Source organism: Patella vulgata, chromosome 2 (genome assembly GCF_932274485.2).
Source record: "Patella vulgata chromosome 2, xgPatVulg1.2, whole genome shotgun sequence".
Taxonomy (NCBI): Eukaryota; Metazoa; Mollusca; class Gastropoda; family Patellidae; genus Patella; species Patella vulgata.
The window spans coordinates 18,598,929-18,671,017 of record NC_065880.2 but is presented as its reverse complement, the minus strand read 5'-3'; the positions used below and the strand labels follow the sequence as shown (position 1 = coordinate 18,671,017).

Here is a 72,089-nt window from a genome sequence, read left to right as displayed (position 1 = left end):
CCCCTCCTCCCCATCTGAAAATTCTGGACCCGCCCCTGAATATGGTTGAGATAGGTCAACTCTAGGTTGAGATAGGTTATTTAGTGTAGAAATTTACATTTTATTTTTTAACGATATAAATGCTCAGTTCTATCTTTTATAATAGATTTATTTTTCTTGTATAATGTGTAATGATCGATATTTTTTGTTTATGTTTATATTCTGTTTGTATTATTTATAGTGACTTTCTTAATGTTCATATTAGATCATATTTTACCTTGCCTTGGTGATTTATTAAAAATGAATTATTCCGTAGTTTTATTTTATTACGCAGTGAGATTAAAGGGGCATTATGAGAGATTAGATAAAGAGTTGGTTGTTCTCACTATAATAGTTAAAAAATAGATAACGTAAATAGAATATGTTGAAAATTCCAGGCAAATTGCTCCACTCTGAACCGAGATACTATAAAAAAACATAGTCTCGATTATCCATTTTTGGGTTTAATCATCAATGAGCTTTGAGCTGCAGATCGGATTCAAATCCAGTGAAAATCGTGTTAAAATGTCGTAATGTCGTGGTGTCTCCCCACCACGACATCACGACATAATACCAATCAGCCACCATAGAGTACACATCCGCGCTGGCTAGTTTGTGTAATGGAAATGCATATAGTTACAAAGAAATTCACACGCCTAATGAGCATTTAGTCGCTGTGACGTCACTGGCGTTTGGAAAATTCATTCTGTGAACAGAGAACAACTTATATATACTTTGAACTAATTGTATGTTCTCAGTTGGAGCTAATTGTTGACAGACAGCGTAAGTTTCGTATGGGGAAAATTCAGAATGTTTCATATAATTGGCAAAATCGGTTTTCGGGCATGTCTATTTTTGTGACATTGAGTGAACATGTCTGAATTAATTATCAACAGATTTGAATAAAATCAGTGTAAAGTATATAATCACACTGACTGTAAGTACATGCCACTCTATACGGTCATTCACATGCTCTTTAAATTAATTACTTATTCCACACGCGATCTACCCAGCTGAGTTTAGTCAATAGCCCTAAATAAAAAATGTGATCTTTAGGAGTACACATAGTAGGACCTTGGTTTTTAGTCCAGTTCGAACAACCAGACGCTTTTCCTCTTTAAGCCCCCCCCCCCATCTTGCATCACTGGCAGGATAGAACCATGTTGGAAAACCCCAAGGAATTTTCTCGACCAACCTCAGAATCCTAGGTAGTGAACCAACGCGTTATACTCACCGAGATGCACTCGTTCATCCAGAAGAAAGACAATCTCGTCTAGATTTAATTAAGTTTGATCAATGTGTTTAGTTTTTATTACAGGAAATCACAGTTGAATACCTAACTATCGAACGAGTCGGCATTAAAAAAAGCAGTAAATTATCGACTAATGGAATCATTCAGAAACTATTTTCTCTTCAAATATAAACTTTTTAAGCTTTTATTTTCATTACCACTATATAGATGTCTGCAACGGTTAGTAAAATAATAATTTCAATTTGACTAAATTTGATGTAAGTTATAATAGAGATATTCAAATCGGCCAAATAGTATGCAAAATTTGAGACAAATCGGCTAGAAATTAGTATAAATTTGTTTGTGTGTAAGGGGTCTGGGGTTGGCTGGCCGAATGGTCTAAGATCTGTCGTTTCGATTCCCATGGAGCTTGTGCGTGTACGTGACAAGGAGTAAGGTAACTTATCCAACCTGGTGGGTTTACTCCGGTTTTCTCCCACTGCGAAAGATCGCTATATATGCAGGCGAATTTGTGAAATAAAATTGAACCATATGTTAGCCGAAATGACCTAGGTTGTGTCGAGTGGGCGTTAAATCCCATTTCTCTCTATTTAAGGGGTGTAACGAATGTCATACCTTGAGTAGGCAATTTCTTGATATTTTGATAATTAGGTGAGTGTGGGATTATCTTGAATACACTATTATATAAAATTCTAGAGTGAATCATTTCCTCTATATCCTGGTACAACCCTAATACTATTTATAATTTTATTGTTTAAAATTTTAATATAATTTATCCTATCACACGCTTCATTTCATTTGCCAAAAAAATCGCACTCTATGTATGCTAGAGATAAATAAAGAAAAAGGCTTTAACACATTATGAGCCTAAGACGAGCAGAAGAGACCCTTTTGACGTCGTAACTGTCGCGGGGGGGGGGGGGATGGCCCAATGGTTAGCGCGTGCGAGCTGTATCATAAACTCTGTCATTGAGTCAACTGGCGTGGTTTCAATTCCCCTGTTGTACGTGACAAGGAGTAGGGTCGCCTGCCCAATCTCGTTTCCTCCCACTGCTAAAGACCCCTACGCACAAGCTAATTATTGAAATAAAATTGAACCATATGTTAGTCCCGAAATGACCTTGTTTGTGTCGAGTGGACATTAAACTCTCTCTCTCTCTCTTTCTCTCTCGGGGGGTGGGGGGTGGATGGCCGAATGGTTAGCACGTGACAAGGGGTAGGATCGCCTGTCCAACCTCGTGGGTTTTCTCCGCGTCCTCCGGTTTGATCCAACTGCTAAAGACGCCTACGCGCAAGCGAATTATTGAAATAAAATTGAACCATATGTTAGTCCCGATCTAGTTTTTGACGAGTGGACATTAAACCCCATCTCTCCCTCTCTCTCTCTCTCTCTCTCTCTAGTAACTGTCGCATAGACTCTCTCTCTCTCTCTAGTAAGTGTCGCAAAGACTCCCTCTCTATCTCTCCCCCTCTCTCTCTCTCTCTCACTCTAGTAACTGTCGCATAGACTTAATGACATCCTGTGTCACATCGTCCATTAAACAGATCTGTGATTTCAGTATAGTTAACCATGAGATATTTCCACGTGCTATTAAGATAACTTTATTAACATAGTACAATTTTTGACATTTTTAGCTAATTCGTCTGATCATAATTGTGAAAAACATTGTCCAAAGTAAGTTAAGCATAAATCTAATAAAGATATTCTAAACGATCGTTATTTGAATTTTTCAACTCATAGCACCGGTGTATCTGTATCTGTTTTTTGACCGAATGCCCCCACCGCCTTGTTGTCCTGATTGGTTACAATCGTAGACACGGAAAGGACATAGGGGGCTCAGAAATAACAAACCTAATAAATCAAAATTATGTTGCCTTAGTGTATTTAGCTCCAAAATCTATGAATTTAGTAAACCTTCAACCTTTAGGAAAGTGTGTGCATATACATTGCCTGAGAAAGAGTATATCTGATTAAAATCAAGGTACATTCTACAATGAGCAAACGAGCATGAAACCCCGAGGACACTCGTGATATTTTAAAGTAGCTAAACCTCTGTGATTTAGGTAAAAATAAAGAATTGAATTGGCTTGATTGCGTTGATTAAAGGGACTATCCCGAATTGAACAGAGTCTCAAAATTAAAAGTCCGAGTACGTATGAAAGTTAAGCGCCAAAATATAAAGAAATGGTGTATTTTCAGCTCAAAATATTGAGTCATTTGGACGTGAACGTCAAAACTGCTTATCGGGACACGTAACCCTTTTAAGATTTTGGGTCAATTCTTTCGTTGGGTGACCTGATAATCGATTCCCTTTTCTTTAGAGGTTTATAAAGTGGATGACCCATGTGCTGTACTTGATAACGAATGGTAAATTTCACCTACACATTATTTTTATAAAATAAAAGGCTGGTTTTATCCAGACATCGCATAATACAGCTTTGGGCTCCGGTCCCCACTTCCAGATTAAGACTGACGGGTTTAAGTTGTTTGAAAACGTATCAAATATATTGAGTTAGTTGCTCGGCCTTAAGGTAGAGGATTTTAAGTGATTTTAACACAAAATTAACCAGTTTTATTCTGCAAAATATTATCGGGATTGGCCCTTTAACCTTTATCCATTTTGTGTTTAACGATTACCCGGATGCCATCTTGTTTACTAATTTTAGTTTCATTTTTCGGTTACTGCGTTCACATTTGAACACAAAATCGATTATATACTAACAATAGCTTTATCTGTAGACGTAATATTTTCATTGAAGATAGACTTTTATCCCAAATACCAAACTATTAACATTAAATTGACAATTATATTTTTGACCCAAGTAAAAAAACATTATGTCATTGTTTGGTGATAGTTCTCATCAAAACACACAGAAGGGACGCACTAATATTTATATCTCATAAAAGAACAGAGCTCATGTTAAGTATAATTTGAGTTAAAGAACAACATCTTGTAATGTAGCTTTGTTGAATTTTTGACCAATATGATGCTGGCTCTGTGTTAATTTAGATTAAACATATTTTATCGAAAGTAATTTATAAATTCTACTATATAGAGAAAAGCTATTTAAAGGGTCAATCTAAATTATATTTTTGAGAATAAAACTGCTTAATTTTGTGTTAAAACCTCTTAAAATCCTCGACCTTAGGGCCAAACAACTAACTCAATATATGTGACACGTTTTTCAGACAGCTTCTGGAAATGGAGACCGATGTCCCAATATTATACGGCGTCTGTATATAACCAGGCATTTATTTTATAAAAATAACGTGTAGACGAAATTTACCTTTCAATATCAAGTACAACACGTGGGTCATGCAGAGTGTAGACCTCTAAAGGAACGGGTATCAATTATTAGGTCACCCAACAAAAAATTTACCCGAAATCTTAAAAAGGGTTACGTGTCGGGCGGGATAAGCGGTTTTGACGTTCACGTCCAAACGACTCAATGTTTTTAGCTGAAATTTTAAGACAAGGTAAATGCACCATTCCTCTATTTTTTGGCGCTTAAATTTCATACTTACAATGACTTTTATTTCTGAGACTCGCGATGGTCCCTTTAAGTATTATATCCAGAAGCTACAATACACATTGATATACGCCAGAATAATTAGCCCGTATTACAAGCAACCAACTATCTCGATTAATAATATCGTTGCTTAGATTATTGTAAATGAAGAACATTTGCTTGCCAAATTAAGAAACAGTGTATGATATAGGAATTTTAGGAAACAGAAAGTAGTAGAAGGTTGTATTGGCTATATAATACTACTAGCAGGATACCCGGTTTCGCTCGGGGTTCATAACTCCAAAACCGGAAGTGGTAGACTAACGTCACCTGGCCTATGTTACTCCCCGGTCCGAGCTACCCCTATACCCCAAATTTCATAGTCGGGGCAGACCTAGTGTAGCTGCCAACCCCGAACAGACAGACAGACAGACAGAAAGACAGACAGACAGACAAACGACAGTCACAAATATATATATAGAAGATAATACACACAGATTAAATGTAAGTTAATAACAATTATTTAAAATGTTAATGACATTATATAAACATTTGCAATTTCATCCTCAATCTTAGGACCGCAATTAATATTGCGCTTGCTAATACTTTTTTTTCACATTATAATTTAAATAATTAATACTTACATGCAGTAGTTATAGATGTAAGCAGTATCACTAATAACAATTTCATTGTGTCTTTAAATGAACTCTATGTAACCCTTCTGCTTGGAAAACGGTTGTTTGTTGTTTTTTTTTTAAATTCACTTATTGTAGATATTCTCAACAGCTTGAGGAGCAAGGGGATCGCTCAGTTCTCCTAACATGTGTCGCAAGAAAGCTGAAAATAATAAAATGTGTTCTATAAAGTCTGATATACAAACATATCGACAAGTTCTAGTATGACTTATCATCTGTTATGCCCCTCTTTGATGACGTCAACAAATAAAGCTTTATTCGATGTATAGGATGTTTATAATAGGTCTATATCTATTATCATTTAATCATATATTTTATAATAATTCTTATCGATGATAAGTTGACCATACGTAAATTATTAATGTGTGGGATTTTAAAAGTGACGTTGAACCAATAAAAATTTATAAAATAAATTTCCCATTATGAATATATTGATTTTTTCTTACTTTCAATCACCTGTTTTTTATGAATAGTGTATGTATATATATATATATATATATATAGACCATTCAATTATTGAATTTTGAATGGCGCACAGGTAGATAATGTCACAACAAGGGAGTTCATATAAAAACACAATTCCATTATTCTATAGCATTGTAGTAAAACCGGATTCGTATCTTGTAATAACCCCCATGCCAGCCTGTCTTCCTATTATAAGTCACGATACATGTATAAAGAGCAATCGTTTAATAGCAACTATTGTCCTGTATGATTAGAATATTCGTGTACATTCATATAGAATTAGCTTGTTATTAATAAATCATAGCCTAGATTACCCTTCCGTCTATCGATGATTTTAGTTTCTCTGCGGGTGTTGTCTTTCGTAGTTTTGTCTGTTTCAGCATGACAAAATTAATATTGTATGAGTAGTTAGAATGAAACATTAAACCGGAACGATGCATTAATACGTATATATGATTAATATAGTCAAATCATCGCCTACTTATTTAGATCTACTAACAATAATATATTATATAACATTATCGATAGCAATCATTATATTGAACAAGTCAAAGTCATGATAAATGAAATCGAGAGGGCGGGATTTTCAAGTATAAAGTTGACAAATGACAAGTGTTAAAAAATGGAGAAACGTTAAATAGTCGGGAAACCTTTCACTCACTATATATTTATCCGCATTAGAAGCTCAAAATAACCATCATACTATCATTTCATTTTCATTTTACAAGTTCCAGAAGTGACACTAGTTGATAATAATGGAGATAAAATGTCTTACAATTTAATAATGGCAGTCAAGACAATATAATATTATTCTACTTGATAGACTGAAATTTGATTTTCCTGTCGATGTTTCCCTGTTAATTGTTGTCAAAACTTTATCGTTTCTCTTTATACATTTATTGATAAGAAAAAATCCTTTCTATATTCTAAACAATATCATCATGTTGCAATTTAGTATCTATTATCGTTTATATGGGATACAAGTTTTAATAGCCCTGTTATATGGATTTATCAGATAACAAGGTCATCTTATTCCAATTAGATCTGTATTGCCATGCTGTTGTTACTGATACTCCCACACTGAGACGATATATACAAATATATCAAGATTGTATTTCACCATGAAACGAAAAGATGAATTAGGTATATGTATTAAGATGTCTGTACTGATACGAAATTCATATAATTTTAATTTCCTACACACACACACACGCATTACCACACACAAAGGCCCTCAGTAGGGTATCTGCGTTTTAACGTTACTCACGGAACGCCCACAAGTTGTTGCTCTATATATAAGGCCACAGAAATGGTTAGTGCAGATAGACGTTAGACCTAAACATACATTATGATATGAAAGAACTACATTTGTCTATAGCAAGTCTTTCTTTAGGCATTTAATGCTATATAAGTTATTAATTAGATATTTATTAACATGACAAGACCATAATCAACTTTCTAGGCCATGGGATGGCTCCGAATTTAAGTAAATTAGACCGGGTCAGCCATTCTATGATTTAATTTTAAAAAAGTGGAAAAGGGAGGCTAAATCTCGGATATACCAGTACCGTGGGTACGATAATAAACAATCAATGCACACATCTTGTCAAAACTACAAGCAGTAGTAACTGGGCTCAGAATAAAGTAATTTCCAATGTACATGTATTCGTTGTGTATTATCTGTTATGTAATTAAGCACATAGTAAGAGAGAGAGAGAGACGGAGAGTGAGAGAGAAGGAGGGAGGGAGGGGGAGAGGAAATGGGGTTAAACGTGCAATCGACGCAAACTAGGTAATTTCGGGACTAACATATGGTCCAATTTTATTTCAATAATTCGCTTGCGCGCGGGTTTTTTTATAGTTGGAGGTAACCTGAGGACACGGAGAAAACCCACTAGATTGGACAAGGAGCCCTACTCCTTGTCACGTACAACCGGGGTATCGAAACCACGCCAGTTGACTCAATGGCAGAACTTATGATGCAGTGCGCACACGCTAACCATTCGGCCATCCCCCACCCCTGCACATAATAAAGGAAAGATTGCCAGGTAACGATACACCAGCACACCAGCGAATTCAAATGAATCAGACGTAAACCACTTTCTTAACGCACACCGACAGCAGTATAAAGGTATACACATGTATGTCATCAAATTTGACAGAATAAATTCAAAACATGAGGGTCACAATAAAGATAAAGCGTGAATAATAGGTTTTCGAAACGAATTTTAACGTCCAACTGTATTTAACCAACCGGGCTAATGAAGACGTGACAGGATTCGGATACAATGCAGGTGACTAGTAAAACAATACCAGCAAGTATGAAATGAAAATCTCAAAATCTCTTACCTGTAGAGCGATTAGAAAATTGAGAACACATGTGTCTTGATACCGTTCTAGAACATATGTGTCTTGATACCTTTCTAGTACACATTTGTCTTGATACCTTTCTAGAACACACGTGTCTTGATACCTATCTAGAATACCTGTTTCTTGATGCCGTGTATGTATCCATGCAACTACATGACTGTCTACTCTCCATTACCCAATTATAATAACGAGATATCAATATGCCAATTAAATATTGATATCCAAAATTAATCAAAGGTTGTTGGCACATCAATATGTATTAATTTTCGCCATTTAATATTCTCAATTAAATATTTAACGATCGATCGCATTAAAACAAAAATACATTACATGTAATGTGGTTCTTATTTTAGCCAGAAACAATAGAACTGATTACAATGGTATTAAACTCCTGTTCAAATGACGTTATCTGGCCTTTGTATAATCGTTCATAATTTCGATTTCACGATTGTTCAAAATGGCGATTCCCCGATTATCCAGGAAACATCAAAGATATTGTGACAGTTGTCTGTTTACTAATAATATTGTTAGAGTTACAGAGTTGTGTAGAATTGGACAGTTTATCAGAACTAAGGACAGTTAATTAGTTTGGGATTATCAGCAGTCATAAGTTCTTTGATTCAAATTTGTGAATCAGTATAAGCATTCCATGATACAACCCTTATACAAATACAAGATACGGCCTTTACATCAGGAAAGAAAGGCCTCTTTCGAGGAGAATATCGTCAAAAATCTTTTTGATAATGAAGGAATGCCAGCGAGTAACTAGTTGTCCGTCCTGGGGTTGACAGACGACTCTATAGGTCTAGAGCGCGATAGCGAGTGCCTTCTACCCCAGGTTCGTGAAGCATGCCACCACAAATAATTAACCCAATTAACTCCTAAAAGGTTGTCAAATCTTTGTTTGGGGGGAGATTGTTTGCTTGGACCGTAGGCAGCTACCTACACTGTCTTCACGGTAATCGACCCCTGGTTCATTCATTCGGGAGTTTTGGTTACGTGCGGCATTCCCCAAAAGGTGTTATTGTACAAGATTCTAGTTTGTTTCGAGGAGCAATCCATATCATTGGTGCAGGTTGTGATAGAATCTCGTAATCAGTGATTGTATAGACCAGTCATGGTCAGATTTTCTTGTGGATGGAGGCTAATTTTACAATAAGCTTACTGCGATATACATCTTCGTCCAAAATGACGGATTCTTTGAGTATAAGAGATTTTGCAGTCCAAGAATCAATTGGTTGATACAATCCTGGATGCAAAACTCGTATGTTGGTGCGTCATACTGCTGAGCAAAACCTTACTTAGATTTTCCAGCATAAATATAATAGGATTTTCAGATATTGGGATTTGTTTTCTTAATTATTTCATATCATATTGTATCTTAGAGCTTAGACCCTAAGCTTTATAGTGTGAACTGATTTTGTTGAATACTTTTTAGAGGTATTTTGGGTTATAGAAAAATCTTTTTTTATTTTATGAATAGACTGGCTTCATTAGCCCAGTCGGATGTTAAACCCCATCCGGGCCTAAAATAAGGTTAAATTCTCAGAGCACGGATTTAGAGTCCACGAAGCCGCGTTGGGCGAAGCCAACCGCCTGCGAGCGCCGCAGTCACGAAGCGCGCCGGCGGGGGGTCTGTGGGGCCTCCCCAATAAAATTTTGAAAATTGAGAGCTTGAAACCGGCATAGAAACACCCAATTAGGGGTCAGGAGGCATCACTGACTACATTTTTTTAGAGCACTACACCATTTTTCAGAGCACGGTTTTCTTATTTTCGAAGCACGGATTTTTCATTTCGAGGCACGTTCGTGCTCCAAGGCACGTTATTTTAGGCCCTGAACCCCATTTCATTTTTAATTATGATTAGAACTCTTTCATAACTGATAACTGAAAATGGCGTCTAGGTCGTACACGTGTCTGAACAGTGCTCATCGGGTAACACCGGTTACAATGCTACTGATCAACAACATAAAATGTGTATGTAATCTGTGTAAACTCTAGAATCGATATTAGAAATAATAATCACACACAGAAACAAAAGCTGTATTAAATTGGTGTATTTTCAACACCAAAATATCCCTTTTAATTAGTTTACCATATGCTTGTTTAGGACTTACGTTTGTTTAAACACATGCTAATTTGTCTACCAGCTTAGTTTAGCCAAGGCAAAGCATGTTACTGTCTATTAGTGTCCATTCCCCCACCCCCACCCGTCAAACTTTTGTTACATCATTGAATAGATATAACTATAGACAAAAAATAATTAAATGCTGATCTAATAACATATTGTAGCACCTCTATGGATACCTGTCGCCAGATATTTGTATTACTCGTAGTCTAAATTTTAAACACGACTTTTGTGACTTGACAAAGCCTCAAAGAACGAATATCTGCTTAATTGCCCTTGATATATATACAAGCAGGGGTGTTTTTTTGCAGCCCAATAATTTTTCTTCAAAATTTATTTCAGGTTACGTCGAATTCCTGATGCGATATCAGCCGATATGAGTTAAAATGTTATTAAACTAGTGTTGAAATCACTTGTGTCGGCAGAGCTTTTATCTGATCGTCGTTTACCGTGAAACAAAGTAGTGCAGCTTTACGGTTGTGCTAATATTTTCAGATACATATATTTACGATTTTGTCCAGACGGTTATTTGTCGGTTAAGCCCAGCTTAATTTTTCGTCATAGGTCACGAGATGTAAACAGGACTAGTGCTTATCCCGATACTAACCCTAGCCCTAATGCTTACCCTAACCCTAACCTAAGATCTCGCCAACAATCACGTGCCCTAACCTTATTTACATCTCAGCGACCTTGACAAAAATTTAGTTGACCGTAACAAATTTATTTAGCCGTTATTTGTCCTAGTCGTAGCGGCTATAACTAGCGGCGATAATCTGGAGTGGAGTACTAATCGAAACTACTGCGTTAGTATAAGCTACCATAAAAGTACTATAAATTCTTTTATTATACGTCATCAAATATTGTACAATAAACCTTTGGTACAACAACACACACAATTACCAATCAGAAACCAGAAGACAGGCTCGCAAACAAGACACATCATACACTCAACACACAGACATAATAATAAAATAACTATCAATTCATTTATTACGTCATCAGTTATTGTATAATAAATCTTTATTAGACGTGAACTAACCAGCTGTTTCTCATTTTATGTACATTATAACCAATATATTGGAAATTATATGGGTGACATGTATGACAAAGTATCCAGCAGTAATAACTAAATTCATAATATATTTACAGCAATGACGATCACGCTACAAGACGATATCAATACCACCCCCCGCATTCGCCTTCATTTTTTTTTTTTTTAAAGAATTACAATTATTCTTGTTTTAATCAAAAGAATCTGTTGAAGAGTCATCATCTTTTTGATAAAAAAAAATGTAACAGCCTAAGTAATATTACATCGTCTTGTTATTACTGATTTTCTACACTACATAAGATATACTCTTCAAAAAAAGTAGGGTATATTGAAATGCAAATACCTATGCAGGTTGTGATATGATAAATAGTCATGGACACTTGACATGCTTTGAGAGTATGTTCACAGATGAAGAACTTATCGCACCAACAGAACCACTGAGCTGCATATGCGACACGCAATAGCGCCATACGCATGGGGGGGGGGGGCATTGTCAAATTTGACACTTCAAGGAAGGGTTGATGAAAACTGCCGCGTGCTGGTTTATCTATCCATGTTTGCTTTCCTATCGGTTCTTGCATAAGATTTACTGTTTAGCGTATCTTTGCTTTAGTGTCAGATTGCCCCAATTCGTGATTGGACGGGTGATTAGGAGCATGCCACGACGAATTGCTGAATGTTTGAGGATTGGTGGAGCAATTACTCATTATTAATACAAAAATCATAAACGTCCATTTTCACTTTTGACAGTGTATCTCTTTGCGAGTGAAATGAGGCCGTCAGATAAGTCGCCCATATAATATGTTTTTGTGTAGGCAATTGGCCTGTTATTAACATACACTGGTTACCTCTAATAAAAACAGCAGTGCATTTCCGCAGTTTTGTATTGTTTCTGAATATCCCCTACTTTTTTTTTGAAAAGTATATATTTAAAACGGCTGCAGTTCAGACAGTAATATATTCAGAACGACTGCAGTTTAGCTTGTTATTTATGATTTTCTACACTACATAAGATATAACATATCTAGAACGGCTGCAGTTCAGACAGTAATATATTCAGCACGACTGCAGTTCAGCTCGCTGCCATTGGCTTTATTATGTACGAGATGTCAAAAAGGTTATAAATATATAGATCATTTGTGAATGTCATTGACTGTTTACAGTACACAAGTAACAGAGGGAGAGAGAGAAATGGAGTTTAACGTCCACTCGACAAGAACTAGGTCATTTCGAGACCAACATATGGTTCAATTTCATTTCAATAATTCGCTTGTGCGTAGGGTCTTTAGCAGTGGGAGGAAACTGGAGAACCCTGGGAATCGAAACCATGCAAGTTGACTCAATGATAGACCTAATGAACAGCGCGCACGTGCTAACCATTCGGCCATCCAACCCCCCAAACATGTAAAAAAAACCCCATAATAATAAAATGTCAGATGGCATGTCCATGTAAAATTTGAAATATAAAAGGAGAATTTTTTTTTCTTTTTTTAAAAAGAAAGGAATAGAAATCTTCTGATTTTAATCAAAATGGATAGAATTTGTCAGATGTAAAATTGAGTCTGGTAAAGTGTAACATACGGAATATAATAAAAAGAAAATTAGATTTAGCAGGGTTTTTTTTATTATTTTTTAAAATCAAATCCCACGTGGACCACTGTGGTTCAGTGAATAAAGCAGTGGCTCTCTAACAAGGCCCTGGTTTCACAAAGCATTCTCAGACTTAAAACATACACTATGCAAGAGCTAAATCTGTCTATTGCAGGTCTTTCTTTAGGTCTGAAATGTTATCTAAATTATTAATAAGACATTAATTAACTTATCCAGGCCATAATCAACTCTAGATGGCATCGCTAGCCTGCGATCTTAAGTGGATTGTGAGCCGATTTACTGCATACCTTTCCTTTTCGATTAAACGATTAAATAGATAATCGAGACTATGCTGTTTATCGTACTGACTTTAGTAATGATGACCGAGGCTTGGCAGAAATTTCATTCGCCTAGTTTTCGGATCATAGTGGATTAATTTTAATGAAATTTTCAGCAAATTGCCTTTACGGTATCTAGTTTTTAACTATTATAGTGAGAACTGCCAACTCGTTATCGAATCTCCCATAATGTATATTTAAGTTAAGAATTTACACAACTTTCAATCACTGTTTATAAGAAATATTTTTGATCCAGAAACACAAAACTTTGCACATAGTTTCTCATTGATGTATTTCATACATTAAAACAACAAAGGTTTTATAAACAGCTAAATTTTAATTACATAAAGGGAACAATTTGGAGTAAATTCTTAAGTCTGAGAATATTTTGAGAAACTGGGGCCAGGAGATTTAGGTTTTGGTTTCCCTATTATTAGTGGACGGACACCAAATAAACTCTTTACAGTTTTTGATATTTCACAGCAACATCGTGGTCTACCATATAGAGATCTCAACCATTTGAGCACATCTGGAATTATCGGGGACATGTGAAGGGCCCATTTGCATTGAATCATCATCAAGTGACTGATGTTTTGCATCGTAAATAACAAAAGATGATTAAGGAACGCAGTAGATCTGTGATTTGGGGGATGAGGGTACTTTGGCATTTGCTGTGTTGGTGGGGAGCGGGGGGATTTCTTGTGAATGTCTTTCAATGCCATGGCCTTCTTAGATCTGATTATTGACGTGTCTGGTCCCGCTTGTGATTCAGGGTAGTCAGCACTGGTTTTCATACCTTCGACTTGTATATCTTATGTTTTTAATTACTTCCATTCTCATTTAAAGATGCGTTCCAGCGTACAAACTGTGTGATTTGATCATATTTACGCTGTCTGTCTACAATTACCTCCGCTTAAAAACAGACTATAGGCTAAATCGACGACTTTAGTCGAAAATTTTAAGAAGTATTTTATTCTACTTCTGTTTAATGTTTATTTAGACTTTGTGTGTATGGACACAGCTCACCAAATATTCCTACGAAACAAGGGCCAAGGCTATTTTTAGTCTTTTTCTCCTTTTGGATGGCGATTTTTGTTGACTTTTTGGTGTAGAATCGAAGAAAAGGGTTTGAAAATACATTTTCTACCAGGTTTTGGTGAATATTCATGATTTTGAGACGGAAGGATACAAGAGTTGAGAGGTTGGTTAGGTTTAAATGTAAGGCCGAAAACTGCATGTTTTTTGTCTCTACTTCCAGCTTGTGTGTCTCAAGTTTTTCATGAAGAACCGCTTATCTAATAACATTCAATTACTTTTTTGAATTGTCAGATATACTCTTACAGTCTCATATAACAACTTTTGGTCTTCGAAGGAATTATTAGTGAGCAGAAATTCGCCCATGTATCTGTTATCACTCGTCATTTCAGTCAGTTATATAGAGGGATAACTCGTGTTCTCCTTTTGCGCTCGTCACTTCCGATTGTTGAAACGTTGATTCCACATCTATCGTTGCAATGATCTCTGTGATAAATTAATATATGGAACGTGTTTAACCAGTTCTATCACATATATGATAATGACTGGCACCAATATTTACAAATATAAGATATATAATATTTTTAGATCTTTTCTAAAAAAAAATATAAAAATAGTAAAAAACAAGAAAATACAGAGTTTTTTTTTTTTAACACTATTTTATTGAAATGTTGGTTTTTATATTAATAAAGAGTGGGAATAACATGATTTATGTTCAGTGAAATATTTATGACATATTACATTTTTGGATACAGAATATTGCTCAATAGATTAAGGTTTAGATAAATCTTAGTATATATTTGCCTTGATAATTCAAAAAGGTCGAGATAACATCAGACAGTGCACCTGGTCGTCTAAAAACTCTTGACATAATTTTCTCAACTAAATTACCCGGGTATCATGTTTTGAACTTATAGACAATACTTCATAAGGGATTTTATGATTCTCGTCAAGAGAATTTATGTCATTAATTACATAGATATCATTTGACTCTTCTAATGACAGAACAGAAAATTCAAGCATTGACCTACTTGGTGTAAGGTATTTGATGCCAACGTTCGTTAAGCTCTCTGAAAATCAATATAAAATAACATGTATTGGAGAATTCTGTCTCGACAGCGGCGCTTTATTCTATTCTTCAAATAGTATCTGGGAATAATTCGTGTAGGTAAACACATAGGTGTACACAACTAATTCTCGATTTGCGTAACACCCGAACAACCACGAAAATCCGAGAAGGCACCGCACTTTTAAAGTATGAATTAGGTTTGAAACGCCCCGACCGGTCTTCTTATGAATCTGGTATCTAGTGCATGCTCCACACGGATTCCAAAACTTTATATTCAGACTAAATCCAAAATCCTGAGCCCCTGAAAGTGTTACTATTTAATTTAGTATTGGAAAACTATTATTCTGGTGCGAAAGTGCGTTTGGTCTTTTAACCTGTATCAGGGTTTTCAGATTCTAATGTTTTCGATGGATTCAACCAATTGACTGGTTCAAAATCCGTCAGAGTGATGAGTTTAAATAAATAAACAAATGGTCAATATGCTCCCCACCCCACCCCACCCACCCCGTTTTGTTCATAGATATTAGCCCCTTTTTCACCCAGAAGTCAGAAATCTCAGTCCAGCACAACATCATTTGAAATTCTTTGATACAACCCGTACTGTGTTAACACTGTTATAGAGAGAGAGAGAGAGAAATGGGGTTTAACGTCCACTCGACACAAACCAGGTCATTTCGGGACTAACACATGGTTTAATTTTATTTCAATAAATCGCTTGCGCGTAGGGGTCTTTAGCAGTGGGAGGAAACCGGAGGACCTGGAGAAAACCCACGAGGTTGGACAGGCGACCCTACTCCTTGTCACGTACAACCGGGGATTCGAAACCACACCAGTCGACTCAATGACAGACTTTATGATACAGCGCACGCACGCTAACCATTCAGCCATCCAACCCCCCAACACTGTTATAGCGACGGACCTACAGTTTGTAGTCAAATATATATATGGTACACAATATAAAAGGTGAATAGTATAGGTATAGTACTTTTTGAATTATTCCACTTTAAATCGTGTGCTCGTTTCTTCTGGGCCACCCGATAGAGTCATAAAACATAAAGCAGTGAATATTAAAGATAACCACATAATTAGAAGCAGAAATATCAAATCGTTGTTGGAATCAGCCCTCAAGCTATATTGTGGCTTAGATTCTAGACATTATGAGAACTTTATGACTTTATTACATAGGAGTAATTTTTTTTTCTTTTGTGAATTGATATAATATATAATTACAAACTGTTTTTTTTTATATTCAATATAGATCAATTACGTTCTATGTTGTACGCCACTGACAAGATAATATAAAAAGCAGTAACTTGGAAAACAAAACGAAACAGAAATCTAATTATAATCAAATAATTACATATCACAATTGCAATTTGTTTTGACTTTGTTTTTTTTTCAGGTTTCTAATCTTTATCGTATGTTATAAATCAAAGAAAGATAAAATCTATAATTTAATTCTAGATTAAAAATAAAAAAAATTATATAATAATGTTACACTAATGTGTGTAAAACGCCTTCTATTTGGTTTTTACTGAATTCAACCTTTACTTGTTTTCAAATCAAGATAATTGTATTCCCATGTGGCATTCTTTCGTTGTAAGAAAATATACTAACCTAAGCTTATAAGAAAATAATGGAACCATTCCAATATATAATCTGGAATCTACTTTATCGAATGTAATGTCGGTCGTAATCACGACTATAGCCGAGATTTAACTTCCACTTCCACTGACGGTGATATCGCAGACAAATACAGTAAACTAAAGATTCTATGTCTTTATTTTTATACTAAAACAACATTCCCATTTTCTCGAGTCTAAACTATCACTTACATTAGCTGCTAGTAGGTGTCGTATAGGGAACAGTATATTTACCGTTTCCACAACACGCAGGCCAGAACTTACTTTAGGCTAAAAGTTAATGTACCCATATTGATATTAAATGGGCGATATTGAAAAGGAGGCCCATAAAAAGATTTTAGCTAAGACTTTTGAGTAGCGTTGGTTTATCTATTTGGGTTAAACCAAAACGGCTTAAAAATTTGGTTAAAATGGCATTCGATAAAATAATCAAAACGACCAATTAAATATTTGGTATTTGACCAGTTTGGTTTACGTCTGTTTGGAACATATCCTGTTTATATCGTCTGTAGAGGATGCCGAGTTTTGCGAAATTTTCAATTCGTCATATCTTTGTAAATATCTACCTATTTTATTGACTGATATTTTTACAGGGAATCAACTTAATCTTCATATTATTTTAGTTTGCAAAGGACAAATAACGACCAGGGGCCTGTTTCACCAAGTTTTAACCAAGATAAAATCAAAATTTTAGTAGTTTGATTGGATAATATTAGATTGATTTTAGTGCTTAGCCAATCAAAATTGAAGTATCTACTAAAATTTGGATTTTTATCTTTGGTTAACATTTCGTGAAACAGGCCCCAGAGACTTTAATTGGTCCATTGGGAGTTTTCCTTATAACTGATTAACCAATCCTTGTAAATTCCATCAAAAACTGTGTGTGTGGAGATCAGTTGACATACTGAATGTTGAGATTGCATGTTGAATTAAAAAAAAGAAAATCAGTATACCAACTCCCACTCAATTTTTCTAAACAAGAATTTAACCTATAAAGTTCCCTCCACCATTATAATAAACACAGGACAGCTGATCATCTCAATTCAATACTTCTTTTTAGTTTGATGTAAATCGAAGCGGTTTAGCTCCATTAAGTGATACTTAACACATAATTACTCGACGGACAAACAATCAACACTGTGTCCACTTTTTTTTTGTTCGCCATTCCTAACAATCTGGGTATAGTCGGAGAGATAATTCGCGGCCATTTTTATCTGTATGCATGTAAAGTTAATTGTTTCGTTATAGTTATGTATAAAAAATATACATACTATAGTTATAATCAATTTCAGTTTTCATATCGGGTTTTTAAAAGATTCTCAAATAGAGTTACAATATAAAATGCATGACGCGTTCAAGGACGTGGGAATGGAATATAAAGCGATAGTTGCATTTTTTTTAATTTTTTTTTTTAAAGTCATATACATAAAATATGTTAAAATAAAGCCTTAAAACATAATATTGAGTCAATGCCCAATAAAGAATTATTCTATTAATCCGACAACTCACTACTGTTAGTTGAAGAATTGGCAAATATATCATATTCAAAGTGAAACATGAACGTTGAGGTTTGTCAGTTCCGTGGAGCGTATAACTTATTATTAGAACAATATGACGTGCGCAGATTGTCTCGGTCAACAGGTATCAGTATCCTTAGCTGTTTGACCACAGCTCCCACCCCCACCATTATATAGACTTACTTTTCCAGTGAAAAGAAATGATACAATTTCCAAGTGGGCGAGTAGAAAATATTTCAATGCTAGAATGATTGCTATGTTTGTATAACAATGATTTGCCAACCTATTTTAAACATACATTATGCAAGAGCTAAATATGTCTATTAAGGTCTTTCTTTAGGCCTGAAATGTTATCTAAATTATTAATTAGACATTAATTAACCTATCCAGACCATAATCAACTCTAGATGGCAACGCTAGCCTGCGATCTTTAGTGGATTGTGAGCCGATTTACTGCATAACTTTCCTTCACGATTTAACGATTAAGTGAATAATCGAGACTATGCTGTTTATCGTACTGACTTTAGTAATGATGATCAAGGCTAGGCTGAAATTCAATCGCTTTGTTCTCGGTTCACAATGGGTCAATTTGAATGAAATTTTCAGCAAATTGCCTTTACATTATCTAGTTTTTAACTATTATAGTGAGAACTGCCAACTCGTTATCGAATCACTCATAATGTATCTTTAAGAAATAAATATAGAAATAAGCAGGTTTTTATTTTCTTCGAAAATATGTAACTTTCGCTTTAAATGAATTGTAAAGGGTGTGTATATTGGTGACTAGTGTTGATAGTAAAAGAAGATCAGGTTTAATTGTTTAAGTAATAATCTCCTTTTTATTTCGAAGCAACACTGCCCTTTTATACCCAAATCTTGCTTTTGTTTCGAATGCAGTTAAATCTGAAAATCTATTTAGGCTCTAATACAGATTCCAATGAGCTTACGAAGAACATCGAGTACTAATCAATGGAATTCTCTTGAAAAACACAATAAATACCGATTGTTTTTAAAAGATACTCTATCGACTTGCCTCGCAAAACACACGGTTATATTATTCTTTACTGGGAGTTCTTGTTTTAGGTAATTTGACGATATATTAAATCATGAATTTCAAGAACATTAGCTGAGTCTTTTGTTCATGACCAAATTTAACTGCGGATAAATGGATTATCTGTATATGTCAGTTTAAATAAACTCTTATATCTATTATCTACATATTTTTACTATATGAATGAAACTGCTCGGGGTAAAGGCTATAGTAGTCTATCTTAAATATATTTAAACAAATTGTAAAGGAGGCTCAGATGGAAATACTTATTTTGAAGAGACCTATCTTAGCTTCAAATGGGTTGAAAGTTATTATTACGTAAATAAAATCGACTTTTTGTGAAAATATGACACGTCTGGCCCAGTGCTATGTCATACCAGTAGGTATAGTGCTTGTAAAACTTTAGGAATACTGTCTTTCTAAAAAAATCCTACATGGGAAAAACGTCAATTCTAATTTGGCTTAACTGTTTTCCGTGAAATAGTTGAGCTTTTCTAAAGAGTGGATTTAAAAGAAATCTTAACACTTAAAAGGCTAATGTTTGATTTATACTATAAAAAAATCGTATTGTTTTTAGATGCATTATGGAGATTTTAAAAAGTCCCGCTGAGCAAATCTTTAAAGTTTTTTTCAGAATTCCATTATGAACACTGTCCCTTTAACCTTCGCGTGTTTTAAGGGTCAACACGTATTTAACCACAGAGATTAAAGATACATTATGGGAGATAAAATAAAGATCTGGCAATTCTCACTATAACAGTTAAAAAATGTACAATAACACCTACTGGATCTATAGATTGGTTTCAGGCCCCTAGTATAGCTTCTTTGGGGTAATCAAAACTTCTGTCTGAATGAACCAGGTCGAATATCCTACAGACAGTGTAGGTAGCTGCCTACGGTCCGAGCAAACAATCTCCCCAAAAAGGATTTGACGACCTTTTAAAAGTTAAAGATACATTATGGGAGATTAGATAAAGAGCCGGCAGTTATCACTATAATAGTTAAAGGAGCTAAATCGCTAATATTTTGGACCTAGAAATTGGCACAAATGGATCGCAACACATATAATAATGTAATATGAATTTATATAAACTGTTTTACATTCAATCGTGTCCGTTTTACTGTGAATTGTCATCCGTTATGTACGGCGAAATACGCCAGAAGTCTCAACCGCAAGTCAGTTTCTAGCGTCTGGTTATTTCAGTCAACACCGATATTATTTATTGCGCATGCTCTCCAAATAAGAACATGATATCACCGTTTGACATGACTTGTGGAATATGTCTAGCCTCATTCTTTGAGCACCTTGTTACAAATGGCGCTGAAACGCATTATGGTACACGATTCGTGTACCAATGGTAAAATGTTTATTTTGTCTTAAATATTGAATATCAGAAGCCCATCTTTTCCAGGTAAGATCACAACACCAATGCTGATTTAAATTGAAAAAAAAATCGTGTTTTCAATGTTGAAGATTTTGGATGATATTGAGTTACGGACTTAGCTACTTTAAAAACTAAATAATGTAAAGGCAATTTGCTGAAAATTTCAGTCAAATTGATCCACTATGAACCGAGAATTAAGCGATTGAAATTTCGGCCTAGCCTCGATCATCATTACTAAAGTCTGTACGATAAAAAACATAGTCTTGATCATCCATTTCATGATTAAATTATGAATGGAAGTCGAGCAGCAAATGGGATCATAATCTAGTAAATATCGCAGGTTAGCGATGCCATCGAGAGTTGATTATGGTCTGGATAAGTTAATTAATGTCTAAGTAATAATTTAGATAACATTTCAGGCCTAAAGAAAGGCCTGCAATTGGCAGATTTAGCTCTTGCATAATGTATGTTTAATTGATCTCTTTACAATAGAAACATTCGGAATATCGACACCGTTCTTTAAAGTCCTACGAAATATTCAAATTTGGTCTATATATATATATATTCCTAAACCGGGAGTTTGATTTAAATGTAGTTGACTATCCTGTATCTTTGGCCAAGTCAAGAGATCCGCCTTCTCCCGCAATAAATATCATAATTCTTGCATTAATATAAACAAACATGAATCATTCGTAACGACGAATTAGGATTAATTAAAAAAGCCCCATAGATATGGCCCATGAAGAGAGAAATATTACAATAAAAAAAAAACAATTTAAAATTTTGGATATTGAACCGGCAATGCAATGAAATGGATTTTCTGAAATGGCATTCTTACATTAATTTCATGGGTGTCAAGATCGTGTTTTAGGACTAATTACCCCCCCCCCCCCCTTAGACTTTGTTTATGATAATGTAAAAGACTGGATATTCTAGCCAATGACCCATTATTCTCAAATGTTGACAACGCATCCAGACTAATATTCGTAGAATATTTTTCTGGATGATAGAGACTAATTATTTTCTATAATCTTATACGATAGACAATCCATCATAAGACGCATAATTAGATTAAGTCACTGAAATGATATTCAGAATAGAAATAGAATATATTAAGTATCCCCCGAAGAAAGATTTTTCTCACTAACTTTTTGACAAGTATGAAAGTATGATGAGCGATGAAAAATCTTTATTCTGTTTATCTGATTTTTTTTAGGATGTCTGTTTTTTGTCTGACCCTATCACACTTGTAATTATAGAAATGCTTCCATTACACTGATAACCCCGCCTATGACTCCAGCCACAATAGTGGATGGTTGTCAGGACTTTCTTTGATCACGTTTTCCAATAACTCTGGCCCCAACAGGTATAACACATAGCTTAACATAGAATTAACGAATCCCCATTGAAACAGAACTGAAACCTTACAGCATAATTCTAGGATTTTGAAAAATCCAACGGTTGCTCGAGACTTTACGTAGGTAACGTCTTGGCCACTTCGAAGACACTAAGAGAACTGTTCGGTGACTATTTTAAAAGCGAAAACTTCTTTATTTGTGATTATAGCATTTATTTCAATACAAATTATGACGTTATGTGCTGGGGTTATTTTTACTTATGCAATGTATCAATGAATCTACAGCGGTAGCGGCGACTACGCCCACTGTACAATATTGCGGCTATTGTGACATTCAGTTCACAACTATAATGGCTGATTTTGATCCCCGTAATACTTTAGGCCACGAAAGATATGTTTTGGTGCCTAGTAAAACTGGTTTATTCTCTGTGAAAGATTCTTTAAGAAGTTAATTTTACCTATATATTTGAGTTTTAGTCATCTATTCTTTAAACCTCTACAATCGATGTATTATTACATGCATTGCTAATGCACTGTATAGTGGTGGCATACTAATAAATCAGGAACGATCTAAGATGCCCTGGAATCCAGCTCCTATACCTAGGCGATAGGTAATCCTAGTACCAGTCATATCGGCTTACGAATAGACAAGAAGGTAATTGACCGACATGTTTATTCCTACTTGGCGATTTTAATCGAAAACACTATGTATACTTTAAGAATCGGGAGAAGTTTAATATTCTGCTTACGTTTATTTACAAGAGCCTAAAATCACAATCAAGCAAAGACCGTGTCTGCGATATCACACAGGTGAAAGCGGGCGAAAATTCCGCTATTTACAACTACAGCATAACCTTAAATTTCAAAAGCTGCAGAATGTTTCTCATAAGAACCTACAACAGAGACACTTCTGTGCACATTCCCAGTGATACAACCATTAAATACGTATTTATCTGTCCAGAAAGTAGGTAAATAGTCATTGATATATACACTGTCCCATGGTCAGCTTCTGTACTATAACAACTAACCATAAACATGGTGTCGTTAAAGATACATTATGTAAGATTTAGATAAAGAACTAGTCATTCTTGCTATAATAGTTCGAAAGTACATGATGCAAAATGAATAATTTGAAAATTTCATTCAAATTAGTCTATTGCAAGCGAAGATATTAGCCTTTGAAGGTTTGACAGACATGTGCAATAATTTCAACCACCGTACTAGTTGATCGAAGCTAAGTCTCGGTCCTCCATATTTGATTAAATCAAAGTATCGCTAAACCATTCAAATCTATTTAATATCGGAGAAATCTGATGCCATCGAGAGTTGATTAAGGCATGGATCAGTTAATTAATGTCTAATTAATACTTTAGAAAACATTTCAGGCAGATTTAGTTCTTGCATAATGCATGTTTAATAAAACAAATACGAAAAACAATTCAATGATCAAATCCAAAAAAAAATAGAGAAAGAGAAGTTAACCCACTAAGAACAACAACGAGCGTATTAATTTTCAAGCCTTGTACCATTTAGAACTGCATGCTTCCAGTAATTTATTCGATAAAAGGGTTTATTGAAATACAGAACTGAAAAATGCTCTTTTGCGGCATTTACTGAGAATAGTACGCGCTGGTACATTGCTTTCAATTGAAAACTTTGATGTTTTAGTTTTTAAAAAATCACCAATTATATCAAATAGATCAGTGCCCCATCTTCTGTCCTTTGACAAGAGATTCTTTTGATTACTGGTCAATTAGAACTACACATGTATTATTGTTTATGGGTACGAAACACGGCACCTTATCTAAAATAATATCAAATACTTTATAATTAGTCAGTAAAGGTTTAATACCGTACATATCTGTAAATAAACTTATTTACTTACGTTTTAGCCGGTAGTCCGTTAAAACACATTCATGTGTGTACCTGGTTTTATTGTAAATGTGAATAAATAATACAACGGAATCCTGCTAGAGAAATAAGTATTTAAATAGTTCAAATTCAACCTACGCTTAGATTGTGTTCAATACAAAGTCACGGTGTAGTATTATGTCCATTGAGACCGCGTCGACAATACGAGTATAATGCATTGTATGTGTTTTATGATTCTCAGATAAATACAGCCAATAGAAAGGCGACCCTCCTGCCAATCATATAATTATTTCTTATTTTAAATAAACCAACTATTGTAGTCTAATACAGAATTCTATGTAATATATTTACGTTTCGACTTGATAATGACTAGATAATACTAGCCGAAACGTCGCTTAGTAATTAATAGTATTTATATTACATAGAATAATTGTGACCTGTGTAGTATGGCATTATATTAGACTCAAAATTCTAACATGCTATCGTCTAATTTCTAACTTCTATTCATGTAATTTCTAAATTAAGACAATGTATAATCCAACTTTTTTTTTGTTCAGTGTAAATTTTAATTCTGTTTCATCTTATTTCTATTATTAAGAAGAAAAATGTCTACTTTGTTGTCGCTTTACATGTTAAGCATGAAAGTCAAACAAATTTAGAATTTTGATACTTCTACTTAGCAACCATCATTATGGCGTCGTTTGGGGTTGCCACCGTGTGATCGGGACCATTATGTTGATACCTACAACTCGCTCTTCGTCTGGTTGAATGGTTTGCAAATTGAAATACTATTTAAAATATAAGCTAAACCGCAAATGTTGTTTAGCTTGTATTTGAAATAGTATTTGCCAACCATATCACGTTCGATGTTGTTTTCAATTTCAGTTTCGATTCCCCGGTTCGGCGGATGTACGTGACAAGGAGTAGTGTGGCCTGTCAAAACTCGTTGGTTTTCTCCGGGTCCTCATGTTTCCTCCCACTGCTAAACCTCTCCTTGCAAGCGAATTATTGAAATAAAATTGAAACATATGTTAGTAACGAAATGGCCTAGTTTGTGTCGAGTGGTCGTTAAACCCCATCTCTCTCTCTGTCTCCCTCTCTTCGTCCTGGTGTTCGGTTCCGAACTGGATTAATGAAGACGGGCATATGCCATACCCACACAATCACCCCCCCCCCCCCCCACACACACACACACGCCGTGGCTCCCAAACATCATGGAAAATAAACATCTGCCAAAGGGATTTATACAGATTCAGTCAGTTTTACAGAATAAAAAGCGTTCCACTCGTTTGATTCACTAAAATACCCCCATGACAGTTCCTTTAAACACACGCTAATCAAACAATATGAGATGATTATCTTAAAATTATGTCATATTAAAAGATACACATCAAAGTTATCAATTACAAATTGGACAATTTTTGTCGTAAAGATGTTCAAAACAGGAAATATTCAAATTATCGTCATTAAACCAGAATTTGGAAGCCACGAAAGGGAGATACGTAATCATTTCAAGATTAGCATTCTTTGTAAGTGCGTGAACAATAGCCGAAGGATTTCGGAATTAGTCCTTTGTTTGCGATATCATCATTGCTGGAAACCGACGTTAAACACTAATAGAAAAAGAAGGGATCGGTCCAACAATACCCAACAATCACCCCTGTTATCTACAAGTGAAATTCAATTACAGGTAATGTCAGTGGCGGAGATCGTCAGATAATAACTATCTGGTTATTAAAATATTTGCAGTGAGAAATTTAACAGAAACGAAGTGAGAATTTAAAGCGAAATGAAGTATTATTTTTAAAAAAACCCGAAAGATGATGGTGTTTTGAGTATATCTTATAGGGATTGGCGTCATGTTTTACTGATTATTTCGTTCACCGGCTGCTCTACGTTACTGATGATGTTACTACTTCTCTTATCCAAAATTCCCAGGGAACCTAATTATACGGTACTAAATGTTGAGCATCCACGTATGGGATTTGAGGATTAGTGACTATTTTGTTCGCACAGTCCATACTATGTTAACGTATGTGATGAAATGGTGACCTGGTCTGTACAACAATGAAACAAGCAATAAATATTTATTAAAGTAGAAGTTGATAAAGAATCAAGGTTTGGACTTTAAAGCATGAGATACTATTGATTGGGATTTGGCCATTAGATGAATGCTAAAAGGTTCGTCTTTCATTTGATCCGAGATTTTTTTTTTATTTAGAGTAATGGAAAAATCCCGATGAATTATGGTCTATTGTATCAGTAAAAATGACTGTTGATCAGTAAACTGAAAAAGACAATACATATCAATAGCAGAATAAATCAAGCCAGAAAGATAGAAAATGTCTTAATACATTAAGTGGAATGTCACCACTGTAGAGTTTTCATAGAGAAATTGATAAAATAGCACCAAACTCAATTTATTCTGCATAAATTCAACAGCTGTATGTAAACTGTTCATTGCGTGATGACTTGAAAACCTTAAGTCAGCGTGTGTTTGCTTGATTATTTGCATTAGTCTACCCACAGTTTAAATTCTAGATGAATAATTGAAAGCGTCAAGCCACCCTAACTATTGTCTAAGAGTATATGCATATAAGTAAAGACAATCAGGCGACTTATCAAGTGCCCATCAATAAAAATATTTGAAAAAATAACCTACTAAAACAAACGACTTTTGAAAATAAATATACACTGTAAATATATATAGTTGCCAAATAGCGTGGTTTGGGGACAAGGAGTAAGGTCAGCTGTCAACCCCATAGGTTTTCTCTGGTTACCTTCCATTTCTAAAGACCTCGCGTGGATGTTACTCTCTCTCTCTCTCTCTCTCTCTCTCTCAGACAGATAGTGAGATTGGTTGTTTTTAGTTTTTATTACGAAACAAGTATACTTGATCAATCACAAAACAATATTTACAAGAACATTACATTAAAATCACTTTAATCACTTCCCTCAGATACATATCTTATCTTTAAAGATATTTATACTACTATATCCGTGAAAAACATTAATCTCTGTTTCTCACTAGTCATCAATTAAAAGGAAGAAATCAAATAATGGAGGAAATTCGTTACGTTTTTTTAAATGACCCAATCCGTGTACGATTTATTCAAAGTATATCCCATATACAGTAGCCACAACAAAAAGGGATTTGTTTTTATAAGTAACGCATGCATAATTGTCAACTTTTTGATCCCAAACACATCGACTAGCTGATTCCAGCCCTTGCTCTAAACATTGACCCAATATAACATTACAAACAATCTTATAGCGATCGAGTTTTAACAGTTTAATACGGCTTTTTATCATTTCCGTGAGGTTTTCTGTCAATATTCCGGCATGTTTGACGTTGTACGTCACTTCATCTAAGTTGGTTTCTAATACTTCAGTAATGACTCTACGCATCTGGTCAGGATAAAACCCTTTACCTTCGTCCGGATTCATTTTGTACGTATTCTCCAATTTTTGTTTAGGTTTCTGTGGTAAATCTACGGAAGTTTTCGTTAATCTCCGCATTGCGATTGCGTTAGAGATGCTTTGTGCAAGACCTTTGAATGTCGATCGTCGTTTCATCAAAGCGCTTAGATCTGGTTTCGAAGATGAAGCTCCTCCCCCATCTTCTGGTGGCTGATTAGATATTCTCCTGGCAAATACAGTAGATGCGATAGAAACTTTTCTCGGTGATTTTGGAGGAACTACTGATTCCGTTGGGGTTGGAAGACTGGCCACTGTGTCCTCTTCATTGCCATTCGTCATCTTTGACTGAAAAAAATAAAAATAAGTTAAATAGAATAGAATAAAATATAATTAGTAATTATTTAATATAAATTATTAATTAATTAAGTGGCGTGGTTTCGATCGCACATTGTCCATGCGTAGGGTCGTCGCCTGACTAACCTAGTGGGTTTTCTAATCTCTCTCTCTCTCTCTCTCTGTCTCTCTCTCTCTGTCTCTCTCATAATTTATATAACATTTGAAGCCAAAATAAGGACCTGCTATAGGAAGATTTAGCTCTTGTATAATGTATCTTTAAGCTATTGGTGCAGATAGGTGGGACGTTAAATCCCATTCCATTAATTTGTAACGTTTCAAAATAGAGTATTGAATAAGACTAATAAGCTCTATATAAATTTTGGTATCAAAATATTAAAGATAGATTATGGAAGATTAGATAAAGAGCTGGTAGTTCTCACTACAATAGTTAAAAATTAGATAATGTAAAAGGAATTTGCTGAAAATTTCAGTCAAATTGACCCACCCTGAGCCGAGTGTTTAGAGATTGAATTTTGGGCCTAGCCTCGATCATTATTACAAGAGTCGGTACGATAAAAGCATAGTCTCGATTATCCATTTTTTTGATTTAATCAGAAGCAGCGCCAGATTCTAATCCAGTAAATATCGCAGGCTAGCGATGCCATCGGGGGTTAATTATGGTCTGGATAAGTTAATTAATGTATAATTAATTATTTAGATAGCATTTCATGCGTAACGAAAGGCCTGCCATTGACAGATTTACCTCTTGCATAATGCATGTTTAAGTGAAACTCAAACCTACTAATTTTAGTTCACGTTTGGCTTAAAGTGTCGACGATTGAACAGTTAGATCTTAACCTTGGCTATATCTGTGGATTTAAAATTTTAAATGTAGACCGATAGTTACTTGAAGAAACACGCCAATAAATCAAATTTACTACAAGGACTTTAGTTCTTTTAGATTATGAAAATGAATTCTCGGGTGGACATACTTTTTAAGTGTAATCGCGGGGAGACTGACACAATTTGTCCTATTTGTCGAAATCAATTGTGACGTTTAAAGATAAATCAGAGTATAGCGTCTGCCTTTAACGGTTATCCGCAATAGTCTTATTGTTACCACACTGAAATAGATGCTGCTCAGACACATAAATCTTATTTACATTTACACAAACAAAACGGACCGGTTTTGAAAAAAGACATCTTAAGACAAAATCTTAACCATTCTCTTCAAAAATAATCTGTAGCCTATAGATATTAATTTTAAACAATGTTCTTATGTGTTTTATTGCGTAAGAATACAGGATATATGTCAATTTTGGCCTTGGTCTGTAATAAATAATCGTCTACATAAAATTTTACGGAAGTGTAATACAACTGAAGTGGTAAGTGCCATACACAGCATTCGCCACTACATAAAGCTAAATGAGGTGACAGTTTGGGATGAGATCTCAGAATTTGAAGATATCCCCTTGACCAACACATCCCAAAAATTATATATATCAATAAATAAAAATAAACAATCACCGAATGTTAATATATAAGCAAGCCAGTATAAGTAATTACTTACCGTTTAATTGATATATAAGTTCAAGGTTTGATAGATCGCCGATCGTATATGGATATGTTCCACTTATTAAATGACTTGAAGGTTAAACACCTTTCGAATCTAATCTTGTTCCATAGCAACCCGTAATAAACAACTGGGATTATTTCAGCAACATTAACATCTTAGACAGTCAGTTAATCCCCTTTAATCCAGTAATGAATGGTAATCCACAAGGGAGAGTGGAATTTAGTAGCCATTAAAAGTCAGATTTAACAACTAATCTGGGTGTTGAATAAAACACGTGAGTATATAATAATATATAATAATAACTAATGGTTGTAAATATTTTATCTCGTCGTGATTTCCACTTAATTACTAATAGATAATTATATATTTAAAATATTACATACCTGATTATCAGCCATTGTGTACAACAAGATCATTGTATTATTAATTAAAGCGTGAAATTGTGACTTCTTGAACTATACCCAGAAACAAGCAATTTAAATGATTTTAAAAAATCATTATCACGACCTTAGTAACGATTGGATTTGATAACTGGAAATCTCCCATAGAACAAATGGTACGGTCCGTCCCGCCCCATCCCCGCGCCATCCCGCGCGAATATCAAATTGCTACATAGCACGGAATTAATGATCATCTTCCGAGGAGTGGAACTTTCGATTAAAACTATCAAGAGCAGACAGACTTCCAAGTATACTATTTTAACGAAATACATAGGTCACTTATAGTTTATAATGAGCACAAATTGTAAAAAATATATCCGTATATAAATGGTTTCTACATTTACAGAAATCCTGTGATAAAACGTAAAAAGTTCCAGCAAAAGATTCCCGTAAACCAAGATCTGATTTTTCATGGGACGTTTTTCAGAGTAAATCTTCACGTAAACTAAGATCTGATTTTTCACGGAAAGTTTTTCAGTGTAAATCTTCTGCCGGAACTTTTTACGTTTTATCACAGGATTTCTGTAAATAAAGAAACCGTTTATATATTTACTGAAAACTGTCCGAGTAAATCTGCTGCCGAAACCTTTTAGCTTTATTACAGGCTTTTCCGTATTATATAAAATACTGATATTAGTCTGTGTAAATCTCCTGTAAGGAAGTTTTTCCTATTCTCACAGCATTTCCTGTTATTTTAGTACATACAAATCTGTAAATTACTAACAGTAAATCAAAAACACTCAATAAAATACTATTTTAACTGGTAATATTTATTTCGAACAATACAACCATGTTATATATGCTTAATGTTTCGATCGAAATCCTTCTAGGGAAAAGTCACATTCAGTACCTAGTATTTAAAATGGGAAGATTATTAAAACAATCCCCTCCCCGTTCACTTGACAGCTTAAATACAACTCGAAAAGTGTTCGAATAAATGTCCAAATACAACCTACACAAAATCAGTATAGCTTAGAAATATATAAAATGGTCAATCTAGGGTTAAATTAGGAGAAAAGAAATAGTATATTTGTTTAGGGCGAACACATTAACCCAATAAATATTAATCATTAATTAGCCTGTAATTGTTAAGGTGAGTAACAGATACATTAACGTGTTTCATCTGTTAATTAACTAATACACTAATATAATCAAGTACATTACTAATGTCAATACATGGTTCTATATTGAAGACAATGGTAGTAATATTACTTTCAGCATTCCTATTGTTGTAACTCTGCATGTTGATGGACAAATAATCCGTGTTTAACGAGATATAGACAAGGCTTTACTTAAAGCTCAAAATTCCCCATTTTACATTATACCATATATCTACTATAAATAGGTAAAATGGTATATGTTTGGCGGTTTATTTACTTGGTCGCAATGACCTCTGTGTTTAGTTTGAAAAATTGTATGCTTGGGTTCGCATCCAAAATGTCAAAGGTTCGAAAGTGGATTGAGAAGAACCTTCAGAAGTTTTCCAGGCTTGTTCTTACTTGTCATGGGCGGGGTTAACAAATGACGGACGAAAAACAAAGGTACACGTGCATGTAAATGGTCTCTGCTTGTTGGATAGTCTCGGTCACCCAGAACCTCCTGTCTTCAATGTACGGAGGGTTTGGGACCGTTGTCAATATTTGACGAAAAGTTTCATTGCCCATGCGTAACCGGGAGGTTTTTTTTTTTTTATGTGGTTCATTATTCAGTATTTTTGGCAAAGTCAAGTAAGAGTTGCGCCCCTTCCCGCAATAAATCCGATAATGCTTGCATTAATATAAACAAACATTAAAAAAACCCCATAGATATGGCCCATGAAGAGAGAAATTTTACAATAAAAATATTAAGAGTGTTGGATATTGAACCGGCAATGCAATCAAATGGATTTTCTTAAATGACATTCTTAAGTTAATTTCATGGGCGTTAACATCTTGTTTTAGGCCTAGTTACCTCCCTTAGACTTTGTTTATGATAATGTTAAAGACTGGAATCTAGAAAATGACCTATTATTCTCACATGTTGACAACACATCCAGGCCCTGAGTTCACAAAGCATTCTCAGGCTTAAGTGGCGAATTTACTCAACTTTTAATCACTGTTTATGAGAAATATCTTTGATCCAGAAACACAAAACTTATTGATGTATTTGATACATTAAAACAACAAAAGCTTTGTAAAGGGTTATATTTTAGTTAAAATAAGGCGTACATTTTTTAGTAAATTCTTAACTTAAGTCTGAGAATGCTTTGTGAACTCGGGGCCTGACTAATATTCGTAGAATATTTTTCTGGATGATAGAGACTAGTGGTTGGAATTCTCAAACTTCATATTGCACACACGTCGTCATATATATATATATATATATATATATATATATATATATATATATATATATATATATATATATATATAACCGTATGGTATTGTGTAGATATGAAACTTCATTCCGTTATTTATCAAATGTAAACTATCGCTCCACATAGGATACGCTCTCTATATTTATGGTAACCTTTGTCCAGAAGTTATTCCATCCAACCTTTCACAATTCTTGTAAAAAGAAAAACCGAAAAAAAAACGAAAGCATTCGACAAGCCAGGAGGAAGAACCATGTCGAAATGTGGTATAGTCCAACTGGCCAACATATAAACTACGGACTTCCTGGGATTTTTCAGCTAGTCAAAAGCTCAAACCCTGTCAATAAATTCAATCCAGTAATAGTGAGTGACTAAGTGCAGGAGAACGGCACCACACATAAACAATGAACTATATCAAAATTTAGATTCGCGAGTGACTTGCCTTGTTTGAAAAACAACAGGTTGTGAGAATCATGGATCTTATAATTGGGAATCGACATGTGTAATTTCTAGAAATGGTTCCACTACTGATGTCTTCCGCCTTACTCCAGCCACAGTAGTGGCTCGCCCTACGGAGTTCCTTAGCGCATGTGTTTTTAGTCAAATGACTACAAAAAGGTTACTGGCCTATAGCCATGGGCGCAGATCCCGGTGGGTACACCGGGACGCGTCCCCATCAATATTTTTAGTGTTTGGGACGTGATATACTGTGTCCCCACCACTTATTTCCGATGTTTTGCTTACTGTTTATTTTTTGAAATTGAAATCATTCCAGAGTTTTTATTGACATTTCAGAAAGTGTAGAGTTGGTCCCAGGCACTTGAGGCCAGGGTCCTTGAAGTTGTACAGCTGCACCCGATGACCGATTCACTTGATTTGATATTTGTTTATTTGGTGCAATGTATATTTTCTGTCTTGTCCGCAGGGTTATCTTGTAGATTTTTGTTTTGCGTGTAGTGCGGTCCTCCTGCACGTACTATTAAAATATTCCATAGGGATTATAATAATATGTATATCATGTAGGTGTGCATATCTGATACGCTGGGTATTAAAGGGTTAAGGAATAACTGAGATTTTGTTTTTATCGGGTATACTGGATGATAAATCACCTAACTAAAGGATTTAGTTTGTATATCATGGGGAACCCTTCATTGCTAGATTTGCTGCCATACTAAATAAACGTATTTTTAAAGACTGGTTTCTATCTCTCTCTGTGAAATATAGGCAATTAAATCTAAAATTAAGACTCGAACGCTCTATTCTTTGGAGTACAGTAAGCTGAGCCAAGAATCGTGTACTTATTATTACAAGTTAATAAAACATTTTTGAAGATGGTTTAGAAATTTAGGAAATTTATCGGAAAAGACATTTTTTTAAAACCTGTCCTGGGCCGTCCAGAAAGAAGGGAAAAGAAACGGGTAGAGTGGATATAAATGTACTTTTCTTTAGTTTTGAATATATTAAACACTTTATTGAATGTCTTTTTCGATTAAAAAATTGCTCTCTGAACTATTTTATTATTGGTAAAAACTCCTCAGAATCGCTGAGAATGCATATTTAGACACCATTTTGTAACAAAAATTCAAAAAATTCTTACCCCCCCCCCCCCCTTAGCACCTCACGCCAGCGGCGTTCGGTTATATAGTCGGTCCTTTTCTTTCACAAACGAACCCGCCCACCTTGCTTCTAGCCTACGGACCCGACTCTGTATGAACAATTATAAATTTCTAAAGAAAAATGATGCTGAAAATACCTATAGAGTCCGTTTTAGAGCGTCTAGTTTTCAAAAAATTTCGGGGGAAGACCCCCCACCCCCTCTTTACCAATAGTCGCCCGCGCATGGACTGTCCCCACCACTGCGCCCCTGCCTATAGCTCCCTTAATTTACACATAAACTAACCCGAAACTGTACTGCACATAGCTTAACATATAATAAACCAATTCCTATTGAAATAAAGGTAATGCCTTACCGCATAATATGATATGAAACCCACTTGCTACGTGAAATTTCTTGACTACCGAACTTATTTCAACTGGCCGGTGTCATGGCGGCTTTCACATTATAAGAAACATAGCTTTGAAAATGTAGAACGCATTACCACAAAGAAAAACTGTTCGGTAACTATTTTAGTGGTCCAGTCTTCACTATTTGGGATAGAATTACTTATTTCAATACAAACTGTAATGATATGTGTTGACAATTGTGCGTTTGAACCTATTTAAACTTGCCTTAGACTGTATCAATTGTAGCGTTAAACACGGTTGTACGTGACAAGGAGTATCGTCACCTTTCCAACCTCGTGGCCTTTCTCCGGGTCCTCCGTCTTCCCCCCACTGGTAAAGACCCCTAAGCACAAGCGAATTATTGAAATAAAATTGAACATGTCTCAGTCCTATGTGTTAGTTTTTGTCAAGTGGACTTTAAACCCCATTTCTCTCCCTGTCTCGCTAATAATTATGACCGCTCTCTTTGAACGGAGAAGCGATGACTAAGTCAGTAAGACAATGCGGTGAAAGTTCTTTTGGATGTATTTTGGCGTGGTTTTCCTTTGTCGATGGTGCAGGACCGAGAACCTTGCAAGGAACAGGCAGGGTCAATTTAATCAATAGACATTGTAGGCAGCTGTCTACAACCCAAACATAAAACCCCCGAATAATATGCATATAGAAATGGACCTATTGGAACAACAAAATGATAAACATTTGTATTTTTGTGAAATATATCAATACATCTTGATGACACTAATTCGGCTCAACATATCCCATACGGTGGAACAACTTAACCCACTCTCGGTGTAAATTGTGCCATTTGACCAAAAGTTTTTGAGGCCCCACCAATTTATTCCGGCATAGTAATTTGTTTGGAAAAAGCTTGTTAATGATGGACAACTCCTTAAACTATGGCAGCAAATTATGGATAGTTTAGACTTCAGGGTATTTTTTTGTGGCAATTGGCACTTACCTTACCCCCCTCTCCCCAATCTAATTAAAATACAGATATATATTTCGTTTCGTTTTTTATGCTTTCGGTAGTAAAGACAAGTAAAACGAAATTTTGAACTATAAAAACGAAACGAAATAGGACTTGTGTTTTAATCAGATTGCCCTCTCCCCATTCACTTAAATCAGATGATTGTATTCCAAGTGGTTGTAAGTCTTAAACTATTCCCACATACGTCGTACGTAGTCCTGTATACGATTATAGACAAGCGTGGTTAAAATGGCGAACAAGTTATGTCAGAAGTGGATTTAGTGCAACATAAAATGGAATAAACATCTGACTTTAATCAGATTACTATTCGCTCACTGTCGTTACAATCTTGTTACTCGGTCCTTCGTCCATTTAGAGTTAATGTCCTTTTTATGCCGGTATTCATCACTTTTCGGGGGAGCCACGGTTGCTCAGTGGGTAAGGGGGCTCGCTCACTGCAATAGGTCCCTTGGTATCCCATAATTTTTCGACGGCAAGTAACTGAATAACTGGTAATGCTCATAATGTCTCTATAGGTCAGAGTTTTCACTGCCGTTTGTTCATTAGACGATTTCGATATCTTTTGACCGAAATGCTTTTCTTGTTGCATGAGCTTCTATTGGTTGAGCAATGAACGTATCTATATACTTACAGAAATAGGTGAACGTTTCAGACAAAATTGACATAAATTCTACACACTGGGCAGTAAACAACAGCTTAACGTTATAAATTTCTTTAAATAAACTTTAAACACGATACTGTGGTAGACTGAAACGTCAATCCAACAAAACAGCTTTACAACAAATCTGTACTTCTCTTGAAATGTCATGGTTAACGTACATCGTGACATTATATAAGCTATTGTCATTGTTTAAGTAGCACGATACCCGGCTTCGCCTTGGGTCCCAAATTCGCCCGTGGTCAAATTCGTTAGGGGCCCAGAGAGAGTATGAGCTGTAACCAGATGAAAAGGTGTGTAAATATGAGATCGGACTTCCGATGCTTAGATAAGTAACATGCACGCATTAGAACACCCGATAAGAAAACATTTATATTTATTGCGCTGATACGGATGGTACCTTTAGATTTTGAAAGGGAAACATTATTAAAATCATTTGGCTTGTCATTACACTTAATCAAAATCTAGCTCCAAACAAGTTGCCCAGATGTTGTAATTCTTCCAAATATTCCAACCTCGTGGGTTTTCTTCGGGTCCTCCAGTTACCTCCCACTCCTAAAGACCCCTACGCGCAAGCGGATTATTGAAATAAAATTAAACCATATGTTAGTCCCCGAAATGACCTAGTTTGTGTCGACTGGACGTTAAACTCTCTCTCTCTCTCTCTCTCTCTCTCTGCTAAAGACCCCTACGCACAAGCGAATTATTGAAATAAAATTAAACCATATGTTAATCCCGAAATGACCTAGTTTGTGACGAGTGGACGTTAAACTCTCTCTCTCTCTCTCTCTCTCTCTCTGCTAAAGACCCCTACGCACAAGCGAATTATTGAAATAAAATTAAACCATATGTTAATCCCGAAATGACCTAGTTTGTGACGAGTGGACGTTAAACCCCATCTCTCTCTCTCTCTTTCTCTCTCTCTCTCTCTCTCTCTCTCTCTCTCTCCCAATTATTGATAAGGCATATATACTGTAATTTATTAAAGTAGAAGAGATACAATAATGAAGTATGCTTATAGAAGTCTATAAATAAAATAAAATAATGAAGTATGCTTATAGAAGTCTATAAATAAAATTTATTTTATAAGAGATGATGCAAAGGGCGACGGTGTGTTAAGGAAAAGCGACCTTCTATTTAGATCGATGCCAATCCACGAAATGGCTGTAATAGAAAACCATGGGTAGGCAGACCACCATTAAATGCCACCATGTTGGTACCCCAATGAACTTCCATTGGAAAGAAAAGGTTTGGTAAATATTGAGATGTTTATTATTGTGATATGTACGGTGGATAATTACATGTTTATAGTGTGCTACTTCATGTTTGTCTATCTCAAAACTTCCGAGCTTAACCTATAACAACTTGGAGCAAAGACATTACCAGTTGTTGCTCTGTCTGCAGCGAAAATCGTTCAGACCAACGAAAATTTTTGGAAAAGCTGGAACCGTAAAAAGAGACCTGCAGAATTAACATCTAAGTCCTTCTGCCCCTCACACACCCCCTTTATAGTGTAGAATTAAAGAAAGGGCTTGAATTTACATTTTGAGTCAGATTTTAGTGAATATTTTCGGTTGGAAGGACAACAGAGTAAGAGTTACGGGGAAGGTTGGTAAAGATCAAAATGAACAGTGGATAAGTTACATATTTAAAAGGATGCTACTTCCAGTTTGTGTATCTCAAGATTTCCAATATCAACATAATAAATACTTTTGAGCAAGGTATTACCACACATTGCTCTATCTGCGATAGAAACTGATTACCCATATGAACATTTGCGAAAATGTACAAGACGGGCAATGAGACGAGAATTGAATTAATAATAAAGTCAATGAGAAAATTTGCTATATCTGTCTGTGGCCACATGAAACAAGGAAGTAGTTATGACGCAGAGGATTTCCTGTAACTACTTTCATTTTCAGATACGTGCGTTACAATGCGCACATAGGGGATAATACTGTTAGATTATTTAGTGTTGTAATGTAAACACCCTTAGACCTACTTGTAATCGTGTCATAAAGCGTGAGTGTAATGTACTACATATATGTATATAGATATATAGACTTCATACAAAGGAAGGTAAGTTTGTATCAGATGTAGCCAACAACTGTCATCTATATTAATTAATTATTATCCCGATCGTACAGAAACGATTGCATTTAGATACATTTAAAACACTTGTTCTTTTTGTTGTGCACTCCTCGGCTATTGTTAGGGTGACCCACCATAAATAAATATCTCCATATATCTCGACAATTACGCCACAATATTTATATATATGCCAAGCCTCAAATCAGTTTCACACAATTATAGTCACTAAAAAAACGATCATGTTGTACTTAACAAGCTATGACCATTAATCATGTTTAAAATACAGATGTGACGTCACCCTTTGATGTTGGCGTACCATTATTTCAAATAATCGTACGGGCAACTTGCCAATAGTACTTTATTCATACCAGTGAGATATTGGACTAGTGTGACGTAAAAGCTCGTGCGGAGTGTCAGTATTTTAAGATGTTTAATGGTCTCGAGCTTACGACATTGCGTAATATATTGTAAAAACATTCGGGCCTACGGCCCTCATGTTGTTACAATATATTACTTAATGTCTCGCTCTCGACCATTAAACAATACATAAATAATAGACTGAAAACTGGTTCCAAGAGTCGTCCATAACATCCAGACACTTTTGAGTAAAAGATAGGTTACGTGCCCTTGTTTTGAAATTAGTCTCGCTTAACCAGCCTATCGACCATTCTACGTCTGATTGACAGGTCGGGATAATCAAGACTACTTTTTTACGAAACATAACAGAAAGCTACAACAAGAAATTGAATTTAGAAATAAGCATGTTAGGTAGCTCAACAATCGTTTTAAGAAGCTGATTCAGAGATATTATTTGTACTAAACCAAATGATGCCGCTCTTAACGGTACAGTTAATGATAAAGCGATTTAAAAATGAAACGAACGTAATTTCTAAATCTGCTGTAATAACCAAGAAGCTTAATTTTACTGCTATTCAAAATCGTCAACAATAAATTTTTTACGGCTGTAATAGTTTATAGATTTGTAGAGAATTGCACGTGCCGTGGCTATTTATAGTATCATACTGTCAGAAAGTTGGTCTCGGCACGGCGAATGTGCACGCTTCAGTGGTAGTCTCGAACTATCAGCGGTGGACTGTATTTCAGTGAGTACATGGGTCACCCTACTATTGTCTGCTCGGTTTGGTCTTAAGAAGTTTCTTATTGTTAACCTTAGTTAAAGTTCTAGACTATGTTTCATGTGGACGTATGTAGTCATCGCCCGTGTTCGTCATTCCGTCTGGACGTCCGTTCGTCCACAATTTGTCTGGACAGGTCGCAATTTTTATCCGATTTTGACGAAACTTAAAATATAGGTTTATCTCCACAAGATCTCGGTTTATTTCGATATAGGCATGTGTCGGACCGTAACTTCATGGATTATGACCTCTGATTGTAAGAAGAATCGCGTTTATAGCTTGTGGACACTCTAGACGTCACAATTTTTATCCGATATTGATGAAACTTGAAATGTATGGTTATGAATATCTCGGACCGTAACTTTCTGGATTATGGTCCCTGATTGTACGAAAAATAGCGTTTTTAGCTTGTGATCCCTCTAGAGTTCACAATTTTTATCCGATTTAAAAAAAAACGTTCGAATATTTCACCGTTACGCCATAATGATGGTTGAGTTCGAATTTCGTGAAAATCGGACAGAAACGACCGGACAAAATGGCCGCTCCCAGTGCGCAAATAGTATTAATGTATGTAATATCAATGCTGTGGACCCTCTAGAGGTCACAATTTTTTATCAGATTTTGATGAAACTTAAAACATGTGTTTATATCACATAAATCGTTCAAATATATCATTGTTAAACTCTGGCGATGTCTGAGTTCGAATTTCGGGAAAATCGGAACGAAGCTGCCCGACAAAATGGAAGCTCCTTGTACGCAAATAGTGTAAAAGTATGCAATACGAAGGTTGTAGACCCTCTATAGGTCACAAGTTTTGTCCGATTTTGATGAAACTTAAAATATATGTTTATACCCCAAAGATTTTAGTTCCTGTCAATATTGGCGCATTTCAGACCATAAATTACTGGATTATGGCCCCTGACGTATCTTGCTTGCATGACAACCGCTGATTGTTTACGATGACAATTTGTCGCAGTGTTTAAGTGTAAAATACACACTGCTCCCGAGCACGCCTTTGACCAAAATAGACATGATTATAATGATTCAAATGCTATAGAGCTACGACATTCCCAGATTAGGGTTGTGATTATCAAGTCTCTTCTGACAGTAGATGAGTTGGAAGACGCAGTTTCATAACTGTTTACAATAACCATAATGGAAACCCTGAAGTCCAAAAATCACAGTGCACAGTAAAGGTATAGCGGGAAATCAGAAGAGAACCCACGAGGTTAAGCAGGTGATCATACACCTTTTCACATACTGCTCTGGGGTCGAAACCACAACACTTGGCACTGGACACCACCCAACTACCGGACTTAGATAGCACTAATAATATGGTTTTGTAATTGTAATTTTCAGAGAAAGATGGAAACTGAAGAAAAATAAAGAACAAATGCTGTTCTTACACATCTGAGTAACAAGTGACATGCAGCAAACCAATGTAGATTATAGTAAGGAATTATATCGATTTGGTTCTTTTGAGAATTACCCTACGGGTGGAAGATCACCCTTTCAACTAGCAAGAACAGGTTTTTACTCGCTAGGTAGAAATTATTCTGTAAAATGTTATTTTTGTGGGCTAGTGTTGGACGAAATAAAAGAAAGCCCTGATATTTTACACCGAAATTTGTCCCCCGGTTGTCCTTTGTTGAATCGCCACGACTGTGGGAACATCCCAATAACTGTTACTTCGAATGGTCTGGAAGGTCTTCAAAGGGCGAGAGAGTCAACATTTGCAGCTACCGGTACATCTAACAGTAATGGGAATCAGGCGAAAGCTTTAGTGGAGACACCCGTTCGTTTGGATCTGGATAGTCTTCAAAAAGCAAAAGGATCAACTTTCTCAACTACCAGCGATGACCATCAGATTAAAGATTATGAAGAAAAGCCAGTTCGTCCAGATTTAAAATCTGCTGAAGCTAGAAGAAATCTCTTTGTGAGATTAAAGTGGAATGGTAGTGGGATACAATCTGTTAATGCTATGGTAGACGCTGGGCTGTACTATACAGGTATACGTTTATATACTCTTAAAAAAAGTAGGGGATATTCAGAAACAATACAAAACTGCGGAAATGCACTGCTGTTTTTATTAGAGGCTACCACTGGATGTTAATAACAGGCCAATTGCCTACACATGAACATAAACAGTTCATATGAGCGGCTTATCTGACGACCCCATTTCACTGTCAAAAGTGAAACTGGACGTTTATGATTTTTGTCTTAATAATGAGTAATTGCTCCACCAATCCTCAGACATTCAGCAATTCGTCGTGACATGCTCCTAATCAACCGTTCAATCACGATTTGGGGCAATCTGACCTACTCCTCTAGCATTGCCACAGCCAATCTTGTAGTGTTGTCGGTTGACGTTGACGTCGACGAACACGTCTCCCGATCAAATTAAACGTAACACATTAAAGCAAAGATACACTAAACAGTAAATCTTATGCAAGAACCGGTAGGATAGCAAACATGGATAGGATAAACCAGCAAGCGGTAGTTTTCATCAACCCTTCCTTGAAGTGTCAAATTTGACAATGAACCCCTCCCACGTGTATGGCGCTATTGCGTGTCGCACATGCAGCTCAGTGGTTCTGTTGGGGCGATAAGTTCTTCATCTGTGAACATACTCTCAAAGCATGTCAAGTGTCATATCACAAGTATTTGCATTTCAATATCCCCTACTTTTTTGAAGAGTATATTTGGCTTTCACATGGCCACGGTAGTTCATCTGTGGTTGGTGTACACTATTGGATCTGGGGCTAAAGCTGCCGTTTTGACCTGTCAATACCATATAATAATAAACTATCATTGATTTTCTTTTTTCATAATAAATAGTTTTAGCGATAACTGTTGAATTATTCAAAAATATGAATTGAAGGGAAGTGCTGGTTTTGTCCCCAGTGAATACAGACTATTTCACTCTTATTTCAGTTCAATATGGCATATCATATGTTTTGTCCACAGATGTATAATGCATCTCCTCATATACATATATTGTATAGTGGATTCACCTCTGATTATATTCGACTTCTTGAAGATTCCATTATTTTTAACACATCTGTATATATTAGAATTATTTCATTTTAAAAACGTTTGTCACAGTTAGGCTTTAAGTGGTTTAATATAAGCATTGTAACGAGGTGGATCCCGGATTTGTGTACTGGTTGGGTTTTGTTGAGGAATGTTCAGAATAGGCAGATATTATAGGCGCCTTGCATCTACTTGCTATTCCATCGATAAAACGACAGATCTTTAGTAAATACTTGTTTTAGATATCAATGTTTTAACATGGGTGGATAGAAATGGACACTTACTATCAGGAGCGGGGTGGTGGTGCAGCGGGGTCGGGGGACATCCATGGATAGGCACTTTCGTAATAATAATAATAATACGGTCGATCGCTGTTTTCCATAATAAACGTGGTGTTCTTTCATATATTTTAATAATTCATTATGTTTGTATCCAGCTGTTGTTGTTTATATATTAAGACATTTGACAGTTTGACAGTGATTCAGTAGAAAATATAATTTATATTGAAATCATGCATGCTACAAATATTAAAAAAAATTTAACGTTCTAATTTCATCAATAATTGATTGACACCGTGTAACATGTTTTTAATCCGATAACAATATTTGCATTTGTATCGTCCATTTTGAATTCGTGCGTTGTATTTTCAGGATATTCAGTCTAGTAAAAACAATTCATAACTCTACGATTATTATACGTTTTTCTAATGAAATACAAGTTGGGGTCATGATTTTTTATACGCCCACATTTTCATGTAGGCGTATATTGTCGTCGCCCCTGTCCGTCTGTCCGTCCGGACGTCCACAATTGTTTGTGAACACTCTACAGGTCACAATTTTTATCCGATTTCAATGAAACTTGAAATATAGGTTTATCGGTTCCTTTCGATATTGGCATGTATCAGACTGTAACTTCGTGGATTATTGCCCCTGATTGTACGAAAAATCACGTTTTTAGCCTGTGAACACTGTAGAGGTCATAATTTTTATCCGATTTTGATGAAACTTGAAATGCATGTTTATAACCACAGATCTCGGTTCATTCCGATATTTGCTCATATCGGATCATAACTTCCTGAATTATGGCCCCTGATTGTACGAACAATCGCGTTTTTAGCTTGTGATCCCACCAGAGGTCACAATTGTTATCCGATTTAAAAAAAGACGTTCGAATATATCACCTTTACACCGTAATTTTGTCTGAGGTTGAGTTTCATGAAAATCAGACCAAAATTGCCAGACAAAATGGTCGCCCCTCGTACGCAAATAGTGTAAACATCTGGAATATCAAAGTTGTGGACATTTTAGTTGTAGAGGTCAAAATTTTTATCTGATTTAAAAAAAAAACTTGTGAATATATCACCATTACACACTGAGATCTTGGTTCCTTTTGGTAATCGCGCATATCCTTGATTTTGGCTCCTGATTGTTCGAAAAATCGCTTTTTTAACATGCGGATTCTCTAGGGGCCACAATTGTTTTCCGATTTTAAAAACCGGTTAAATATATCACCATTCCACCATAATGAAGGTTGAATTCGAATTTCGGGAAAATCGAAATGAAACTGCCCGACAAAATCGCCGCACTTTGTACGCAAATTGTGTAAAAGTATGCTACGAAGGTTGTGGACCCTCTAGAGGTCACAATTTTTATCCAATTTTGATGAAACTTAAAACATATCTTTATATCCCAAAGATCTCAGTCCCTTTGGATATTTGCGAATTTCAGACCATAACTTTCGGGATTATTATTGTTGATTTGTTTCATGAGGTCACAACCTGTCTTGTTTAAAAATGTTAAATTTATAGATAAAGCCTATAGGATTGTTCTAAATAAGGCAAACTGGTTTTTATGGTAACCAATTTAGTTTTATTTAAGACAATCGATTTGGTTTCAGTAAACATTAATGTCTTTTATCTGGCTATTGCATCTCAATTAAGTATCAACATACTCAGATTGTACTAAATGACACCACGGTTTCTGATGGTGAGGCTGCTAAACTCTGACAGGCTATTCTAATATTTTTTTTATTCTAGGATATATCACTCCCCTACCCAAAATTAGCATTATCGGTTTGTTTGAGTTTTCAGAAGAAGGGGTTATGCTCGGAACATTGCATTTAATTACATTCCTGCCGACATTACTTCAAGTCGAGTTATCACTTCTATATAAAAAGGGTCTTGTATCGAGTTTTATTTAACAAGCGGGTCATACTTTGGCATCCTGGGCCTGAGACTTCACAGGAAAGAAATGTTATGGTGAATTCAACGTGCGCCAAGAAATTAGAATCAATTGCGGTAATTAAATATGTGTAGATGGCATTGATATGCGGACTACTGTTAGAGACTTGGAGGCCTCTGATTCATGAAGACACGGGTAAAAACCACTGGATCTGGAATTGTAGAACGGTAAACCGAAACGTAATGAGTTAGCTCTCAGAGAAATCATTTTGTATATGCGCCACATGGTTACTATGTATTAATCTACAATCTGCATCCCCGTTCATCCCGCTATAGCGGTTGAGAACTATTGTCTAAATTTTGTCCCCCAATTCTGCCTTCTTTGATGAACCAGAAATACTGGATATTAAAGGACAATATTGGTGCCAGTCATTATCAAATATGTGTTAGAGCTGGTTAAACAAATTCCAAATATATTTTTAACACATAGATCATTGTTACGATAGCTGAGTAATACAGGTTTCCCGTATCGGAAGTGACGAACGCCAAAGGAAAACACGAGTCGCCGCTCTATATAACTGACTGAAGCGACGAGTGATAACAGATACAGGGCCGAATTTCTGCTCACTAATAATTCCTTCGAAGACCAAAAGTTGTTATATGGGACTGTAAGAGGATAAGAGGATATCTGACAATTCAATAAAGTAATTGAATGTCATAAGATAAGAGAACACGAGAAAAATAGAAATAGTCCGTACATTCACTTGTTTATATTCATTCTATGCCTTATAAAAACATGGTAATGCACTGACTTTTTCTGTTTTTATTTCGTGTTCTCTTATCTAGTGGCAGTCAATTCTTTTTATGAATTGTCAGATATCCTCTCACAGTCTCACACAACAACTGTTGGTTTTCAACATGAGCTCATGTGAGGTTAGTCACCCGCAGGTGGTTTGGGTTAGCATGTTAAAGTAGCTAAGTCTCTAACTCAATATCATCCAAAATCTTCGACAGAGAAAGCACGAATTATTTATCAGTTTAAACCAACAATGATGTTGTGATCTTACTGGGAAAAAATGGGCTTCTGATATACAATATTTAAGACAAAATAAACATTTTACCATTGGTACACAAATCGTGTACCGTAATGCGTTACGGCGCCATTTATAACAAGGGACTCGAAGAACGAGGTTAGACATATTCCACAAGTCATGTCAAACGGTGACGTCATATTCTTATCTGGAGAGCACGCGCAATAAATACTATCGGTGTAGACTGGAATAACTAGACGCTAGAGATGGGCATTCGATTGAGACTTCTGGCGTATTTCGCCGAACATAACTGGTTAGAAGTTATTGTAAAAACAGAAACGATTGAATGTAAATCAGTTTATATACATTCATATTGCATTATTATATGCGTTGCGACCCATTTGTGTCAATTTCTAGGTCCCAAATATTAGTGACTTAGCTCCTTTAATATATCAATATTTTCTCTCTCTTTATTTTCAAAGTATTTGCATAACCAACAAAATGTTCATATTGTGAATCGCACCAGTCCTGAACAAATTCAACCCAATAATCACCACCCATACGCAACAAATCTACGATATTTGAATGGTATCCATTGAATGGTTTAGAAGAAAATTAAAAATCATTCGTATTAAGATCTCTGCTGGGATTTTAAAAAAATCAGTTTATATAATATTATAGATTATAAATTTTGTTTCGGTTTATATGATATTATATTGATTTGAAAAGGGTCGAACAAAGGTAAAGACCTATATATTAGTGATACGTCAGCAACATCCATTAAACACGCCGACGTTTAATCATCTAAGTAGAAATCGTGCCTCATAATATATGCTATCGTCTCATGAAAAAATTCGATATTAAACTTACACTTGGAAATATTAGAGGAGAAACAAATACGATAGTACTTTATGGACCAGGAAACGAGTATGACGCCATATCAAAAGGTGGTACGCAATTATCCAAAGAACAAGCATGTCACATTTCATATCGATCGTACTTGAATTGGCGGACCCTTAGTAGAACTTCCTGAAGCAGTGGTGACTATTCACACTGTCTTCATGGGATCTTTCAGTACAAGATCAACACCCTTAACTACATGTGACTTAAAGGACAATATTGGTGCCAGTCATTATCACATATGTGTTAGAGCTGGTTAAACACATTCCAAATATACTTTTAACTCAGAGATCATTGCTACGATAGCTGAGTAATACAGGTGTCCCGTATCGGAAGTGACGAACGCCAAAGGAAAACACGAGTCACCGCTCAATATAACTGACTGAAGCGACGAGTGATAACAGATAAACGGCCGAATTTCTGCTCACTAATAATTCCTTTGAAGACCAACAGTTGTTGTGTGAGACTGTGAGAGGATATCTGACAATTCATAAAAAGAATTGACTGCCACTAGATAAGAGAACACGAAAGAAAAACAGAAAAAGTCCGTGCATTACCGTGTTTTTATAAGGTATAGAATGAATATAAACAAGGGAATGTACGGACTATTTCTATTTTTCTCGTGTTCTCTTATCTAATGACATTCAATTACTTTATTGAATTATCAGATATCCTCTTACAGTCCCATATAACAACTTTTGGTCTTCGAAGGAATTATTAGTGAGTAGAAATTCGGCCGTGTATCTGTTATCACTCGTCGCTTTAGTCAGTTATATAGAGCGGCGACTCATGTTTTCCTTTGGCGTTCGTCACTTCCGATACGGGAAACCCGTATTACTCAGCTATCGTAGCAATGATCTCTGTGTTAAAAATATATTTGGAATGTGTTTAACCAGCTCTAACACATATGTGATAATGACTGGAACCAATATTGTCCTTTAACTTTCTGGGTCGTTTCATTATACAAAACCCTTACATAAACGGTGAAATATCAAGTCTCTTTCAATGAGATGCAAGATTATTTTCAATGATGCTATGACTGTGTAGCAATGACTGCCGCGAACTAATGATCTAGTGTGATCGAAAGTAAGAAAGTTTCTCTGTGTATAATGCTCATAGTCTGTGGATTCATAACTGCATGAAAGTGAAATAATCATTGTTTTACGCATTATTTACAATGTATTTGTTAGGCCTGGCTGATTGTTGTAGATGTTTTCAATGTGGTGGTGGTTTAAAGCAATGGAATGCATCTGATGATCCTATTATAGAACATATTCGATGGTTTCCTTCCTGTGCTTATGTGTTACATAGATATGGTAGAAATCTTGTTGAAACAGTTAAAGCCATCTTTAGCTATAATGGCAAACTAGAGGTGAATATTTTCCCCATAATAACTTCTAATATATCACTGAAAATAAAATTGTTTTATATAAATTGAGGTATGTGACACTCTGTACTATAATGTCATAACGCATGCAATAAGATTTGATAACAAACGTCATCAATTGTACCACATATCCAATCTGAATAAAACACAGATCCTATTTCGTTTCGTTTTTTATAGTTTACAATTTCGTTTTACTTGCCTTCACTGCACTAGGATCTGGAAGATTTGTTATATAACCCACGTTCTGGTTGATCTGAGAGATTAGTCAATGAAATTGTCTGTTGTGGCGAGTTCTTGGCGTGTGGTGCACCGAACTGTTTGTAGACATTCGCAGAAAAAGTTGTATTTCCAAATACCCATCAACGCTGATTGGTTAATCTGGCGTCATAGGGTAAAAAGTCGCGTGTATGACCCCGGACGCGACCTCTAACTCAAGTAGTGGAGGCCATCAAAATTATTAAAAAAAACGAAACGAAATATAGATCTGGGTCAAAAGCCGCGTGTATGACCCCGGACGCGACCTCAAACTCAAGTAGTGGAGGCCATAAAAATTATATAAAAAAAAAACAAATAAAAAAACCGAAACGTAATATAGATCTATATATTTTGATCAGATTGGCCACATATCTTAATGACCTCTATGAATTGGATTAAAATAAACGCATCGATATCGTTATATTTTATATCTTGGTTTGTTTTGTGGGATGATAATCTGTCTTCCAATTTACGTCTGTAGATAACGCCATCTTTATTATACAGCCGATTGTGTGTTCCGCTGTTTATTTACATAGAACTTGCCCCATCACTAATCAAAATAACACATTAGATAAGCCCCATCCCGTAAAAAGGTTTAGCTTCTTTAAGAAAGAAAGATATTGTTATTAGGTAATTGTGTGATCTATATGTCTAGCTAACCATTGAAGAAGTCAGAAAGGTAGAAGTTATGAGACTTAAAGATCCTACGTCATCGATGGCTAGTATTATTTTCAGTAAGTTTCAATTTGTTCTTGTACCTGTAAACATCACCCTATTGCCAACGCTGGGTGGCCACCACTTTCACTTTTCATCAACAGTACATTATGACAATAATTGTATTTCGAAGAAAGCAGGGGACTATTAAAATGTGTTCGTCCGGCTGTCTGTATGTCCGTCTGTCCGTCACACTTTTTGGAACACAATAACTCTCCTTTTGATTCGGCTAGAATGTTCAAACTTGGTGTAGGTGTTTTTTAGGTCAATACCTTGATGGAGTTCGAAGATGAGCATTTTCTGTTTAGGTTAAGCAGAGATAAGCCATTTTATTGATTGATGCTTTGGGACACGATAACTTTAGTTCTAATTAAGTGACGGTGATGAAATTTGGTGTATAGTTTTATTACATCAATACCTTGACTAAGTTCGATAATGAGCATTTTCTGCTCAGGGTAAGCAGAGGGATAAGCAATTTGATTGGTCGACACTTTGGAACACAATAACTATCATTCTAATTTAGCTAGATTGTTCACACTTGGCATAGATGTTTATTAGGCGAATGCCATGATCGAGTTCGAAGATGAGAATTTTCTACTTAGGCTACGCAGAAATAAGCAATTTGATTGGTTGATGCTTTGGGGCGCGATAACTTTGGGACGTCCACTCGACACAAACTAGGTCATTTCGGGACTAACATATGGTTTGATTTTATGTCAATAATTCGCTTTTGCGTAGGCGTCTTTAGCAGTGGGAGGAAACCGGAGGACCCGGGGAAACCCCACGAGGTTGAACATGTGAAGCTACTCCTTGTCACGCACAAGCGGGGATTCGAAACCACGCCAGTTGACTCAATGACAGACTTTATGATACAGCGCGCACGTGCTAACCATTCGGCCATCCAACCCCCCAACCCCCCAAATTAAGTCGAGTGATGAAACTTAGTGTATAGTTTTATCACATCAATACCCAATACCTTGACTACGTTCGATAGTGAGTATTTTCTGCTCAGGGTAAGCAGAGCTGTCAGCAATTTGACGGGTGGAGACTTTGGAACACAATAACCCTCTAATTGGGGTAGAATGTTCAAACTTGAGGTAGACGTTCATAAGGTCAATGCCGTGATGGAGTTCGGCGATAAACATTGTCTGCTTACGGTAAGCAGAGATAAGCAATCTGATTGGTTGATGCTTTGGGGCACGCTAACTTTGGTTATAAATAAGTTAGAGTGATGAAATTCCGAGTATAGATTCATCATATCCATTACCTTGAGAATTTTCTGCTTAGGCTAAGGAGCGATAAACAATTTGATTGGTCAAGACTTTGAAACATAACAACTCTGCTTTTAATTGAGGTAGAATGTACTTGATTTAGATGTTCATTAGGTGAATGTCTTGATGGAGTTCAATGATTAACATTTCAAGATCCCTTGGCAGTTGGAATTCGATATAAGAGTAGGCGATAGTGCCGCTGCCCGGGCAAAATTTCCCTCATAGCACACTGTATGGCGTATGTCCGTCTTCATTAGCCCAGCATAGGAGCAGAACAGTAGGACGTTAAACCCCATTTCATTTCATTTCATTTAACATTTCAAGCTAAAGCTAAGCAGAGCTTTGATTCTATCTGATAGAGAGTGATGAAACTTAGTGTATAGTTGATAATCAGTTTGATTGCTTGATACTTTTGAAAAAAATAAATGTGCGATTACTTAATGTGTCATCTATTTGTTTGGGGATTTCGGCGGGGGACATCAGCCTCACAGAGTAAATGGAGTACGAAATTGGTGCCGTTGATTTTCGCCATTTAACAGAAAAATAAATCCACAGTTATCATAGATATTTTATTAAAAATAATGAGATTTACCGTGGCTTGTTATCCCTAGATAATATCTCTCTAATTTTAGCCCAGTTATTTTCGTGCAAACAAATTATTTTACGGTTTTCGCCCAGCACCCACAACCTTTTCTGGGGGTAAAAATAAAAATGCATCGACTACACAATTAGCCTGGCTGTTATTCTTCAGCTTAATTTGTTTCTGGGTTGTCAGAATTAACTGTCAATGAATGTTTTGTTAGACTGAACTAAAGTACTTCATTTTGAATGACTGGAAATCTTGAACTGATTCCTGTACTTCCCTAGGGTTAATCGTCTCAATACATGAGGGGAAATAACTCTTATAATTTCATTAAAACTTTCGTTTCTCGTGACAGTGAATTAAACCTTACGCGCAAACTTTTAACGACATTTGTTTTAATTGTAGAGGTTATGCAGGAACACCATCAAGAAAAAATTCAACACGAATTATATGAACACCAAGGTAAATATTGGTTCACCGACCGAATTTTCTTCATTTTGCTTAAAAAATTGTGGCTTCTAATTATAAAGGTCCATTTCAGTTTGCTGGACAAAATTCCTTGTTATTATTTGTGCGAAGCTGATGTGACAGCACCGTGCAAAGAGGGTGACAGAGGGCGGGTCTTTCTCGGGCACCCATTTCAGACTGGGGTTAGGGTTAGGGTTGGGTTGGGTTAGGGTTACGAAATTTTAAATGCACGCTGTTATATTCGTTCTACAAGTTGCACTACTTAATTTGATAATAGAAAGTTTTTACATATCTAAAATGTCTACCTTTCTCATATTTCTTAGTACTAGGCCTTTAGTCACGGTCACCCAGAATATCCAAGTCTTCAACGGAGGGTCTGGGAATGTTGTCAATATTTGACGAAAAATTCAATTGCCCATGCGTAACCGGAAGTTTTTTGTTTTATTTTATGTGGTTAATTATCCAGTATCTTTATCTTTGGTCCGATCCCTGCATTGGCCGAGAAAATTCATCCCGATTTTCCGACGTGGTTTCCCCTTGTCAGTGATGCAGGACGGAGGACCTGACAAGGACAGCTGTCTAGTCCTTCGGATGAGACGAAAAACCGAGGTCGCGTGTAAACATTAGAATGCACGTAATTAAAGATCCCTTGGAAGTTGGAATTCGATATAGGAGTAGGCGATAGTGCCGCTGCCGGGGCAAAATTCCCCTCATAGCACACTGTATGGCGTATGCCCGTCTTCATTAACCCAGTATAGGAGCAGAACAGTAGGACGTTAAACCCCATTTCATTTCATTTCATTTATCTTTGGTCCCTTCAAATAAGAGTTACCTACCTTCCCGCAATAAATCCCATAATTCTTGCATTATTATAAACAAACACGAATCGTGACGACGAATTGAGATTAATTTTAAAAAAACCCATAGATATGGCTTACAATAAAATAAAACTAAGAGTGTTGGATATTGAACTGGCAATTCAATCAAATGGAATTTCTGAAATGGCATGATTAAATTAATTTCATTGTCATCGACATCTTGTTTTAGGAATAGTTACCTCCCTTAGACTTTGTTTATGTTAACGTAAAAGACCGGATTGTCTAACCAATGACATATTATTCTCAAATGTAGACAACGGATGATAGAGACTACTAGGCCTTATACTGGGGTGTTGGGGCCATACAGTGACCCGGCTATCGCCAAACCTGTGCACGCCACTGTGGCAATTTCAGCATCTAGTTTATTCTACAATCCAGGCCCGTAGCCCCGCCCCGAAAAAATGTTGTGCCCCCCCCCCCCCCACGAAAAAAAAAATTGCCGACCATAGCTCTAAAAAACCTACTGTAGTCTGTGCCGGGTGTGCCCCCCCCCCTAAAAACTTCACTGCCCCTTGCTGGCTTCGGACCAGCTACAATCCTACATACTCTTCCATGTTCCGGTTTTTACCATGTTTAAAATTGAAACGTAGGCTGTTTAATGGTCGTTCTGAGTGCTCGGCCTGGAATTTTCCCGTAGATGATGTGTACAGTATTTTGTATACAACATAGATTGATTTGGACATTTTTAACCTCATTAAGTATATCAAAAATATCAGTACAGTGTTTTAATTTTCAAAATATTTTTTATGAGTAAAATGTGTGGAAACACAATATTTCACTACAAATATACTGTATGGAATAAATCACAAAACGCGGTTATTTTGAGACTAACATAGTTGTTATTGCAGTATGAGGTGGGAGACTGGCGTTTCCACGCCTCCCCAGCATTTTTAAAGATACATTATGGGAGATTCGATAACCGAGAACTAAGCGGTTGAAATTTCCGGCTAGCCTTGATCATCATTACTAAAGTCAGTACGATAAACAGCATAGTCTCGATTTTCCATTTAATCGTTAAATCGCGAAGGAAAGTTATTCAGTAAATCGGCTCATAATCCACTAGAGTTGATTATGGTCTGGATCAATTAATTAATGTCTAATTAATAATTTAGATAACATTTCAGGCCTAAAGAAAGACCTGCAATAGACAGATTTAGCTCTTGCATAATGTATGTTTAAATGGGAAATTATCAAAATAATAATTTCAAATAGTAAAAAAGGTATCAGGTGATGTGATTCTCTGACGTCACTGGTTCCTCTCACATTATCTAAATAATTTTATCTTACAGAGAAACAGAAAGATCTAGCGTCACTTAAAGAAGAAAATAAGAGTTTAAAGAGAGATAGGATGTGTTGTGTTTGTAAAATAACTTTACGTAAAGTTGTGTTTATTCCATGCGGCCATCTTGTAACATGTCGTCCATGTGGTCAACATTATAAGAATAATAAAATGAAATGTCCTATTTGTCATCAAAATATAGTGGACATAATTATACCCTTTATGTCTTAAATGTTTGTTGTTTTATATATTCTTGGTGCAAGCAATGTACCGGAAGTAGATACGGTAGTCTTCTGTTGCTATGTATTGTTGTCACATAGCGCCATTTTGATGTGTATATTAACTGAACGTTTATATTTGTGGATATTTAGATTTATTGATGTAAATAAATTTGCCCATTCGTAAATATTTGATCAAATCATAGTGTTAGCTATAAACGACATACGAAAATAGTAGAGTTTTTCGCCAATGTTCATTATCTCTGGCATCCATAGACGGCATTTACTTTTTCCTATTTCCTGTAAGCGGGGTCTATAATAACCTTGTAAGAGCGGGTATCATTTTGTCGAACAGAAAAAGGTGAATATATGAAATAACAGCGACTAGATAACAATGCAATTAAATAAAACTCGAGCAGATGTCGTTTTCCATCTATGAAAAATAACCTAAACCCAAATGCACTGGGTGTAAAAAAAAGGGAAGAAAAAAATAAGTGAAACGAATTATACTGACTTGTGCCTCTGGAATGATTGGATCGGAACAATCATGGATATTTCCCGTATTTCACGAAACTCGAGAAATTCTACACGGATAACATAGGAAGGAAATTTACCAAAATCACCGAACTACAATGAGATTGTGGGTTAATGCGCCATTCTGCTATAAATAATCAAGTTGATTAATTTGGCACCCCATTATCTACTAATAATCCTTACTTAATTTGGCTGGTAAGGAAACGATAAGGCTATCGTTTTCCTTTTAGCAAACTTGTTTTATTTATGTATGTTCATCGTGTATATTCACATTTCCTTCAAAACATTATTTCGTCATTTGTAAGATAGAGAGATATTCTTTAATTGTGGTTTTATGTATAAGCTTTACATGAAGTAATAAATAAAATTTACCATTCCGAGTATTTGTGAGTCACTTGACGATTAACATTTGACAAATTGTCACTAAGCTACCATCTGAATTTGTCCCAATCGAAATTACTGAAAAGCAACTTCCAAAGGTCGAAAACTGACTGAATTGGAATAACCTCAAGTGGGGAATGGGGGGGGGGGGTCCGGACAGCGGCGCTACACCCTACTCTTATTTCGAATTCCAACTGTTTCGGGTTCTTTTACGTGCACGCAAATTTGTACACGGGACCCTGGTTATTCGACCCATCCGACGAACTTTCTAGGCCAGCGCAGGGATCGAACACGGGACCTCCAGGTTAGCGAAGCAACGTCTTGCTCAATGTGTCACCGTGGCTCCCTGGCATGATCCCCGCAATATGAAAATAAATTTTGTTTAACGTCCTATTTTTACTGTGCTATATGTAGGAAATTTTGACCGGAGAGAGGCGTTTCCGCCTACTCTTAATCGAAGTCTAGCTGTTCAAAGTTCTTTCACTTTCCCGCTAAAGTGTACAGTGGGTTTTCTTCCAACCCGAACGACTAGACGCTGTTCCTCGCGAGGCACGCAGTCCATTACCATCGAACTTTCTCACTGGTTAGTGGGTCATCACCTTACTTACTCAACCGATTCTAGACCAAAAAGTGAACCAAAATTGTTGTACGAAAGGTATGAAAAGGGAATTGCTATAAATAGACAAAATAAATCAGGGGACATAATTACTAGTCCATTTGGAGGTAGACCACCATTAATTTCCCCATTGACTTCAATGTTAATTCTGGCCTCTTTGCCCACCTCCAACTTTTCCCCAAATTTTCGTTGGGTTGAATGCTTTTCACTACAGACAGAGGAACAAATGGTCATGTCTTTGCACTAAAATTTGTATGAGGTTGACCACCAAAATTTTGAGATACACAAACTTGAAGAAGCATACTAAAAACATGTAACTAGTTGCCGTACATATCGCCGTAGCTAACCTGATAACCCTCTTATCCTCCGCCTCAAAATCATGAATATTTACCAAAACCTGGCAGAAAATGTTAATTCAAACCCTCTTCGTCCATTCTAGACCATAAAATCGACAAAAATGGGCATGCAAAAGGGGAGAAAAGAGAGAGAGAGAGAGAATTGCTATAAATAGACGAACTACAATTCATGTGTAGCGAGATGATTAAATTTAATGGTGGTCTGCCTCCATTTAAGACTGCTATGTTACGTGGTGGTTCAGGATTCTTGCTCATTTAGTCTGTATAAATTATGCTCTATAATAAAACTTCCCAGATGATTCGTTATAAACAAAACAATGGAGAGAGAGAGAGAGAGAGAGAGAGAGAGAGAAATGGGGTTTAACGTCCACTCGACACAAACTAGGTCATTTCGGGACTAACATATGGTTTAATTTTTTTTATTCCAATAATTCGCTTGCGCGTAGGGGTCTTTAGCAGTGGGAGGAAACCGGAGGACCCGGAGAAAACCCACGAGGTTGGACAGGCGACCCTACTTCTTGTCACGTACAACCGGGGATTCGAAACCACGCCAGTCGACTCAATGACAGACTGTATGATACAGCGCGCGCACGCTAACCATTCAGCCATCCAACCCCCCAACAAAACAATGGACAACGCTTCCGGTACTAATGAAATAAGAAAACATGGGGGTTAAAACATAACAAAACATTTATTTCGGGGTAAAGACTTTTCAGTTTCGTGCAGCATCTAGTTTAGGCCACGATAAGTTCATTATCTGCCGAATCAGAATCAACTTCTTCTAAACTCGAGTCTACGGTTGAACTGTCGGCTTCTATTTCACTTTTAACAACACTTTGGTCAGGATGTCGAGATTTAATGTGTCTTTCAAGATCGCGCCGACGAACTAGAACCTTGCCACAGAACTGACATTTATAGGGGGTGTCTCCTTCCGCGTGCAGTCTGACGTGCTTGTTCAGGTTGCTAGGGTCGCCAAATGGTCGTAAACAGACTTTACATTTTAACGGTTTGTAGCCAGTGTGAGTTCTTAAATGTATCTTGAGTCCATATTTTCTGGAATAAAGTTTACCACAATAAATACACAGGTGGCCACGTCGTGATTTACTAGTATAAAGTGATTTGGGGAGCAAGTCCAAGGGTTCTCCCTGTTTGTCCGATGGTAAAGGGAAGTTACAAGGCATATGGGGAGGTGAGTGTCTATTTACACCGGGAGATGATGAAGTAAAGCTTCTTTCGTATGATGATATGCAGTGATCTCTGTTGTCGATGACGTGGTGAACTGATGGTATCTGATTGCAACACATTCTGGTGGGCGCATTATAAGGCGAGAGGAAGGGATGATACAATCGGAGAGCCGTGTTGTCCATGGCAATAGGAAAAGCTGGCGTGTGAATATGGTTGAAAATTTGAATAGGTTGGGATACTGTGGACGCTGGATTAATCGGCGAGGCTGTGCTAAACATTACATCTCTCTTTGATAAATTGATGGCTTGGTCAGACGTCGTATGCGTCATTTGGGGCAGACGAGATATCCTCTCTACCTTTTCTAGTTTATTTATGAAGGTAGTAGGTTTATACGAAGATACGTCTGGTCTCACTGATGACAAATGACTAAAGGCAGAATAAGGATGAATGTCATTTAGCCCACTTCTCCCCCACATATTTCGTTTTTTATCAAACGCCGATGACGTTATTAGCTTCTCTTGCTTATCTTCTCGACTTTTTAGGCACCGGAAGCGGATGTGTGCCTTTAGCGAATTTGGAAATTGGAATGTCTTTTCACAAGCTGTACACGTGTATTCTTGATTTCCTGTAAATATAAAGAATTAACTTCTTTAATAAAGGTTTCTGACAAAATCACAGAAACGGAAGACATAAATTTCAATTCGTTTTCGCCTGATTTCTGGGTAGTTCATATACAGATTTCTTGGAAACTATGAGAGTTTCGTTTGACGTGGTTATCAGTTCTACGTTAACTTTGATAACATATAAATTAATTGATGGACAAAATGGATTTCAAATGTTAGTTTCATTAAGGTGATGTACAAAAACCTTGGAATTTTTCAAGTACTATTTTCACTTATCGGGGCGGGGGAGGGGCGGTTGGAATGGGCGCATATTTATGGGATTATGAAGTCAATTGTTACCATGTCGTCCGCATTGAACGAAAATCCTAGGTTTATCCATGTATATATTATAGTGCACGTAAAAGAAGACTTGACAGATGGAATTGTGTGAACAGTAGGCGAGAACGTCGCTGTTTTGGCAAAATTCTCATTCCTACATGTAACCGTGAGTTAGCCTCAACATGACTGAATTATTCTGCTGATAAGACTTCAAATTCCTCCTATATTATCAATACCTCAGTTAGAATTAATTGTAATCATTTAGAGCGGAGTAAAAATGGAATAGACAATACATAATGATAAATTAGTGTAATAATACGTGGACTTTATCAGGGAAACATGCCAAATTAACTGACGATCCTCTGTACACATGTTTAAAGTAGGTATATTAGTTTGACGTTTAATTATTATTAGTTCATACATATTGCAAGTTATATAAAATATCTTTGTATCAGAATGACATAAAAATCATACAATACATTCTCCATATTCAAAAATAAATTAAAATTGTAACATGCAAGTCCATATTCAAATATAGATATATAAACATATATTGTAATTTTTAGAAATGCGAATAAAAAAAATATTTAGTTACCTCTGATGTTCTGTGGTTTCAGTATGGGTATATCCTTGTATCTGGCTAATTCATCATTATACCACACCAGAAGTTGTTCGGACGTCTTTACAGATCGGATAAATCGAAGACATAATTCATGTTTTTCATCCATATATGCCTCTACATTTTGTTCGTGTCGGTCACGTGCCGGTTGTATGTAGACCATCCATTGGTTAGTTGGATCACCGTCCATCATTACTCGGCCATCTTTCCATTTAATCTGCAATAATAGAAGAGTGAGTAAATAAACAATCTTTCAATTGATACTTTAGGACTACAATGGCGTCCATTTATAAAGCCATTGGTCACTGTGTTAACGTGCTTGTTCTTTGACTTATGCTGTTCGTTAAAGTACAATCAAAGAACAACATAGACTAAAGTTTCCCGCCAAAATAATTAAAATTGCTATTTCATAACGAATTTGTGAATCGAAATATAACCATCATTATTATTTTAGATTGAATATGGACAGAGCCAGGGATGAATGGGAATAGGTCGCTTGGGGTCAAACACACAATAATTGTGTGTCGTAAATATTGTAATTAAACGGAATGGAGACTAATTTTGGAAGTAGGAATCAAAATGGGCTTCTATATTATAGTCCTGGGGCCTGTTTCACGAAATTTTAACTAATATGAAATCCAAATTTTAGTAATTTGATTGGATAATATTAGATTGATTTTAGTGCTTAGCCAATCAAAATTGAAATATCTATTAAAATTTGGATTTTATCTTTAGTTAAGATTTCGAGAAACAGGGCCCTGGGTTTTAGGAGGAAAATGAGACAAATTATTTCAGAGAATAAATATTACATGATTAAATCACTTAATTTATTTCGTTAATTCAGTGGGTGTTTTTCATTATAAAATGTAACTCATTTTGATATAGTATACTTTTATCAGAATTACACAAGGGATCCCGAATACAGAAATCAAAGAATGCCGACAATAAATCGTTCCGTCGCTTGCTAGAACCATAAAACAAAGATTTGTGTTTAAATTGGGAAATGAGGGGCTAGATTTGTCTGTTTTATGTAAGTAATGTTTTTTGGTAAATATTCGTCATGTTAAAACGGCTAAAAGACAAGAACGGTAGAACAAAACAATAATTGAAAAGATCAAACAAAACAACCGCTGAAAAGATACACTAACTATAGACGCGCGCGGTAGACCCTTTAAGATTTTAATGTTCCAACTTGTTGAAACTAATGACTTATAGTTTTCCATTCATAAGTATTTACACATTTATCTGGCCACGCGCTCCATGTCAATCGACTGTCTTCGTCACTCGGGTAACCGGCTCAATCCCAAGTCTTATTGAGGGTTTCAAGTAGAAATAAGTCGAATCAAGTAGCGGTAAGTTCTGTAATCAAAAACCGTGAACTACCTTATCAAACAATAGGAACGAGGATTGACCATTACCGATAGATTTTTAAACAGATGGTATAATGGCAAGTATATTGAAAAGGCGACTCAACAAGTTCCTCTTGAGTTTTTAATGTTAGTTCTTGGGAAACATACAGATCATCGTAACATTGACTATTTCTTAGTTCATGTGATATGGTATTTGAAATTAGAAAGTTCTGCAATTTCAAAACAGCAAACATTCGATGCGCTCCTACGAATTATAACATGAATTAGACTACGTTTAAATATTAATCGTCAAATGAAATTAAACCATGGAGTCCCATCGGTAAATATTCGCTGATATAAATTTTAAAAGATTTGACACCCCAGAAGATATCAGTTAAATTGGTGGTTCATTTTAGCTCTCCGTTTTATCAATTCAATGTTTCCTTTCGGAAAATAAAAGAAGGCAATCATAAAGTTATCTTTCCGTATAATTCATTACTATGGGGTTGGATTTTCTCCCCCTCCCCACTGATATAGTTATTATCACACAAAATGTCCGGAGGAGAATAAATTAATGGCACGAAAACAACAATATGTAATAACAATGATCACTTTTATCATGCGAGTAATGTCAAAAAATACCATGGCGGGCTTTCTAAATATGCTTCAGATCTTCAAGGAGTAAACTGAACGGCGTTGTGTGAAGATACTTAATATTCATGAAGTCTTAAGACACGCGACTCCTTTCAAAATACACAATTCACTTGAATTATGTTTTAAAGGTCGACATTATAATTATAATAGAGAGAGCGAAACACTTGCCAAATTTCCACGGCAAGAATGCAATGTGCTTCTTTTCTTAATCTTTTCACATTTATTATATTTGTTCCAAGATATAAATTACCTATAAAATGACTTGTCAACTGAGAATTATAAGCTCATTAATTATTCATATTAAAAGTCTTTATTCAACTCCCATCTACAAATTAAAACCAGTGATTGATTGCCCAATTCACTGATGGTATTATTATTATTTCTTCCTTATACAGAAAGGGTAATTATTTATAAAGAAGAGAATTTTGCTCTCCCACACCGCCCCTTTCTTCGATTATAATGTATGCATTTGAGAACTTTTTGTTTTCTTTTTCTTTTTCTTAAAAGTTTAAATTATTTTATTTTTTTTGTATATTAAAATATCCGATCTTACTGAGCATGACAGCGTTTTACGTTTCTTTCTATTTCACATTCCTCTTAGGACCGTTGGGACCGAAGTCAATACAAAATTCAATACAATTGTATAAATAAATAAATAAATAAATAAATAAGTCTCTTCTCTTTTTAAATGTAAACGAAAAACGAAAAACCTTTAATTTATAAATGGATTTGTAAGCACATTATTATTGAGACTGTTTCCATTATTCATACAATAAAATTGAATAGAACTTCTGCACCTTGCATGCAATTTTGTTGAAAAGGCAAAGGTGAAACAGTTAAATTTCAATTCAATTATATTCTGTCGAAATCTTAAAAAAAGCCGATAAAACCTTTTTCACAATGGAAGCTTTAACGTCGTCAAAAATAATTTATTCAATCGTTAAGGTTTTTATTTTGCAGTATGAATATCTAATATTATTTTGATTGTGTAGTCAATCTATTATTTTTTTTTAATAAATTGGTTTATTAACTTGAAGTCAGATGAGATTATTTCTGTCTCCCCCAGGTGGCACACAAATCGGAATTTTGTTAGTGCTTTTAAACTATACAAAGGGGACAAAATTCATAAAAGTCACGTCTGAAATAAGAATTAAAATCACACGAAACGAATAAAATTTAATTCATATCAACACAAAACTTTGGTTATTTTGAGACTAACACAAGTTTTATTCTATAATATTGCCCGGACAGCGACGTCTCCACTTACACTTCATCTAATTCAAATTAAGAAGGATTTTTTTCACATGCAAGTACACGTGGTGGTCTGCGTTTTTCGCTCCATCCGAATCATTATGGACAACATCTAATTTATCATATTGAAAAATCCCGAAATTCTTCTCAGCTATGGCTGCGATTCGAACCCGGAATAATCTAATAAGTGTCCAGTGCCCTTCCCGTTCGACCCCCACCCCAAACAACAAAAGCTAACGTTTTATTATGAATGTGAAGCTTGGAGAAACAAATGGTATTTACTTCCAGGCTAACCAATCAAATCTTTCAAGAACCAAAAAGTTCTTTAAAGAAGTTTTTTAAGTTGTTAAATTTTAAAAATAAAACAAAAACAAAACGCCGAAGCTAAGTAAAAAAGGTGACATTTTCAATCAAATCAATAAAAAATATCAATTAAATGGCATTCATTAAATTACAATTTTTTTTTTCTAAACGAAGTAAAAACATTATACTAATTAAATTGAAATCAAATAATTAAGTTTTAGTTTGAATTAAGTTTAAGTTTGAATCAATTATATTAATCAGATTGAAATGAAATCAAATAATTAAGTTTTAGTTTGAATTAAGTTTAAGTTTGAATCAATTATATTAATCAGATTGAAATGAAATCAAATAATTAAGTTTTAGTTTGAATAATTATAACTTTAATATTTATTTCAATATAATGTAAGTCAGAAATTGAATCTGTTTTTCTTCTTCTTTTTTAAAAAAATAATTATATACATATATATTAAAACTTACCTCTAAAACACATGAAATTGATGGTTTATCACAGGTATTTAAACCTATAGGTATAGTACGTGGATACGGTCCTACTATTGCCTGGGTGGGGATATCTGTTAACGCTACAACGCCCACATGTGCCGGTGGGGTAGGGGACATCGGCGAACCACTATGCTCAGACTCCGTGTTCATAATAAGGCGCGCTTAGAGCCGGTCCGTTTTCTTCGGCTTACAAATCGTAATGAGAAATTTTACGGGACTTTGGGCTTTTTAAAGTAATTAACTTTCATATCATAAAACATACATGTGAATTTTTCTTATATTAAACATCTGTGGGCCACCACATGATTACACGAAAACAATTCATTTTCTACAAGCCCATCACTCTGACTCCCTGCACGCGTACGCGCATGCGTGTGGGTGGGTATAACGGGACAAGTATATCATTGATGTTTGTTGAAGTTGAAGAATACATGAATTAGTTCAGTACTCAGTAAAATGTCACACGACAATTTGCAATAAACTATCCGGGGGCTTATTTGTATTAAGTGAAATTACCCGTCCCTTATCACTGTCTTTTTTATATGAAAAATACAAATTTAAATAAACAGAAAGGGGCCCGTTTACATCAAGGAAAAAAGATACAATTCAGGAACAGTAAATAATGAACTCGTACAAAATATAAATTACTCTCTTTATTAAAACTTTATGATGAAGTCGTATAATGAGATATTTATTTTTGATTTGTTTTGTAGTAAAATGTGTTAAAATGATTGAATAACATAATTAGTATAGTAAATTAGCCTTAATAATGTACGGGCAGGTAGAAACTTGGTTCATTCATGATAAACAGAAAGTGTAATTTTTATGTCATTTTCCATAATTGTTGAAATAAACTGGATGAGGGTGATATTATTATTTCGTGTGTGTTTTTATATAAGTGCAGTATTGACAAAATAAAAGTTCACACAAATAATAACGGCGCAAAGTATAATTTATTTACTACAAACGTGAAATTTAAATCTGTAAATTTAGAATCAGGAGACGCCAATGTACAGCTTGCCATAATGTAAATTATTACAAAATTTGGCAAAAAAGTAGCCCCGTCGTATATAGTCTTTATTTAAATAGTATTGTGAAAAATATCCAGTTATATATAGTCTCAGCGTCTGTTTTAGGAAATCATCCAACCGAAGGGAAATTCACAAGCTGCAATACTGGTGACTGCTTGTGGTCGCCCCGATGTTAATTTTTGCCTGATGGCTCTAGCTTTGAAATTAAAGTTCAAACGATTGTCCCCGTTTACTATAGTTAGGGATTGGGGTTCCTCATTAGACACTTAAGAATATGCTTACCTTTTCTACAAAAACTAATAACAGTTCTCGTTCGAAAAGGAACCTATGGAAATATACGATCACATTAACATGTGTGGGTATCATAAGCAATAGTTCCATTATTGGACTCAAGCATTACATAATGGTAACGCCCATTTAGTATCGTTACGTGAGAAGTCAGAGAAGGTATATATTTTGACTGGGCAGTGCCATTTTCCTATTCTTTAGCAAGGTCTCTGTTACGCGTTTTTCGTGAAAGCTCGATGGGGACTAATGATGTCAAAGGGGAATGATGAAGGTTATTCTCATACTGAGGTCATTGTCATACAAGTATACGAGGTTACTCTCATAGAGGTATACGAGTTTATGTTCATACATGTATACGGGGTTATTCTCATACATGTTTAGGAGGTTATCTTCATACAAGTATACGAAGTTATTCTCATACCTGTATACGAAGTTATTCTTATACATGTATACGGGGTTATATTCACTCAAGTATATAAGGTTATTCTCATGCATGTATACGGGGTTATATTCACACAAGTATATAAGGTTATTCTCTTATAAGTATACGAAGTTATTCCCATACATGTATAGGCGGTTATGTTCACACAAGTATATGGGGTTATTCTCATACGAGTATATGAAGTTATTCTCATACGAGTATATGAAGTTATTATCATACGAGTATACGAGGTTATTCTGATATGTACATATATACGAGGTTATTCTCATACATGTATATACTTATAATTTATCGCATAATATAAATTTATAGCAATTTAGGTTTCATTCTTTCTTTAAGTACAATTACTATGATTTTCAGCGCAGTCTGTGTGTAGGATAAAGTACGAGACTGAAGTTATGCTGACTGAAGAAAATAACCTGAGAAAAAGAGCCGAGGTTTTTCTGTCGAGGTTTTTTTTTTAAAATCTTTTTTTCCCAGCATAACCGAAGTCGAGGACTTGATCTTGCTTATAAATCGTCTATGTTTACATGTACGCAAAATGAGAATATCCCAGAATTCCCGTAAGAAAAACCTTATATCATGTTTTCTTATGGAAAAAAACTACCCTGGAAGAATAACCCGTTACAAGTTTAAAGAAAAAAATTTCAGAAGAATAACGCCAAATTCCCCTGTATATATCCGAAGCCGCCCCCGACTTTCAGACCAAAGATCAAAGAAATTTACATGTTTAGGAGGTTATCTTCATACAAGTATACGAAGTTATTCTCATACCTGTATACGAAGTTATTCTTATACATGTATACGGGGTTATATTCACTCAAGTATATAAGGTTATTCTCATGCATGTATACGGGGTTATATTCACACAAGTATATAAGGTTATTCTCTTATAAGTATACGAAGTTATTCCCATACATGTATAGGCGGTTATGTTCACACAAGTATATGGGGTTATTCTCATACGAGTATATGAAGTTATTCTCATACGAGTATATGAAGTTATTATCATACGAGTATACGAGGTTATTCTGATATGTACATATATACGAGGTTATTCTCATACATGTATATACTTATAATTTATCGCATAATATAAATTTATAGCAATTTAGGTTTCATTCTTTCTTTAAGTACAATTACTATGATTTTCAGCGCAGTCTGTGTGTAGGATAAAGTACGAGACTGAAGTTATGCTGACTGAAGAAAATAACCTGAGAAAAAGAGCCGAGGTTTTTCTGTCGAGGTTTTTTTTTTTAAATCTTTCTTCCCCAGCATAACCGAAGTCGAGGACTTGATCTTGCTTATAAATCGTCTATGTTTAAATGTACGCAAAATGAGAATATCCCAGAATTCCCGTAAGAAAAACCTTATATCATGTTTTCTTATGGAAAAAAACTACCCTGGAAGAATAACCCGTTACAGGTTTAAAGAAAAAAATATCAGAAGAATAACGCCAAATTCCCCTGTATATATCCGAAGCCGCCCCCGAATTTCAGACCAAAGATCAAAGAGATTTACCGTTATAGATTCATAAGTCGAGAGAAAATGCATTCCCAGAATAATGCCCATGGAATCCGAGTTATCTCCCTTCAATATCGCAATGATTTGTTGATAGATGTTTGATGTTGCCTTAAATTGTGCTTGTTTTGTTGTTATTACACAAGGAGTATAATACAGTTCATAATAATATAATGCGGCCACTCCTGCATGGTTGTAAAATGAAAGCAGTAAATGAGGTGATAATATCTGAGTGTATTGAGATCTCAAAGGTGACGGCTGGGAAATAATTACGGGCAAGGTGAAGTGACACCATCTTGTCGCAAACTAGTCTCGAAACCACAACAATGCTAACATATTTTTTTCCAACACAGAATAGTGGGCCTTGGACACAAAAGTCCAAACAATACACTTCTACACTGTCTCTGTCAGGCAACACAATATCAAAATCTGTTATAAACTCTTCGAAATCTGGTCCCATTATTTTAGATTTAATTTCACATACATTTACAGTACACATCCTAAGTCCCGAATCTGAAGTTGATGATAATTCTATCTGCTATAAATCACCACGTTCTGCAGCGCCTATTTCCTTCCCAAAAATCCGCCCATTAGAATTTACTCTCAGGTCTGTGTTGTTAAAGGGGGGTTGGATGTTCGAATGATAAGCACATGCGCGCTGTATCATACGGTCTGTCATTGAGTCAGCTGGCGGGGTTTCGATTAAACCATATGTTAGTCCCGAAATGACCTAGTTTGTGTCGAGTGGACGTTAAGCCCCATCTCTCTCTCTCCCTCGCTCTATCTCCCTCTCTCTCTCTCTGTCTGGGGATCACGTGGCTAAGTGGGTAAGACGCTGGCTCGCTAGCCTGGAGGTCGGGTGTTCGACCCCTGCATTGGCCGAGAAAGTTCATCCAGATTTTCCAGCGTGGTTTCCCCTTGTCAGTGATGCAGGACGGAGGGCCTGACATGGACAGTTGTCTAGCCCTTCGGATGAGACGAAAGACTGAGGTCCCGTGTATACATTAGATTGCACGTAAAAGATCCCTTGGCAGTTGTCTAGTCCTTCGGATGAGACGAAAAACCGAGGTCCCGTGTATACATTAGATTGCACGTAAAAGATCCCTTGGCAGTTGGAATTCGATATAAGATAGTGCCGCTGCCCGGGCAAAATTTCCCTCATAGCACACTGTATGGCGTATGCCCGTCTTCATTAGCCCAGCATAGGAGCAGAACAGTAGGACGTTAAACCCCATTTCATTTCATTTCATTTCTCTCTCCGTTGTTAGGAAGACGACAAATGATCTCCCTTGAGTTTTGTTCTATTTCAATAAATGACTTTGCCCTTGTGAGATTCATGTCACTATAATCACTATTTCAAAACAAGTATTTTCTGGTTTACATTTTCTAAAGAAAATTTCACAATCCCAGGTTTTCCCTTTTTGGAGTTTAACCTTGACGCGTGAGTAATTTTAACATTTTCTGACACTTGCTCAATCGTTTCACCTTCTCTTTATGATTTCTTCTCTGTCACATTACTCCATGCAGTCAATTTGTGGTTTGACCTAGAAAAAATTGCAACAGAATTTCTGTTTGCTACAAATAGCTCCCCAAACTGTCCCGGACCACATATTAGAATGTAGTTTATAATAAGCGAGGGAAAATTTTTAAATGGCATAAATCTAAGATGACCGCCATTCGTTATATTTGCATACAAATTAACAGTTCAATCCGTAATATGATTCCGTCGACTTTTCGGGTAGAAATCGTTGAACAAGCTTTAATTTGAAGGTTTCGGCGTCGAGTAACCAAAGAAAAAAAAACAGCGTTAACATTTTTTCTGAGTATGTCTTCATAGTATGGGGCGCCATGCTGCCATTATTTGAAGGGTCTATAGCCATTTTGCGATAATATTCCAACTTATTTTTTATGTTCAACTTATTTATAATATTATCATCAACTGTGATTTGGCACTGTATTAATATTGGTGGGAGTCATGACTATATTTCTGTTTTTTGTCATCATTTCATGAAGATGTTTACAAGTAGTGTTTAGTATATATGTTTTCGGGGACGTATATTCCATTTATGACATTCACAACCTTGTAAAATAGACACATGTTCATATATTTAGCATATTTTTCCAATATGGCTGACATTTGTGGTGGGGAAAAATGTGTGTTTTGATTTTGAATAAGTAGTCGTCTTTGGTGTCCAAATGTATGTTTTCGTGGGCGCCGATTCGATTTTGTACCCCATATACAACTGCATAACATGATTGTATATTCACTAATTTAGCACATTTCCAAGATGGCGGAACGTTTTCTAAACACATTATTGTCATTTATTTACTTGTAGTTCTCATTTACAGGTTTCTAAATCCAATTCTGCTATATGTAGGCTGTTAGCTTTTGGCATGTTCCTGGAAGCCGGTCCCGTTACGTACCCATTTGGTATATTATCCGATGCGTATTCACTCAGTTTCCTTGCATGAGAGCAAAGAGAGTGCGTGGGGCTCGCGCCCATCATGCTCCTGCCACGACCACATCAAGCGCTAACTTCTCCTATCACACGAAAGCCGCTCTCTTGCCACGCCTGTACAGATTGTGCCATGCTTCAAACACCACAATAGTTGACTCATTGCTCTGTACAGAACTTTGCTCACTTTCCTTAATAAACATTACTTCACTCTTTAAAATTGTTCACACTATTATTTAATTGGTCAAGTTTAAATTTTTCTGTATTTAGGTTAGCCGATATTTCCTCTCTCATAAAAGAAACCTTTGAATCAAATCTTTCTGTTAATTCGTCAAATTTAAACATTTTCTTCTGGTTTTCTTTCAACATATGTTCCTAATTAAAATTTTATCCAGTTGCATTGAAACATGGTCAGTTAATCTACCATTAATATCACCCCCAAGATCCTCCATTTTATTTTGTTATATGGACTTTGTGTGCTAAAACAAAGATAGTTTTCAAAATTTGAAGTCAATTGCTGGTTGTAATGTATATATTCAAGCATCATTGCGAGACGTTGTGATTTCTAATGTTTTGTTGTTTACCCTGTAGCTTCTCAGTGCTGAATGGTATATTTGCTTCCTATTTTCCAAAGTTACAATTTCAAAAGACATTATTTTTTTTATTTTTATCCACTTTTAAATTGTTCAGTATCATCTCAGGCACATTTAGATACCAAAATAAGGCACTAAAGCTATTGTGATTGTCTTTTTCAGCCCCCCCCCCCACACACACATTCAGGTGTTGTGACCATTTTTGTCACTACCTTGCCCTTGAATTGAGATTTGTTTAACAAATTATAAATCTGCATAAATTACAATTTTTACTTTAAAATTCATTTTGTTTTAATAATTAGTGTTTATTTGATCTTTTGAATTCAGCAAAAAGTGTGCGAAATATTGCGAATAACACAATTCAATCCAATCCTCACCACAAGCTAAGGCTATAGGCCTATAGATTGTTCTAATTTCAGATTTTGTTAATGGTCTATATACGTTCCGTTTGTACATTAAATATATAACTAAACTGATTAGAGCTCTCTTATTTGGATAAATAAATCATACTGTCGATATAATTAAATCTGATGTTCACGTTTCTTATACAGAGTGGTTGGTTATACGTCTATTTTTATGTTACTTTTTTTTCGCATTTGTGTGTTTGCAACTGTTTTTTATTATTAAAAAAAATACCTACTGGTAAAATTCCTATGTGATAAAAGTATACGGGGTAAGAATAAATAGGTAAATTTACCAGTTATGTAAATATATACTCCAGAGAGAGAACTAATAACACAATAGTCAGAACAAACAATGTAATCAACAGAGAAAATAAACTACTTAGGAATGTAAAGTAGGTTATACTAGTTCGTTCACCGTTTAAAGGGGCATTATGGAAGATTAGATAAAGAGCTGGCAGTTCTCACTATAATAGTTAAAAACTAGATAATGTAAAGAGAATATGCTGGAAATTTCAGTCAAATTGCTCCACTCTGAGTCGAGATATTGGCGACTGAATTTTAGACCTAGCCTAAAGTCCGTACGATAAAAACAAAAACGACCAAAGTCTCGATTATCCACTTCTACGTTCAATCATCAATGAGCGTTGAACAGCAGATCGGATTCAAATCCAATGAAAATCAGACGCATAAGATGGCATCGAGAGTTGATTATGGTCTTTTCATGTTAATAAATGCCCAATTAATAGTTTATATAGCATTTCAGGCCTATAGAAAGATCTGCAATAGGCAGATGTAGCTCTTGTTTCAAAAATTTAAATCCTGTCCGATTGTTTAGGGAAAAAAATCTTTTGCCCCATGGAGGCCATGTACTAGCTACAGTCAGAATCAATAAATTAAAGAGACAGTATCACTCTCATAAAGTAGATAGTTGTTTAATACAATAGTAGCCTATCATATTGAAAATAACCTACGATTCATAAAACTGTCGAAAATCTAAACACCGGCTTTCTAAGAGTAAGGTAGTTTTCATAAAACTCCTTAAAAACCACACTTGGACCGATTTTAGATTTCGATAAAGAGCTGGCTGTTCTTGCTATAATAGTTCAAAAATAGATAATGAAAAATGAATATAAAAATTTATTTCAAATTACGTCATTCTGGGCGAAGTTGTAACTGTTTGAAGAATATGTAGCGTACATCGTTATTATCGTAGCAATGGTACTTGACAACCGAGACTAAGCCTCGATTGTTCATTTTGTCGTTAATTTTTTTAAATCTCTCGAGTGTCCAAATTCATTTAGATACCGGCCAGTTGATGGCTTAACCCTTGTGTGGACACGTCGCACGAAAAACAATATCGGCAACAAGGGGTAATGTAAGACCCCATACACATCGACAAAGAACCTAATTGTCATTTCCATGTAAACTCGTCTTTTGAATGGGTTGGTAGAGTACCTAAATTTGTTTTCAGATTTAGATTACTAAAATGACCAACACAATATCATCAGTAAGGATTCCAAATACAAAGCTAGCACCGAGCGCAGAGCAGATTAGACACTTGTAACCAGCAAAATGTTGATAAGAAAGGGGAGGGAGGTCCACAAGACCCCTTGTGTGTGATAATGTAATACTCGTAGTTTCTTGTCAAATGATGAATGTTGGCACTGCCTCACTTTCGTTCTTATTGCAGCTTTATACTCGAAATTAAGTAGCTGACAATGTATAAGATTTTCGCTAGACAATTATAAACCAGTTCCTCACAAACGTTTTAGATATGGTCGTGGGGTCCCGAAACACCCCTTGTATACACACAAGGGCTAGAGGGTTGCTTATAGGCTTGACATGTTTTAATGTCTAAATAATAATTTATATAACACTTAAAGCCAAAAGAAAGTTATGCAATGAGCAGATTTAGCTCTTACATAATGCATCTTTTATCAAAGAGGTCCCGGGTTCGAGACAGTTGCTTTGGTTTTTCAGCTTTATTTCTCCTTGCCAGTGCCGTGGTGTATAGGGCGAGGGGTCATACAACGAAAACACTTTCTAGTCGTTGGATAGGGACGAAAACTCGACATCCACTCGTTTACTCGTTACCGTAAAATTGTATATATAGTAGGACAGGAGGACACTACATGGCGTATGCGCCTCGTCATCGGGGCGTTAGCTCTCATTTCATTTAATTTATTTGAAAAGCACATGCAAAATATGAAGAGATCGTAAAAGAAAGTTTTAACGTCTATTTCAGCATACAATTTTAATTTGAACATATTGGAATACTGAACAGCGAAGGCAAACAGGCGTTATACCCCTTTTAAAATGTCTAAATATTTCACGTTTTTATACCAAAATTTTATTTAGAATTTCGATTTAAAATCAATGAAAAGGATTGTTACGTCTAGGTTGTTTGGTATTGTTTAATAATAATCTTGTTCTTAGTCAGATTCAACGGACAAGACGTGAGAATAAAACGTCATATATACCACATGTTAATTTCTGGCAGCGTGTCAATCTACGAACCGTGGCATTATTTTGTATTGTTTTGTCTTCATTAAAAACATAAACTACATCATTTTAGGCGGTTTTATAATAAATATGTTGTAACTACACCACAGGGTATATTTTATATAGAATTAAATCTTAAAAGGAAAAATCTCAGATAAATCATAGTGAATAAAATTGGTTAATTCTGTGTGAAAGATTCTTATAAAGTTCCATACAACTATCTGTGCATAGCTCTATGACACTTTTTCGAAAAAATACAAATTTTCAGAATCTAAATTCATGTTGGCGGTAAGTTCCCAAATCCGAATGGTTCAAATGGTACTTATAACCCCTTTTATCAACCGTAAATATACTATCTGGGACAGCTCATATAAATCTTATGTGGGGCCGGCGGAAGCAATTCTTGATTGGGAGGGGAGGGGGGCTATCATCCTAGGTCTGTAGGCGAGGGTTGAGGAGTCGTCTAGGCCCCGGAAGCTCTCGGAGGTCTAGATCGTTGGAGACACTTTCTGAGCGATCTCTGGCTAATAAAATTACTCAGCAATGAAGTGAAATTTTATTTCTTTTCTTATTCCTTATCATGAAAACACAGTCGATGTTGGTTTAATCCTGTGACG

General features: G+C 35.7%; 2 protein-coding genes and 1 long non-coding RNA gene across 3 annotated transcripts in view; 1 reads left to right on the top strand and 2 right to left on the bottom strand.

Moving 5' to 3' along the window:
• LOC126811335 (uncharacterized) overlaps positions 1-24,557 on the bottom strand; it is a 29,528-nt gene extending 4,971 nt beyond the window's left edge. Inside the window, exons 1-2 of the long non-coding RNA XR_007675572.1 lie at positions 24,361-24,557; positions 5,425-5,617 (exon numbers count right to left, since the gene is read on the bottom strand). This is a non-coding gene — a long non-coding RNA (uncharacterized LOC126811335). The remainder of the gene's footprint in view (positions 1-5,424; positions 5,618-24,360) is intronic.
• A 13,468-nt stretch (positions 24,558-38,025) lies between these two features.
• LOC126811066 (baculoviral IAP repeat-containing protein 3) lies at positions 38,026-54,459 on the top strand. The gene is made up of 6 exons (XM_050536540.2): positions 38,026-38,201; positions 40,709-41,358; positions 47,683-47,864; positions 48,790-48,868; positions 51,108-51,164; positions 53,338-54,459. Exons 2-6 carry the CDS (start codon positions 40,776-40,778, stop codon positions 53,556-53,558), a joined length of 1,122 nt encoding a protein of 373 aa, XP_050392497.1. The 5' UTR covers positions 38,026-38,201; positions 40,709-40,775; the 3' UTR covers positions 53,559-54,459.
• Positions 54,460-56,166: 1,707 nt separating this feature from the next.
• Positions 56,167-58,356, bottom strand: LOC126810717 (zinc finger protein Xfin-like). Its single transcript, XM_050535923.2, has 2 exons — positions 58,154-58,356; positions 56,167-56,978 (listed from the first exon to the last, which is right to left on the bottom strand). Exons 1-2 carry the CDS (start codon positions 58,338-58,340, stop codon positions 56,167-56,169), a joined length of 999 nt encoding a protein of 332 aa, XP_050391880.2. The 5' UTR covers positions 58,341-58,356.
• Positions 58,357-72,089: the final 13,733 nt, after the last annotated feature.

Excerpts from the sequence above, each read along its gene's own strand:
- LOC126811066 (XM_050536540.2), top strand. The coding sequence starts at position 40,776 with ATGCAGCAAACCAATGTAGATTATAGTAAGGAATTATATCGATTTGGT. Across the intron at positions 47,865-48,789 it reads GCTATAATGGCAAACTAGAG|CTAACCATTGAAGAAGTCAG; the intron begins GTGAATATTTTC and ends CTATATGTCTAG. Across the intron at positions 48,869-51,107 it reads GATGGCTAGTATTATTTTCA|AGGTTATGCAGGAACACCAT; the intron begins GTAAGTTTCAAT and ends TTTTAATTGTAG.
- LOC126810717 (XM_050535923.2), bottom strand. The coding sequence starts at position 58,340 with ATGGTCTACATACAACCGGCACGTGACCGACACGAACAAAATGTAGAG. Across the intron at positions 56,979-58,153 it reads GAAACCACAGAACATCAGAG|AAAAGGTAGAGAGGATATCT; the intron begins GTAACTAAATAT and ends TAAATAAACTAG.